This window comes from Gekko japonicus, unplaced genomic scaffold (genome assembly GCF_001447785.1).
Source record: "Gekko japonicus isolate JY-2015 unplaced genomic scaffold, Gekko_japonicus_V1.1 scaffold370, whole genome shotgun sequence".
Taxonomy (NCBI): domain Eukaryota; kingdom Metazoa; phylum Chordata; class Lepidosauria; order Squamata; family Gekkonidae; genus Gekko; species Gekko japonicus.
The window spans coordinates 137,295-207,595 of record NW_015174285.1 but is presented as its reverse complement, the minus strand read 5'-3'; the positions used below and the strand labels follow the sequence as shown (position 1 = coordinate 207,595).

Sequence of the window (70,301 nt, the reverse complement as noted above, 5' to 3'; positions counted from 1 at the left end):
CCCTCCTCAAAAAAATCCCAGTGTTCCTTCTTTGAAGAGAAAAAGAGGGCAAAGAGAATAACTTCCTCCTTTTGAGAACCTTTTGGTACCATGAATGGGTAATGCAATCTTGTCACTAAGAACACGCACAAACAGCAATCCCCTGCTAAAGAGGAGCATGGTGCAGACAGTCTAGGCTTCAAAGGTCAGCCCCACTGCAGAGCCTGCATTATCATCCTTTCATCACCCAACAGAGCAGGGAAGGACCCAACTGTCTCGTTCACCCCCTTGTTCCCAAACAGGCTATCCTATAATGGGGGGGGGGGCAACCTCATGCCAGCTCAGCCAAGTATCCTTTCATTCAATGTTAAATGACCTGTTCACCCAGTGCCTACAGCTGCTGGCCCAAAATTCAAAATTCAGTCCCAGCCCAGGCTCCTGCCACAGTAGTACACACTATCCCCCTTCTTGCATGCAATATTGAGTGCCATACCAGTGGGAACTGGGCAGATGTTTGCAACGTGTGGCAGCGGGATAAGCAAGCAGAGAAGACCCATGGTGTGTGAACCCCAAAGGTGAAGCAAGAGGATGTGGACCGATTATACTGGATGCCTTTACAAGCCTCCCTCTCCGCAGATGCATCCAAAAATACCTTTTGCTTCAAAATGTCATTATCTCCTTTCACTGCAATAATGGCGGAGGGGGGATGCAGAAGAGGCGCCCCAAACAATTTTTTTTTTTTGCACGGGCGGGGGGCTTACCTGCGCAGCTCCGGGTGCTGCTTCGAGCAGGCGGCACAGCAGCCCGTCCCTGAAGGCGCCAAGACCCCTCCGGAGAGCACGCGGAGCCAGACGGGAGGTGGATTCCTCCCCCCCCCGCCGCCCGAACCGCGCCAAGAGAGCGCCTGCCCTTCGCTTTCTCTGGCGAAGCAAGGAATAAACCAGCAGCTTCGCAAGGACTGCGGGCAAATCGCTTCCCCCACCCCCTTCTCCTCCGACCGGCCGCCCACCGCCTTCTGCTGGTTTCTATGGTAACTGGGTAATGCTCTGTCTCCGGCGCGCGCACAGTCGCACAAAACTCCTCTTAAGACTCGCGGGGCGCCTTCCCGAGGGAGCGTTCCCGCGCGGGGGTTGCAGAACGCGCCCCGACCGCTCGGCTGCACCCCTCTCGCCCCCTCGCCTTCCGACACGCGCGTGCGCGCGTGACTACAGGCAAGCGCGTGACACGTGTGATGCGTATCCGAGTGACATGTTAAGGACACGAGCCGGCTTCGGCGAAGCCTGTGCAGGTCTCCAGGCAGTCAGTGGCAAGTTGGCGTAGACGTTTGGCCCCCAGTCCGGAGCAATCCGAGAGGTGCACTATCGCAGGGGAGGCCGGTGCTGAACTTTTGGGAGGGGTTTCCTCCGCAACACATTTAAGAGGTGCCCACTGGGGGCGACCCTACCCATATCTGGTTTCGTGGGTTTGCTTGTGCAAACGGTCACTTTGTAAACTAATGTCGGCTCTAGACCAACGCACAGCCGTCTAAGAGAGCTGTTAAAATGAAACTGGTGAGTCTCTCTGGAGGGGCTTTCTCTGTGATGGCCCCCTGATTGTGACATGGTGTTTGTTACTTTCAGGACGGAGGTGGAAACCTACTTATGTGCCCATGCATGAGGCATATGTGTGTGTGTGTGTGTGTGTGGTCATAATCTTGTGTCTTTGGGTTGGTGTTTACAATCTTGTGTCCTTTTACTGCTCCTATAGTGTTATTGTTCCTTTTAAACTGGTTTTAGCTATTGTTATTCTGCTGCTTTTCTCATTTCTTCTTGGTTGTGGTTTTGGCTTTCTATTTTGCTTTCTAATGCTGTGAGTCACCTTGAGCATTTTTAATGCAGAGGCAGCCAGTAAATATTCTGTCTGTTGGTCCATCTCTCTGTCTGTTCCTCTTTTCTCCATCTTAGTAGGTTAAATGAATAGTTCTATCCAAATGAAGCATATTCCAGTCTATTTAGAAGAATGCTTTGTCCCACATATGCATGTTTCATACCCAGCAAGCTCTGGCAGACAAAGTATTACTGCTGGTGCTGCAATGAAGTACCAGCCTTGGTGCCCACTGCAAAAACACCATCCATCCCATGGATCCTATTCCTGTGATGCTTTCCTCATGGTCCCTAGATAGGCTCTTATTAAGGCTGTCTGCTGCTCTTGATATAATTTCCCTCCAGGAATTCATTCTCCATTGGAATGTGTCCTTCCATGCCAGAGGGACTGGGGCATAAACTGCAGTGGGATTGGGAGCTGGGGCCCAGGAACAGCCCCGTGACCGCAGTAGGAGGAAACACTCGATGAGGTGCCTCTTAAAGTGCTCCCCAGAGCAAAACAAGATGAAGCAGTCTGCCAGGTGGATCCACTGCAGCCTCATCACAGCAATAACGTCAGATCATCTACATTCATATATGCTAACAAATTCAAGAAACAGCATCCCCTCTTGTGGGGGGGGGAGTGATCTGTGAGAGGATGTTGCAGTAGCTTCTGTCCCTGGAGGACCTCTCACTGAAAGGGGCTGTGGGATGGATGGATATAGGCTGGAGATAATTTCATCTCTATATTGTACATTCTGGCAGCTGGTAACCAGATGGTGGATGGCACAGCCATGTGATCTTTGTGAAAAATATGTGTTGTGAGCTTTCCTTAGATTTTGAAAATAGATTCCTATTAATTTTCCTGAACAATGAGAGTTCTTTCCTGCACAGAATCAAGGTGCTGCATGCAGACAATTTTCTTCCTTCTGTAGGACTTCCTGCAATTTCCTTTGCATGTTTGCATGCACATATAGATGTGTTCAATGTCTTATGGAATCCAAATGATTCTGTAGCTAGGATTTTACATCTCAGCACTCTCATGGAAATTGTTTTCTTCGTCTGGAAAAAATGTGATTCTTCTCCCAGCTAGTGCATCTATTGCTGTTATGAGTGGGGTGTGAAATGCAGATGCACGAGGCCTTAGCTAGATAATACCTGGGCCATCACTAGGGAAGCGACATACATCTCTATGACATCAGGTGACTTTTAGAACCACTTTAGAGGCTGTGCACCACTCAGTTGCACAGTCTCATGGAGGACGACTCAGTCTAGCCCTTTTAAAAAAGTGGTAACTATAGGTAAGCCTGCCTACCCCTCTTTGCCTGCCATTTTATTATTGCTTTGCTACAAGTATGAAAAGGCATTCTTCTTGATGTATACACCCAAGATTATGAAAAGCCCACCTGTTCTAGAATTTTGCATGGCTGTGTGTGGGAGGCAGTTCCAATAACATAGCCCTGCCCAGTTGATGAAAATGATACCAACAATGCTACAGCTATGCCCTACATGACAGTTAAGTCTACCCCACTCCAATCACACCCTACTTTCACTCTGTGGCAGTGGGATATAGTACTAAGGGGATTTGTGGATCTATCATATGAGGCTAAAGTGTGGCTTGCAGGTGCTTTCATTGACTGTTTGGAACAGCCTTATTCAATTAGTCTGTTCAATAACAAAAATGGATCACACATAGCTGCTCCCCAGTCTTGTTAGACAGGAAATGTAACCTATTTGATAAACATAGATACAATATTTTTTTCTGGAACTCTGTAATGTTTTGTTAGTACCTTGTCTGTTCCTGCCCATTTGTTCCCTAAGCTCAGCATATTCTCCTTCCTACAAACCTGTGAAGTGAGTAGGCAGCTGTGACTGTATGACTTGCCAAAGCATCACGGTCCAAAGGAGATGTGAACCTGGGTTTCCCACAGCTAAACCCAGCAAGATGTACAGTTGAAGCATTCCCCTCTTCCACAGAGTGACCAACACAGCAAAGAAGAATAATGGTTTTTTTTTTAATCTTTGTGTAGTGAACACCTTTCAACAAAACTCTGTTATTATAGGATATCGTCTGAGCTCCTCACAAGGCCAAATTTGCCCCTGCAACGTTATGTAAAACAGAGGAGTTTTGTTGGCATAATTTCCCAAACTATGGTGAAGAGAAACCCTAAGAGCTAGTCCTATAACCATTTTGATATGGAAATCATGGTTTGAATTTTGGGCATGGAGACCATTTTTGTGAATATTCAAGTGTCTTTGGATTGCTCCCCACTGCTGTCGGGGGGGGGGGGAACCACCAGTATATGTCTTAGTAGTAATAAGTCCCGTTGCAGAAAGAAATGCAACGAACTCTAGAAAGAGGGTCTGGGAGAGTGCTCTGGCCTGCAGCAGTTGCCCATCCCCCGACTGCCATGGCCAGACCACAGCTGCCATGGGTGGCCCTCTCCTCCATCTTGGCGGTCCCCCCCTGCCTCGACTCTGGCTGTATGGCTTTTCCATCCTCCCCTCCTGCCTCGCAGTGACTCGCAGCCATTGTAAACAGTGTGAAGTGGGCAACGGAGCCGGTGTGTGAGGCAGAGCCAACTCGAGCAGCCATAGCCGGGGAGGAGAGGTGAGCAGCCAGGGCGTTGTCGTCGTGAGGGGGGAACCGGCCGCTGCTCACTGGGTCCTCACTCCATGTATAGGGCATGCGAGGGATGAAGGGGGCCGTGGGAGAGGACCGAAGGAAGGCCCCCCCTCTCCACCCCTGACACTGCACGTGAGCCGGAGGGAAGGAGGCCCCAGCCATCCCCAGCCCTGCGGAGAGTCCTGTCTGTCCCTTCCATCAGCTCTGAGCAGACTGAGCCAGAGACGCTGGCCAGTTTGATGTAGTGGTTAAATGCGTGGACTCTAATCTGGGAGAACTGGGTTTGATTCCCCACTCCTCTGCTTGCACCTGGCTGGATGACCTTGGGCAAGCCGTAGTTCTGATAAGAGCTGTTCTTGAAAAAGAGCAGTTTCTGTCAAGAACTCGCTCAGCCCCACCTACCTCACAGGGTGTCTGTTGTGGGGAAGGGAAGGGAGTTTGTAAGCCTCTCTGAGACACCTGTGGGTCGTGAAGAGCAGGGTATAAATCCAATCTCTTCTTCTTCTTCTCCTCTAGGCAGGACTCCACAACCCAGGCAGCTAACACAGCCAGCGCCTTCTGAGTGGCAGTTCAGGCAGCCAACAGATTTTGGTGCGCATAGAACTTTGCCACTCGCAAATGGAATTACATGTAAGGAGAGATGCCAGAAGGAAGCCGTGAGACGCAGTCTTAACACAAAATGAAGACATATGAGAGTATTTGCAGTATCATCTTAAAAAATGACATATCTTAATGCGTTCTTCATGGAACCACATCAGAATGGTGATAGGATTTGCTTTTGTGTGATTTATTTAAGGTGGTGATGGAAAGTGCCCTCTGGTCACAGCTGATTTATGGTAAATCAAGGCAAGAGACATTCAAAGGTGGTTTTGCCATTGTCTGCCTCCACGTCATGACCCTGGTATTTCTTGGAGGTCTCCCATCCAAATGGGCGTAGCCAAAAATTTTTGGTTGGCGGGGCATGGGGAAATGGGGGGGGGTGCCCCAGCTGTGCCTGCTGCTCTACTTGTGACTTCTAGTCCTCCTTTAGTCCTCTAGTCCTTTCAATTGGAGAGACTTGATTCCGGGCTACTTTTCTGTGTAAGCCGGGGGGGGGGAATCTCCGACTCGCTCTCTTTTGAATTTTGCAATTTCATTTTATTTTATGCAATTTTATTTTATTTTATTTGCATTTGGTGTAGTTGTTAAGTGTGCGGACTCTAATCTGGGAGAACCAAGTTTGATTCCCCACTCCTCCACTTGCAGCTGCTGGATGACCTTGGGCAAGCCATAGTTCTGTCAGAGCTGTTCTCTCAAGGACAGTTCTGTCAAGAGCTCTCTCAGCCCCACCTACAGGGTGTCTGTTGTGGGGAGGGGAAGGGAAGGGAGTTTGTAAGCCGCTCTGAGACTCTGAATGAATGGCGGGGTATAAATCCAATCATCATTATTTCCTCTTCTTCCTCTTCCTCCCGGAAAACCCACACACATCTTACATCTCACATACCTTTGTCTGAGGGGGCAGAGCTAATCTATGGGGGCATTGTCCCCAAATGCCCCCCTGGGCTATGGGCCTCCATCCAAATTCTAGCCTTGCAACTCTGCTTACCTTCCATGATCTAACGAGATTGGGATAGCCCGGACCATCCAGGTTTGGGCAAGAGTAATTTCCAACAATAAATTTAGAATCCATGATCTAACGAGATTGGGATAGCCCGGGCTAGAATGCTAGGCTAGGGTTGCCAGGTCTGGGTTGGAAAACACCTGGAGATTTTGGGGGTGGAGCCAGGAGAGGGTGGGGTTTGGGCAGGAGAGGGTGGGGTTTGGGGAGGAGAGAGGCCTCAGCATAGTACAATGCCATAGAGTCCACCCTTCATAGCAGCCATTTTCTCCAGGGGAGCTGATCTCTATCAGCTGGAGATCAGTTGTAGAAGTGGGAGATCTCCAGGCCCCACCTAGAGGCTAGCAACTTTATCCAAGCCTAGAGTCAAATAACTACTGGACCATACCGGCTCCATTGTGGTGGAAAGAACAAATCTAGATATACTGTTGTTTTTTTTAAAAAAATCAGAACGAATGCAACGTTATCTCTTCTTTGAGGATGCTTAAATTCTCCAATGCTTCTATACTGGCCTGGGCCATTTCTGTGTCGGTTGCCTGCCCCGAGTTCAATGCTTTTCAGAAGCAGGTGTCCCCCCCCCCCGCGCTTCCCCACAGCATTGGGATGCATTTGTACACCTGGCTCTTCTCTGATCTTTCTCAAACCTGCTTCACTCTGAAGTTCTGGGAAGATTGCAGTAAAGCCTGGATGGCTTGTGTGTGGGTGGGAAAATTTGGCATTTCTGGCCAACATGGCAGCCATTTCCCCTGACCCTGTCACCATGGCAGCTAGGGCTTTTTATTTTTTAAAACATATGCACTAAAATATTATTATATTGATGTACCATTGTAACAAGAGGTGTAGAAGCTCTCTAGCCCTTTTCTTAAAGAGACATAAGGAAAAAGGTGTATTTTCCCAAGGGAAGGAGCTAGACAGTTACTTCTTTAAAATGAATGAAAGCTGAAAATTCAGACAACTTGCTACATCTATAGTTATAACAATGTATTGATATAATGATATTCTAGTGGTGTTTTTTTAAAAAAAATTGATGAAGACCTGGTGGCCCAGGGGGCAGGGAATTGGGGCAGGGAAACTGCCCTGCTGCTTCTACGCTTTATCTGCACCAGCAATGGGGAAACCAGAAAACCCCATCGCCTTGGAGAAGCTTCCTAAAAGGCTTGAGGAATAGGATCTCCCTTCAGAAGCAGTTTCATGATGTGGTTTACCTAAGGAAGGTTGTTTTGTTGCTCAGGATGGCTAAGATCAAATTATTCTGAGAATGTAAACCAGATCCCCGGTGGCTCTCTCCTGGTCTTAGGGACAGTCTCATCTTTCTTCTAAAGAGCACATTTGACTTCCTAATGAAGCACATTGGGGCACTCTGTCTTCAGCACCCTTCATCAGGCTTCTTGTTTCCCATATTCCCTATTACAGCAGGAGAGGAAGTGTAGACACAAGCAGACATTAATTCATTTACAGCCTGGGGATAAGATGGAGAAATAACAATAGCTTTACCCAGGTTGTCCCTGACTCTATCTTCCTTTTCTTCTGTACCTTACTAAAGTCTCTCTTCCAGTGCTTCTTTCTTTCCCTTCATTCTTGTGGCATTTATTTCCTTCCTTCTTTCAGACACCCTCCTGTTAGTCATAGCTGAAGATCTTACAAAGAGAGATTCTCTCACTGGATTTGAAATAGGCCAGCCACATGTATCATGAAATGTTACTTGAAAGAAGAAGACATCTCATGAAGGAAAAATTTGATAACTTCCCACCAGTATGGAAGGGTGATGAAAAAGCCCTCCCTTGGTATTATGGAAGATTTGAGCAATACAGGCATTGGTATAACTGTTGTGTGTACAAACTAGGCAAATTACCCTGTAATATGAAACAAAAGTCCAGCGGCATTTTAACAGCATGTGAAGGAAAATCATACTGGCAATTCTTTATATGGAGAAAAATGGGGTGGGGGGGAGCCAAGAGGCTTGGTGTGATTTTTCTTCATATATCTATCAGAAAACTCATACTGAGATTCACGAAAACTCATACTGAAATAAGTGTCAGTCTTTAAGTCTCACTAAACTTTTATTTTGCTAAGACAACTAATATGGCTACCCGTTCGATCCCCTTGTGCCAAGGTAAGTTACAGATCTATAAACTAGTATAAGAAAGAGCTGTGCTTCTCAATGATCAGAAGTAATGAGGATTTTAAAAAAAATTGGTTTTGCTACCTACGTTTTACTAGACAAGGTTTTTACTTAAGCATGCTGGTCTGTGTTTCAGATCAAGGCAATTTTTAGATATGTAAAACCAACACATTCAGGGCAAACACTACGTAGGTAAGGTGATCTGACATTACATCTGGGCAAATGTAGCATTGGCAGACTTTGATAAAAGCCCCATTGTTCAGGTGTTGTATAGATATGATAATGAAAGCAGTTTTTGCATTGCAGTGTTAAGCACCATTATTGAGAAGTGACTCTGCAAACCTTAACAGCATGCAACTACATGTTCATTCACACTTGGCACTTTCAGTCCAAGTCCAAATGCTGTTGTGTGTGAAACAGGTTTTTAAAATAGCAGTGTTGTATTTGTAGCTATTTCTCTTCCATCATACTATAAGACTCTATAATTCAATCCACTTTAGCATGGAAGGTTCTTTCTTCTGATGTTGAATAGGCCTTAGTTTGCAACTAAAAGTGAAAGGGAGAGAGAAATGGACTTTCAAGAACAAACCATACATGGCTTGCACATGTATAGACTTTTTTGTCTGATTTTTTTGTTTTGGTTTTTTCCCTAAACTAAAAGGATTCTCATGAGGCTTCAAGTTTGAATAGAGGAACAGCAGGGGGAGGAGCTGTTTCACCTTTTTTTCTTTAGCTGTTTTTCTATTGAAAATCGTACCTTAAACTGCTATATCACACCCGGGGAGGGGAAATATAACATAGGTGATTTTCCCTGGGGGAAGGTCATCCCTTCATTGTTCTGCTCAAACTTGCAGTGTCTCCTGAGGCTGCTTTTTGTTTCATAAAATAATGTTGGGGGAATGCAGGTACATGTAATTTGGACCTAATTTTTTCGTATTTTTTTAAAACAGAGAACTTTTGCATTGAACATATGAAGGTGCCATATACAGAGTCCGACCATTTATTTATTTATTTAATTAATTAATTCATTTGTACCCCACCTTTCTCCCCAACCAGAACCTAAAACGGCTTACATCGTTTCCCTCTTCCTCTATTTTATCCTCACAACAACCCTGTGAGGAAGGTGAGGCTGATAGAGTGTGACTGGCCCAAGGTCACCCAGTGGCTCCATTGGATTAGGAACTGATCCCTAACACCTGATTGGCAGCTGTTCTCTAGAATCTCATGCAGATCAAAGTCTCTCTCAGCACCTGTTATCCGAGAGCCTTCGCACTAGTGACAAGGATAATACCAAACCTTCATGTTTCCAAATACCAGGACATCTACGTCTCTGCCTCCTGCCACTTAGAAGCAACTGGAAGCTCTATACTCTGGCTCTGTTCTTCTCATGGCTCTTTCCACTGATTGGCTAAGAATGTGCTCAGCAAGCTGGCAATCCCAGCAACCCTTTCCCACTTCCTGGGAGAATGCAGGCACTAAGCTATTTGTGTCTTTAATTAGAAGCAGATAATAATTGGGCCCTCTGCAGTTGCTTGCTCAGAAAGCAAATCATTGTGAGAGGCTGTGGCATTGTGCAGGTGCCACCAGAAATGCAGCATCTGTCCTTCCACCAAAACAATCTGCCCTTTGTTTGCTAATTTCTAGCCCTTCAGGCATCTTCCGGAACTCTTTCCAGGGAAGAGGCATGGTCTTGAACATAAAGGGCTCAATTTTTCTGGCAAGCTGCATGATGCTTTGTGGAAGCCGCTGTTTTTGAGGGCGGGAAAAGGGACTTGCTACTTTCCCAAGATTCCAGTTCTGTTGTTAATTCAGATGGGGTCCAGTTCTGGTGACCTGTGATATGTTCAGTTATTTGTGTCACCATATTTAAATTTTATATTCACTTGACATTATGAAAGAGAAAGTACAAAATACAGAGAATGATTAGTTGATGGTATTTCAGAAACTGTGTTTTTTAAACTAGTGGATTTTAAAAAATAGTTATTTCATCATAGGATCTATTTTTTCGGCACTGATTGGAAAATATTGTTCATATCCTATAGATTTATAATAAAAATAATCTTGAGTGGATGTGGAGACCAACCACATAACACCAATTTCAGGAAAAGAAAAATTAATCTTGTATACGCAGTCATTTGTTACAAGATAAAAAGCATATAATTGGGCAACAACCAGGGCTTTTTTGTTTGTTTGTTTGTCACTTTGAAAAAGAGGTGCTGGAACTCTCAAAAGGGAAATGAAGTTTTCAATCTGTATACTGACAACTCACGATCTTTTAAACATTTTTAAAATATTTTTTTCAAAGAGCTTCTGGAACTCTGTTCCACTGTGTTCCCCCAGAAAAAAAAGCCCTGAAACAATGGACTAAAAAGCCCTTCAGGAAAGGGAAATAAAATGAGTAGTACATGCATCCTCTCATTCCAGATCTAAAACTCCCCCCCCCTTGGCGATTGGGACAGGCCTCAACAATTCTGGACACTAGTTTGCCATTGTGACCTGAAGTTTGCTCGTGGCACCTAAAGCTCCGGTAGCCCTCAGGATTACTATGAAGTTGTACAAAGATAAACAGGGCTTTTTTTTTTAAGAGGTGCTGGAACTCGCAAGAGGGAAACGAAGTTTTCAATCTGTATACTGCAAACTCATGAACTTTTAAACATTTTTAAAAGAATTTTGTCTAAGAGGTTCTGGAACTCTGTTCCTGCGCATTGCCCCAGAAAAAAAGTCCTGGAGATAAGGGATCATTTGTGGAACTGGATTGCTGTGGAGAATGACCAGAAGAAATCCAAGAGCCAGCTCCCCCTGTTCCATTGGGAGTGAAATCTATGTTTGTTGTATCCATGGTACGTCCATTTCCATATAGCTTATTTGCTCTGCATTTGATGCTGTTTGGAAGCAAATTACCTCTGCCCATTAATATTCTTCCTATCCTATATACCTTTAAGGAGGGAGGAGGAAACAGTGCATGTGAGTAATCTTTATAGGGCGGTACTTGGCTATCCTGAAACTAAGAACGAGGCTGACATGCTGTCACCCCCTGGAGTGGCAGTAGAGAAGGAGGCAGCTGAGCCTAGTGGGGCAGGGTCCTATTTCCCATAACCTAATGTGTTAGTCATCGTTCCTTGAAATTGTGACACAGTTTTAAAAGCCTCAGCACTCACTCCAAGCAGACCCTGTTTCTGTGGGCGCAAGAGAGTATTGCTGATATATTACAGTGTATCACACACACACATTTTCTTGGAATTACTCAACATATGTCTGTTTTGCTGGTCTTTGACCATAATAAATGTCAAATTCATATTATAGTGGTCATTGTTCTCCTAATACTAAATAAGATGGCGGGAAAATGGAGAGGCATCCATCTGCTGTCAGAGTCTTTGGGAGAGATACTGTGGAAATGTTTGAATTAGCATTTCCACAGAGGACACAAAGGCAGCCAAGAAGAGTTACAGTGTGAACAGACAAGGCTCCCTTTAATCCAGTTACCAAAGCACTTACAGGTACAATTTGCAAGAGCAGTAGATACTGAGCAAAAGAATTCATCTGTGGCTGCTGGCTGGGGCAGAAGGAGCATAATGTTTAGTAATGTTAGGCAATAGCATTGTGAAGGCCAGCCATTTTTTGTACTGCTGGTATGTAAGCAGCCTGTGTGTTTCTCTGCAGAAGTTACCTAAAATCAACAGGGGGAATTGCTGTAACAATAGCAATAAGTATATTACAGCAAAACTGTTTGGAAACTTCAATTGACAGGGCTCATGTATATCAGTTAATCCAGCCTCCTCCCAAAATAATAATTATTCTTCATAAATCCAGACATTAGCAGAAGTCCCCATAGAAAGGCACTACAGGTTCCTGTCTTAGAAGGGCAAGAGTTTTCTAGGAACAGACTTATTTGTCTAGCTCAATATACAAGGGTGGATCTTGCAAATCTCACGTTCACCCACTTTGGAGATTGCTCACTAGTTTATGACTGTGAAGATCCTAAAACACAATACTATATTACTAGTGGGTTTTTTATTTATTTTTTCTGGTGTGGACTATTTCTGTTTTTAATTAATATCAAAAATTGTTATTAAGGCCTAGGAAGCAATGCCTTCAGACTGGATGTCTGCTGAAGGATGCTGTCTGAAATGAAATATTAATGTAGAATGGAATGCCTGATTCAAGTTACAAACAGAGCCTTAGCTAAGCCCAGAGGGCACATAAAGGCAACAAAGTCCGGATAACAAAGGTTAGTGCTAATAGACTAGTTTTTGGTTTCTCACCAGATTTGGTTGCCCATGGGGTTCCTTCTTTGCAGTTTATTCAGCAGCACTGTAGAACCACTCTCTTGAGATATATACTTTTTAGATGTTTGTACCCATCTAGTTCTCCTAAATGAAATCAACCCTGACTGTTCCCTGGAAGGCCAGATAATGAAGCTGAAGCTCAAATACTTTGGCCACCAAATGAAAAGGGAGCACTTACTGGAGAAGACCCTGATGCTGGGAAAGATTGAAGGTCAAAGAAGAAGGGGACGGCAAAGAATGAGATAGTTAGACAGTGTTATCAATGCAATGAAAATGAAATTGAGCAAACTCTGGAGGATGGTGGAAGACAGGAGGGCCTGGCATGATGTGGTCCATGGGGTTGCGAAGAGTCAGAATCGACTGCGACTGAACAACAACAACAGACCTATCTGGTTATCATTGGGAGTACTAAATCAGGCTGACTAATGGGAATCACCATGTGTGATCAGCTACTTATGTAGACAAAGAAAAAGCAAAGCTCTTGGGTATTGCACAGAGACCAGTTTTCACATCTGAGACCTTGCAACTTCCCTAAAGCTCTTGCTGCACACAACTAGATCAGATAAAATGCTTCAGCACTGCTGGTGTGAAAAGGGGTAACTGCCCTCCAGGCATAGACACTAATAGTTTCTTGACAGCTTTCCCTCAGCACACTGTGTGGATGGATACTAATAAAAGCTGCAACTAGATCCCAGGAATATGTTATCAATTTGTGATACAATAGCAGGTGACAGACCTAGAGAAAGCCTGGAGATATTAAATACTAGGGAATGGCCACTGGGTGGAGTTCAGATGAAGGCTGATGCCTCAAGCTGGATATCAATATACAATTTTGTACCAAACTAAGACTACAGGTAGAGCCTTGACCAAATAGGGTTGTTCAGGAGGTGTAATGAAGCAGCAAAGTCTAGATAACAGATGTTTGTGAGTGTGAAAGAATAAAAAGAACTGATATCATCCTGAACTCCAATTGCATCAGACGCTGTCGCCACGTTGTTTCAAACTAAAAGAATTTAAACCACCTACCATAAATAATAATAAAACTCCTAATCTTGAAGGCTGAGATGGGACGACCCAAGGGTTAAAAGAAAATACACAGACCTCCATCATCTGAGGAAGAAACGGAATTATCTAATGAAGACTCCCCCACGCCACTTGAATCAGAAGGAGAGGCGGCTTGGGCCATTAAAAGGAAATGCAAAGGCTCAATCTCAAAAAAACACATGCAAGAATTTTTTACAGAACTGAAACAAGAAATAAAAGAAGAAATCAAGAGTCTTATCACTCCAATTACTACAAAAATAGACAACTTAACAAAGAGCATGGAAGAAATTAAAGCAGTTGCAGACTCAGCTGCGGCAGAAGTGAAAAATAACAAACAAGCTATCTTGGAACTACGTGATTATGAAGCCTGGTCCAAATGTAAGTTAATGTTACTAGAATTCAGAATGTGTGAGTGGAAAATTAAAATTCGTGGGATTCCACCAAACTTTGAACTGAACACCAACCTGACTACAGCTTTAAATTCGTGACTGAGTGGTGAGCTGAAACTTTCAAGTACAGTGGTTACGACAGCATACAGACTAAACACTAGTAGAGCCGGGTCACCAGCCTTAATCCTGGATGTTATTGCAGAGATTGTGGATGTTCAAACAAAGAAATTAATTTTAGAAACTGTTCGTAGCCAAAAAGGTTTGAAACTAGATGATGTTATCACCCAAATATTCCCAGGTCTCCCGTATATGGCTCAAAGAAATATGTGTCCAGTGGTACAGAGACTAATAGAACTAAAATACCATATTGGTGGTTACTTCTGGGTCATCTCAGAGTTACCCAAGGGGGAAGGACTTGGACAGCCCATGATGTACCTTTGGGAGAGGAAATGATTATGGCTATTACGCAGGCTGCCGGTGGCTCATAGTACTAGACCTGATAAAAATGTGAAATAGGCAGTGCTGGAATAAAAACTTTTACTTAAATTTAAATTGGGATTTTGCACAACGTGGGTAAGACTGTGTGGGGAAGATCCCCAGCCTGCCAATGGCAAGTCTCTTTTAGGGACTCCTTTGGGAAACCAAAGATTCTGGAGCAGGCAGCACGTCCTGAAGATAAACACTAGAAGATAAACACTTGTGTTCATCAGTAATTCTTGCTTTCCTTTAATTGTAATAGTTACATAATAAAATTATATATTAGAGGTGTAAAGAAATAAATTGACAAGTAATTAATAGCAATTGAAAAAATTAATTTGGGGTTAAGGGGGGTAAGGAAAACAAAAGATGTATGAATTGTATACGGATATATTTTTGGAACGTAGAATTAAGTTTGTGGGAACGTTCCCAAATGGATTATAAAGATAGAACAATAGATATATTAGAAATCAATCCAATTTGGGCATATTGTAGGCTATCCTTGACAAATTAGTTTAAATGTTATTCCTTCCTTTGTTATGATGTTTTGTATAAACTTGTATTATGGGAATTAAAAGCAAAATAAAATATATATTTTTTAAAAAACTCCAATTAAGGATATCAGTTAGTGCCTTTACCTTATGGGAACCCAAGCTGAACATGCCTTTTATTGCCACAGCCTCTAGGGGTGACAGAGTATAATTCTTAATCATTTTTTGGTTCCTCCAGGCTAGAAATGGGTCAGGAATGACTTAATTTTTGTCTAAAGCAGCTTAATTCCTAATTGTTTTATGTTTTGCAAGTCCAGATAGCACATTATTTCCTGATTCCGAGCTCAGAGTTCTAACCATACCATCACTGTTATCTTCTGTTTTATTAAACTTTATTAAAATTTGACAGAAAGAAGAGTCACAGAATCATCTTCCCAGAGTGAATTAGCTCTTATGCTCTTTCTGCACTGGCACAGCCTCAGTGTGACTGCAGACAGGACAAAACTGACCGAGGCTCACCAATTTTACATTGGCACCTCAGCCCACAAAGGCCGCCACCACATATTTTTGCACTAATTACCACCCCATGGTCTAATTACCACAAATTAGGCTCTGACTGAAAGATTAGCATGCAAGAAGTCCAGTTTCTTGGCACGCAACATGTTTACTTCACATAGACTCTCAGTGCTATAACTTATAGACAGACAACTGGGCATTGTGGGATTTTAGGCACAAGTACACTTCAAACTGCTATGGAGAAAAACATGTTTTTCTGAATTAAAAATTCACATTTATTTATTCACATTCAGATGAACATTAAAAATCAGACTACTTGGAACTGAAAATTACATAGTAATACATATCTGCCCTTTCTAAAACTATTAGGCTGTGAGAACAAGGTGGAAAAAACTATATTGTCCATATCAGAAGTAAACAGTTCCTGAACAACACCACAGGCAGGCAAAAAACAAAAGCCCACAAACCAGAATGCGAGCATTTCTTCAGAATGACAGCAAAGTCTCTGGTAGGATCAGTCACATGGCTAGTTGGAGAATAATCGAGGTCCTTCAAGTCATAGTGACCTCATGAAATCTGCTGGCCATTAAGTAGATTAGCGTTCTGATGGGTTTCTTACCAGGAGCATGATGAAAGGAAAGGAATCCAAAGAGGCACTGATTAAAACATTTGCTATGTATGGAAAAGTATTTTCCCCCCAGTAGGCATGAGGACACCTTTTGACACTCAAAGAATGACAGTAGTTTAGGAGACACATCCAACATGCACTAGCAGAAAGATTTCTCCCAATCTAAAGATGGAAATAACATCCACACATAGCTGCAGCATTTCATAGAAAAGCTCAATATTAATAAAATAATAAACAAAAGTTAGAACAGTCATTGATAATCTGGAAAGGTAACAAGACCCCACATTTGTTCCTGGTTTACTAATCCATTTTTCTGTAGTGTACAGAAGGTTTAAAAATGTATGTGCCCTTGAGATGTTACTGTTTTAGAACATACAAAATATAGGCCTATAATGTATATCAATTAACAGTGTAATATATGAAGCAGGTTTGACTGGAAAACACAACTTGGTAAACAGGAGTCTTGTGGTACCTAAAAGACTAAAAACATTTTATCCCATGATAAAACTTTTGTGGAGTAGAGCTTACATTCTCAGATGCTATCAGGAACCCGCACTTTGCATTCATTTCATTTAGGAGGGTTTTGGGGAGTGGAAACTGCTTTTTCAACCGTGTTCAAAATTAATGCAAAGACAGCTTTTCAACTTCAGAATAGCTGATTTCAAGATGCTGCCAGGTTTCCATTTCTGTGTCTAGCTGGAGGAAGCAGAACACAGTTGCACCCAAGACGGTACGCTGAAGATGGTGACGCTCTAGGACATTAAATTGATGGAGTTTTAAAGTTATGATTATTGAGTACTTCCATAACATGTGCTGAAACATACTCTGTTTATTTATGTGGTACCATTGATGCATTGCTGTCCATGTTGCAGTCAACACAAGAAATGTATTCCATGTTATATTTATATCTCCTCTTAGCTGAAGATTACCCAGCAGGTCACAGACACAACACATCAACCTCAGTCTGAAAGCTTTTGCATTAAATGAAGCTTCTCTGTCTACTTGGGGAGCATATAATGAATCCTTTGCACCTTGCTGATGCTGGGTGGCAGGTGCTGAAAATAAAGTAGTGAAATAAGAACCATCCTGGTAATCTGAGCTCCTGAAGGTGTAAGCCTACTGAAGCAAAACAAAATGTGCAATGGAAACCAAAGGCTGTTCTTTTCATGAAATGGTGCTGCCCTTATAGGAATGCCCTGTGAATGTCTGTGCCTTCCAAGAGCATGAATGAAATGACAGCAGCAGGGCAATTAGAAACAGAACCTTATGCTGTGTTATGGTTCTCAGCAGTCACCTGATGCTAGGCTGTCCCACGGGAAAATGACAGGGCTAACACCCGTACCTTGAGATCAACACAGCTGAGCAGGTTCACTGACAGCATGCTAAAACTGCACACCACAACTCCTGCCAAAGCTGGATCTGTCTCAAGACATGTAGTGAGATGCCCAGGACCACCATGCTGATTGAGCAGACTGGCTTAATGTGAATGTAAGCCCCAGGTGACCAAAAATACTCTTAAAAGGAAAAGGAACTGCCCACCACATACCTTTCAGGAGTTGTTGAAGAGACCATCAGATGCTGTTGGCTAGGTAGGGTTCCAACACCTGTCAGCTAGATGGCAGAGTGGCTTGCCTGCCTCACTTATAATTTAGGATGCCCAGCAAGGACCTATACTTCTTTTTCTTTCTCAGCCTGTGCATGTTGGAAGAAAGGTCACAGCAGATTGGGGGGGGGGGGAGATCAGCCCAGAGATTAGAGAGGCATTTTTAGCCAACCAATCCCTGGCCATGCTCTGAGTAATGACTCGCTGACAGCACAAGGTGAAAACATTACTGCCGAGAAAGCAGAAAATAAGCCCTGGGCTGTTTATGTTCTGCATTTTGTGGGACCCCCTTTCCTTCTTTTCTTGCTTATGCAAACTGTCATATTTTTTTAATCCTTTTGCAAGCTCATATCTTGCATTTTCCCCTACTCTCTATTTCCTTTCTTTTCACCTTGATTTGATTTATTAAATTTTTACCCCGCCCTCCCGGCCAGGGCCTTCATTCTATCTTCCTCACTACCTCATTAGTATATTTATCCTGCTATCAGATGATCACACCTGAGATCACACAATGCTTTGTTATATGCTGACTTAAAAACAAACAAACAGGGCAAGCTTCTCCAAGAAAACAGGTACAGATTCGTTTGATGTATGCCACAGACTTCTAGCATACACCTAGGCAAGTCACTTTGCTGTATTGGTCTCTACCCATCCTGTATGAGATATCACTGCTGTTATTCATAAAAATGTTGCAAGGATAACAGTGCATTAAATATGCAAAGAATACTGCTGTTCAGTGGATGGATTTTACATTAGGCCTGGAGAACAGTATCCTCTAGTTACCATGCCTGGGTGTACAATCTGGTCAGTGGGCATACATGCCAAGATGGATACCACAAGAAGCAGTTTCAGAAAGCACAAAAGAAACTGATTCCCGCTGACGAAAACCTGCTGTGAGAGAATCAGGCCACCAATATGCCCTCTTGTGGCAGTTTGTTATACTTCAGAAAATGCCTGAATTGTTGACACAATTGAAAAAGGAATAGCATCAAAATGCCTTCTACTATAACCAATTTTAAATCAAAAGCCAGTCTGTTGTAATTAGCTTAATAAAGACATTGTGTGTTCCTGTCTGCACTGTTGCTAGTGGTCAGCATGGCAGCCCCCTTTGTTTTCTTGACATAGTCAATCCAGAATGATCCTGAACTGGGAATTTTATTCGTCATGTATAGTCCACCTTTCTCATTGGGACTCAAGGTAGATTACAAGTACAGTAGAACTATTCAGTCTATCAGCAAGCAGATTACAAAATACAATAACATTTGAGTCTAATGGCAAAGATTCCTAAAAGACAACATAATACAGTGGGACTGGAAGAAAAAAACATATCACCCCTAAGAGCAGTCACCTCCCTATATGATCCATTACATCATAGCTCATAGTTCTACCTTGTTACAAGAATGCCTTCCTGAATAATTCTGTTTTGTACATTTTGCAAAACAATAGGAACATGGGGCATTCCTAATAGACTCAGGTAGACTGTTCCATAATGTGGGAGCCACTACAGAGAATCCTTGTGACTGGGTAGTTGCTGATTTTACCTGTTTGCAAGATGGCACCTTTGAAAGGCTTTGCTTTGATGAGCGAAACTGTTACAGTAGAACATAGCAGGAGAAGTTGTCCTGCAAGTATGTGGGTCCAATGTCATTATCACTTTGTAGGTGATAGTTAGAATATTGAATTGAGACTGGTAATTGTCCAGTAACCAATGGGGTGTCTGCAGAGTGTGAGTGATATGCAGATTCCACTTAGCACCTGGTAATAGCCGGTGTTCTGTATCAACTGGAGTTTCTGAGTCATCTTAGGGCAGAGCCATGTAGAGTGCATTACAGTAGTCTAACCTTGAGGTAAAAATAGCGTGGATTCTCATGTCCTGGTCAGTTGAGTCAAGTCGTCTTCCAAGCTAAGGGGAGGTGGTGGAACACCCTTTTTTCAACTTGATCATCTTGTTTCTCCAGTACTAAAGCTGGGTCCATAATCACCCCCAAGGCTCTTAACTGAGTCATCGAGAGACAGTAGGACTCCATCAAAAATTGCTTCTGCCTTGTTAGGTTTCAGTTTCAGGTTGTCTACTCTTAACCACTCAACTACAGCAGTTCAGAGACTATAGTGTCACCAGGCAATTTGAATAAAGAAATGCAGAGCCGAGTGTCATCACTACACTGATGACACTACATTGATGACACCCAGTTCCAAAACCAAGGAATTCCCAAGGTCTTCACATTGATACTGAATAGCATGGAGGAGAAAATTTAAAATTGAACCTTTTGGAGAAATTGAACCCTTTGGAGAAAATTGAACCTTTTGGAACCCCACAAGGCAGGTCCCACATTGTAGAAAGTTAGTTCCCTACAGCAACCTTCTAAGTTCTGCCCATCTCAAGCTGTAATTGGTCAATATTCCTCTCATGCAGACTGTTGTGGGATAATTGTACTGCAGTCAAAGGAATTTGTTATGTAATTGGAAAACAACACTTTGGCACCTGCAGTTGAAGGGAAAGTAGACTCCTAATCCTGGACATATAGAGTGATGAGCCATCTTCCCTTCTGAACAGTGCTGTGGACTTCATGATCAGGAATTATCTCAGATTTCAATATCATCCAAAGGGCTGTATCGCAAAAATACTTGCTTCTGACTTAGCTCCTTTTGTGACTTCTTCCGTGTCATTAGGAGAGTATTAACGCACAAGCACAGTTTAATCTCCTAGTGCTAACTGGGACAGAGCCTGATTTAGTCAAAGGAGAAAAAGAGGTCTGTCCAGAACCATTTCCTGTGCTACATACAGTGGCCCATCCAAGATTCCAGCAAAACCAAACCTGCTTAAATCTGTGGCATTTGAATGCAGTGCTGTATTGTGAGAAAAAATTACCAGCACAGGAAGCAGGCCATTTCTGTCAAGCTAGCCTGCCTATTCTGCTGGGAATGTCTTCCCATGATGCACACACACACAAACACTTCTGATTATAGTCTATCTGCTTCACAACAGATACTTAACTTGCAGCTGGTGAATGAAGCATGCTGAAGAATTCTTTCCATACCTGCCTCTCATTCTGACACTTTATTTGATTAATTCCTGTCTATGATGAAAGCAGCAGGATACTGCTGGTCTATGCTGGTGCCATGCAGACACAGACATTCTCTCCTTTGGGTCAGGAAGTTAACTATGTGGGATGTTCTAGAAATGTTTCAACTAATGGAAGCCTTGTCTGTACATCTAAAATAGATATCACCGCCAACAACAATGGTAGTGCTGAAGCAGGAAACTGCAAGAGAAGTTCATACAAGGGTGCTTTTAGTTAAAGGATTTTGCAATAAACTGAACTTGGAAAGAAAACAACTACTCACCCACAACCCACATATTTAGGGTACCAGCCCGTGTTCCAATTACTGTTAAGCTAAATAGGTTATCAGGGTCAGCTTGGGCAGTGCAATGACCACTGTGCCAAAACAGCGACAATAGTTCTAACTTTACAATAAGGAGGCACTCTCTGATGTGCTTCCCAATTTAACTTTACCATTGCAGCTGAAATTTTCAAAATGTATTTTCTGTTGCAGAAGTTTGGATCAAGCATAATTTTCTGGATATGATAGTGGCTGAACTAACAGTTCTAAGAATGGTGTTACCCAGTGACAGGCTTGTGTGGTCTCACTGCTGCAGTTGCTACCATTACAGCACAGGCAATGGGGCTTCCATATGGTGAGTTTCCCCTAATTTTCCTTGTCCCAGTCCCTCGACAGCAGCCACTGCCCCCATGTCCTGGGCGTTCTCTCTCTCTCTTTTTTTACTGGAAATTGAATATTGTTATAGCGTTCTAACACTCTAGCATGTTCTCTGGATTCCTAGCTTTCATTTAAAAAGGTAATTCTCTAGCCCTTTTCATGGCAGAGATATAAAGGCATCTCTCTCCAACAAAGGGGACTACAGACTTTTAAAAAATGGAAGCTGAGAATTCAGGGTACCTGATAGATTGTTATAACATCAGAATGCTGTAATGATATAGCTGTTGTCAATTTAAAAACAAAAACACTGTTCTATAGCAGGGGAAAATGACCGTGCAGGAGACTGGGGCAGGGAAAATAGAATCATAGAGTTGGAAGGGAACTCCAGGGTCATCTAGTCCAACCCCTTGTACAATGTAGGAAATTCAGTGTATGGTCTACTACTCTCTGGAGCTGTGCTACAGTGGCGGCACGATCACTTGGACCATGTGGTCAAAATGTAAAGATGTAGCCCTAGGTGTCTTTGTTGTAGATTTTTTGTGAATCCTTCCCTTAGAAATAAAGATTTTTACATAGAACAAAATGCCTTCTCTCCAGTGAAGCAAAGATCCATTGCAATCTCTGAATATTTAACTATTTTGCCAATTTTTCCAACAGTTAGTATGTGTATGGACCAGGGGGAAAAAAGAGTATAGTTATTTGAGATGGGATGACATTGATAGTCCTCTGATATTGCTGCTTCTTTCCTGCAAATCTGAGAAGAAGAAAAGATTGGATTTATACCCCGCCATTCACTACCCAAAGGTGTCTCAGAGCAGCTTACAAACTCCTTTCCCTTCCCCTCCCCACAACAGACACCCTGTGAGGTAGGTGGGGCTGAGAGAGCTCTTGACAGAAACGGCTCTTTCTCAAGGACAGCTCTTATCAGAACTACGGCTTGCCCAAGGTCATCCAGCCAGGTGCTAGTGGAGGAGTGGGGAATCAAACCCGGTTCTCCCAGATTAGAGTCCGCACACTTAACCACTTATATACAACTGGCCTCTAGGATGCAATGTGATATGCTAAACTGGTACATGGTTTTGATTATACCAGCCTGATGCAGGGAAGGTTATTCTATCTGCTGCTGGGATTCAGACCATTATGGAATTATTTTTGAAAGGGCAGAAGGAGGAAGGGCAACAGTACTAACAGTTCATAATCCTAGGTATTGTGCTATCACTTTCCCCATGTTTTACTATAGGAAGCCAGGTACTATACAAATTACAAACAAAGGAATGGCTCTGGATTGCAAGTGACTGCGTTTATCCTTCATCACTGTCAGATCTCAGAGTACATACAGCCACTGGATGTATAACAGTATTTTACAGTTTACATAGGGGCATATTTTGAAAGCACACAAATCAAATACTGTGTATATTTAAACTATGTAATGTTTACCTTTAGGATATTCTGAAATAACACATACAAACGCCTTATAACAAATATTTCTTTGACATTTAATTTAATTTCAATTTTAATTCAATTTAACTTAATTTTAGTCACTATTTCTCTTAAGTTTTATATCCTTAAATCTCATTATATCTCCTTAAGTTCCCTTTTAAATATCACTTGCCCTGCTGTAACAATTCCACCTTTAGTTCTCCCCCCCCTTTTTCTCCTCCTTAAATTTCCAGTATTTTATCTTCTGTAATTGTGGATTGTTCCTGTAGTATTGCAGTATGGGAGTAGAACTCTCTCCTTGTTTACTTCCTGAATCCAAAAAGAATGTATTAGTCATACTTAAAATTATTTCCATTTCTCCATCTTGGTATCTTGTGGTTCTTTCATTTGAATCAGGCATGCAGCTATTTTTCCCATTTTCACTTTAAACAGTTTAATCTCTGATATTTCCACCTCTTCCAATCTCAATTCCTCCCTGGGATCTTGTGCTTCATTTAGTAGTTGTTTTGGTAAACTTTCTACTTGGTAAAATTTACAAGAAAGCTTCTGGACATGGTCCTCTAAAAAGCACAAATTGCCATCAAGAAGAATTGCTTATTTTATATAAAAGCGGGGCTTTTTTGTAGAAAAAGCCCAGCAGGAACTCATTAGCATAATAGGCCACACCCAACAGCACAACTCATTAGCATATTAGTCCACACCCCATGCCTTCCCTTGGCTTGCCCAGGTGCCCCGCAGCTGCGGGCAGCCCAGGCAAGCTGGCCCTTGGAAAGGCTGGGGAAGGCACGGGGAGGCTCACCTCGGAGTTGCCGGGGGGGTCACTCTCCAGGCCTACCCTCTGTAGCCATGCATGCAGAGGTTTTGGCTGTAGTGGGTGTGGCCAACTCTGAAGCCAGACGGAACTCCGTTCCTGTGCGTTCCTGCCCAAAAATAGCCCTGTATAAAAGACAAACAAGACAAACAAACATACATCCATCATTAAGTTGTCTGTTCAGTTACCTCATACAATGTCTAATTATATTTTAACTTGTTCCACCTTGTACTTTCATATAAATCTTTTGCATATGATTAAATATATAATTCCTATTTGCTTCTGGATCGGTTGCATGTCGATATATTTTATTTGTTGTATTCTTCAATCCATTTGTAAAATCTTAACCATGTGTTCTCAAAGCTTCTTTCAGTTTGTCCTCGTAACATTAAAGTTAATTTGTCCATCTCTGCTGTTTCAAACATTTTATTTATAGTTTCTCCTCTTGAAGGTACCTCATTTCTTCTCCAATATTTAGCGTATACAATTCTAGCAGTTGTCACTACATGTATAATAAGATAGGAATCTTGCTTTTTACAATTTTCTGGTCATCTATCCAATAAAAACAGTTCTGGTACATAAGGTATAGTAATTTTAAACATTTTTTGTAATATTTCATGAATCCAAAACCAATAGTTTTAACTCTATCACATGCCCACTACATATGAAAAAACCACTAGCCCATGTTCAAATAGCATATTAAAGCAGAGAATCTCTCAAGCTCCTTTTCAGTGAAAGCCTTTAAGATCAAACAGCTTTCTGTGTTTGCAAAACAATTATTTTTATAGTCACATTAAAAACAAGAGCTCTCCCATCATAAACAGACAAACTTATCAACTATTTACAATACAATTAGAACAAAATACGTTTTGATGGTTACAACATACAAAGACACAACACTGCCAGGTTTGCAATTTTTGTTATGCAGAAGTGACGTTTAGAAAGTGAAAGTAGGTTTCAAATAGTTTACTAGTTCTTTCTTCTCTCTTCTTTTTAAAGCAAAAGTTTGATGATTGTCTTAATTTTTAAACCAAATAATATTAAAATATAATTAATTGTAATCCATTAGAGAATCTTCATATAATTCCAAATAATTTAATTATAATATGTTGTCGAAGGCTTTCACAGCTGGAGTTCATTAGTTGCTGTAGATTTTCCGAATTGTGTGGCCGTGGTCTTGGCATTGTAGAACCTGATGTTTCGCCAGTAACTGTGACTGGTGTCCTCAGAGAGTCCTCCATCTTGACAACCCTCATGTCAAGAGAGTACTCCATCTTTCTGTGTTATATCTTTGATGAGGATGCCAGTCACAGTTACTGGCAAAACGTCAGGTTCTACAATGCCAAGACCACGGCCACACAACCCAGAAAATCTACAGCAACTAAAGTTTAATTATAATTCCCTAAAAGGGGAAGCTTCAATGAAGTAAAGTCTAATTCAAAACTAACACTTTTCCAAATATGTCAATATTAATCCATATCTGTTAAACAATTTTACTCTCAGACATCAACCATTTCTCTTCTTTAGCCCACAAAGTTATTTAAATAGCTCCCTTTTCACTCCTCTTCCAAGCCGCTTCAGGGAAGGAGGGGGGGAGAGATCTCTTCACCCCTCAATTTTCTCATACTGTCTTTTAAAAAAGTTTAAAGGGCTTAAAGTCAATAAGAGTTCTTCTAGGCTTGTTGAATTTACAAATACTCACGGTGTTAAAAATCTTCTTTGATTGTTTGTATGGGGTCTGCTAGTTTTCCCCTTGTCCCGGAGTCACAGCTCTGCATCCATGGCTGCCATGTACACTCTCGCTGAGGTCTTGCTTCAGGATGATTCTGGACTTCTACCCACTTGCTGCCACTCACAGGGAGTCTGAATCAAGCCTCTTTGGGGAGCCCAATGGAGTTCAAGAGCCCTTGAACTCTGCTAAAAGATCTGGTGATTTGGCCGCTTCTCTGGAGCAAGTCCCAGAGCCGACCGTCCCCGCTGTGCCAAAAACAGGAAGTCAAAAGGCACAAATTGCACTGTATTGGAAGTATAGAAATGTCCTTTAATGTTTCCATTATCACTTGAAAGGTAGCCATTGTTCCCACGGAGCAATTTAGCCAGATAGCTGAGTCCACAAAGTTTATTTAGACTAAGCCAGAGAATCCAAATTAGCTCTAATCTTCTTCCAGCAATAATTTAATTTCAATATAGTCTAAATAAATTCATTATAGAATCACAGTCAGTTTTTAATCATATCAATAATATCCAATCCACTTTTCAATTTGCAACCAGTTAGATCAATAAGGGACAGCACAGTTGAAAATCTTCTAAGAATTGTAGCCCCTTTTAAATGTCAGTTCCTTTAGTTATTTATTTATTTATAGTTTGAGAGCAGCTTCCGGATTGGGGGAGGGGGGAACAGTTCCCCCTCTCCCTATTATCAGCAGGAATTTCATAAAATAAAAGAACTTGCGGAATATCTTCTTATAGTTTACGTAGAAGGTCACTTGATAAAGAAGTTCTTAAAAGTCCAGTAGTCACAACTTGGTGCCAAATGGTGATTGCATCAGCTGGAGCTTCAGGGCAGACATGAGACCCCAGATCAAAGCCGCCACCAAGACCAGACTCCCCCAATCCATGCAATTTGGGTGGCCGTTGGAGCAGAGCTCCACGGCTCCCCCTGATCTTGTTGCGCCAAAACCGGAAACCTCTACTCCAACACCATCTTGTACTCCACGCTTTTGAACATCTATGTAAAGCTGCTGGGAGAGGTCATCCAGGGATCTGGGCTGAGTTGTCACCAATATGTAGATGACACTCACTTCTATCTCGCCCTACCAGCAGATCTCAGGGAGGCTGTGCAAACTGAACAAGTGCCTGGAGGCAGTTTTGGAATGGATGAGGGCTAACAAGCTGAAAGTTAACCATAACAAAATGGAGGTGCTACTGGTGAGGGGAAGGTCTGACAGAGAAAATGGGTTATCCCCTGTTCTGGAAGGGGTTGCACTCTCCCTAAAGAAGCAGGTTCATAGCCTTAGGGTTGTTCCTGGACCCAGGCCTCCTATTGGATAAACAAGTGACAGTTAAGAACATAAGAACATAACATAACAGATGCCAATGTTGGATCAGGCCAAAGGCCCATCCAGTCCAACACTCTGTATCACACAGTGGCCAGAAATACCAGTACCATCAGGAGGTCCACCGGTGGGGCCAGGACATTAAAAGCCCTCCCACTGTTGCCCCCCCCCCCCAAGCACCAAGAAGACAGAGCATCACTTGCCCCAGAGTCCCTATCTATACCTTGTGGCTAATAGCCACTGATGGACCTCTGCTCCATATGCTTATCTGATTCCCTTTTGAAGCCGTCCATGCTTGTAGCCGCCACCACTTCCTGTGGCAGTGAATTCCAAGTGTTAATCACTCTTTGGGTGAAGAAGTACTTGCTTTTATCCGTTCTAACCCGACCGCTCAGCAATTTCATGGACTGCCCACGAGTTCTTGTATTGTGAGAAAGGGAGAAAAGTACCTCTTTCTCTCCCTGCTCTTTCCCATGCATAATCTTATAAACCTCAATCATGTCACCCCTCAGTTGTCATTTCTCTAAGCTAAAGAGCCCTAAGCGCCTTAACCTTTCCTCATAGGGAAAGTGTTCCAACCCTTTTATCATTTGAGTTGCCCTTTTCTGCACTTTTTCCAAAGCTATACTATCCTTTTTAAGGTGTGGTGACCAGAATTGCACACAATATTCCAAATGAAGTTGCACCATTGATTTATATAGGGGCATTATGATATTGGCTGATCTGTTTTCAATCCCCTTCCTAATAATCCCCAGCATAGCATTGGCCTTCTTTATTGCAGTCACACACTGTTTCGACATTTTCAGTGAGTTATCTACTACAACTCCAAGATCTCTCTCTTGATCAGTCTCTGCCAGTTCAGACCCCATCAATGTGTATTTATATTTAGGATTTTTGGCTCCAATGTGCATCACCTTGCACTTGGCCACATTGAACCCCATTTGCCATGTTGACGCCCACTTGCCCATCCTTGACAGATCCCTTTGGAGTGCCTCACACTCCTCACTGGTTTTCACCACCCTGAACAACTTCGTATCATCCACAAATTTAGCCACTTCACTGCTTACTCCCATCTCCAAATCATTAATGAACAAGTTAAAAAGCGGTGGACCAAGTACTAATCCCTGCGGTACCCCACTGCTTACCCCCCCTCCACTGAGAGAACTGCCCATTTATACTCACTCTCTGTTTTCTATTAATTAGCCAGTTTTTGATCCTTTTATCCCATGATTTTTGAGCTTACTTAGGAGCCTTTGATGAGGAAAAAGTAAATGACAAAGGTGACAACTGGAGGGATATACTAAAACTAAGGACAGCGATTGCCCATAGGCAATACATGATTGCCCATAGGAAATAATGGAGAGTACGCTTGCCCATAGGGGATTATGGAGAATATAACTGCCAATAGAGAATCCATGGTCCCACTGGAGGTAAGGTAAACTTGGCGAATTCATCTACGTGTCTCTTGTCCCATCCCCCCGCTCCAGAAATAGTGTACTCAGAATTTAATTACCTATGTGCCTGGCCAATTTGGATTGGGACCAAACCACATGATGAACAGGGTTTACGTGCCCCCTTACCCGGGCCTTTTCTAGAAGCTCAGAGAGGTGTTATTAGCCACCTTGAGGAAACCTACATGTACGGGGCAGAACTTAACAGTGCATCGTCAGGCGGCAGAAGGTGAATATGGTTAGGAGGCTCACTGGAGTGGATCTTCATTGTTGGTATACAAAGGTTCACTTAAAAAAGCATAACATTACTTAATGCAAGGCCTAACCTAGGTAGGAGCTGTGGTGGCTCAAGTGGTTAAGATGCTGAACTGCAGGCTGTGGAAGGTCAGTAGTTCAGCAGTTCGAGACCCGAGTGTGCCGCATGACGGAGTGAGCTCCCATCTCTAGTTCCAGCTCCTGCCAACCTAGCAGTTCGAAAGCAAGAAATTGCAAGTAGATAAATAGGTACCACTTCGGTGGGAAGGTAACAGCGTTCCGTGCTCCTTGGTGTTTAGTCATGCCGGCCACATGACCACGGAAACATCTTCGGACAGCGCTGGCTCTTTGGCTTTGAAACGGAGATGAGCACCGCAACCCTAGAGTCGGATTCGACTGGCTTTCGAGCAAGGGGACCTTTACCCGTTACCTTTAACCTAGATCTCCCATTTTTAAAAAAGTGAATGTAACCTGGACTTTAGCTTCCAGAAGAAAAAGAAGCGCCCCAACAAATCAACGTTATCTGTAATTACACTACGAACAACCACTTATCAGTCCTTTTTCTTTGGACGCTTTGTGCCTCACCAGTACTCCGGCACAGGCTCTCAGGCACCCGCGTAGATGCCTCTAAGCATAAAGGTCCTTCCGAGTCAGGAAGTGGTTGCATCGCGCATGCTCCTTCCTTTTCAGCGTTTGAGCCCGCTGCCGCCGCCACGGTAGGGCCTTGTTCTGGATATTCAATCTTCTCTCCATCGTTCTCATCGTGCTGCTCGTCGGTCGGGATCCGTTCCTGACTGTATCCAGGCCTCTTGCTCCTCTTCTCTGCTGTGCTCGTTTTGGTCGGAGAAGAGGGAGAGAGCAGATAATTGGGGAGGGGGTGGAACTGGCAACCTGTGGGGAGGCGGAAATCCAAGGCAGGCCTTGGCTTTTGTAGAGCGAAAATACAAATAGAGGGTTGGTGGCTAAACTTCCTTCTTTGCATTATGTCTTCCTTTCTGCACCCAAGTCGTGTTTTTCTACGACCGAAAGAAAAGGGAGGGAAAGTAGTAACTTCAGGCTTTTAAGTGAAAGCAATATCAGGCTGATTGGTTGCATTGCGTGATTGTCTGATATTGTTTATACCATGCTTTTCTCTCCAGCGGGGGCTTATAACCATTTGTTCCTCTTCTGTTTTATTCTCCTAATAACTACCTTGTGAGATAAGTTAGCCTCAGACAGAGTTACTGGTCCAAGTTCTTTCACTGAGTTTCCATGATAGAGTGAGGAATTGAACCTGGGTCTCCCAGATCCTAGTTTAACATAACCATTACATCAACACACTAGACTTGCATTTTCAGACAGTGCATGTTGGTTTCAGTATAAGTTCTGCCCAACAATAAAAGTTTTTTTGTAGCCTTCTAATAAAAGGATGCAATCGAGGTTACATTGCTTTATTGTGGTTACTAGCAGGAGCTGCCTTGACTATTGGTAACTTATGAAGAATTTTTCACATGTGACATGCTCTTTCTATATTTTTATAAAGACATGCAACATTTTACTGTGAACATTGTGTGCAGCTTTGACTCGCTATGTGTAATCTGCCTGGAGTCCCTAGGAGAAAATACTGTAAATAAATGGTTCTCAGTGTTTTGGCAGAGAAATAAGCAAGCGTACTAGGTTGCATGATGCAGCCTGTTTTGATACAGCGTGGGGATTTATTACTTGAGTCTGAAGAAGCTGCTGTTGACATCTTAATTTGTATTTCCTGCAGATGCTGATGCCTAAAAAGAACCGCATTGCCATTTACGAGCTCCTTTTTAAGGAGGGAGTGATGGTAGCTAAGAAAGATGTTCACATGCCGAAGCACCCAGAGCTGGCAGACAAAAATGTGCCCAACCTCCATGTCATGAAAGCAATGCAGGTAGGGGAGACAAGAAAGGCAAGGCAGTATCAGTTTCTTGCCATTGAAAGGACTTTGGTGTCTAAGCATGTATGAAGACTTTCTGATGCTATGTGCTGCAACATGGAATCTGCTTTTTAAAGTGGCCCTGTTTCTTCCATGCCCCATACTCTCACTGTGTGTGAATTTGATCACTTTTAAAAACTTGTCATTAATGTGTAGTGGGGCATTCAGGGTGGAAGCTTTGGTTGTGTTACTGTTTAATGCAGTAGCTGAGACTTGCTGAGTAACCTACAGTCTGTTTTCTAGTCATTGAAATCTCGTGGCTATGTCAAGGAGCAGTTTGCATGGAGGCATTTCTACTGGTATCTGACCAATGAAGGCATCCAGTACCTGCGAGATTATCTTCACCTGCCACCTGAAATTGTGCCTGCCACCTTACGTCGCAGCCGTCCTGAAACTGGCAGACCACGGCCCAAAGGTAAGCACTGGCTGGGGAAAATGACATTTCACTTAGTGGTACTCTCTCTGTAGCTTGTGGAGGGCCACATTTGCAGTTACCATCAGCCAAAAATGCCATGTTTACATCCATCCCCAGTGTGAGGCCTGTACCTCAGGGAGGCTTACAACTTTTTACAGTGGCAGCTGTTTTAAGGTTGGGATCGCATGCTAACCACAGGCCCCACCAGGCAAGGGCCTTGCTTGCTTTCTTGGAACATGGGACAGATGCCAAACTGAGGAATGGTGCTTGGAAAAGCTGTAGATGGCATGTGAAACAGCCACTGGTAGCTCTCGGGCCAGTGAGTGACTTACATGGTTTTGAGTTTTTGGTGAGATCAACAGTGCTTGTCTAGATGTGCTGTTGACATAGTCTCTGGGCTGTTTTTTTATTTTCAAAGGAGGAATTGCAGGTAGGGATGTGTACATTAATATAATTAGTAATGTTTGGGGACATGTTTAGGGTCATATTCTAAAATTTGCTGCACAACTTATGCTTTATATTTGTTATGCTAGAATTTACGTACTTAAAAATGTGTATACCTTGTCTTTCCATAAAGCACACAGCATTAAAATTGGTTGATTAAATGAACAGTATATATTACACCAATATCATAACAAACAGACATATATAGCTTAGTGTAAAATATAAAACACTAGTATACAAGTGAGAAGCTAAATGCATTTTTTTGCCTCTGTCTTCACTGTGGCAGATGAGAAGTGCTTGCCCACTCCAGAACCGCTGATTTCGGGAGGGGTGTTGAAAGACCTGAGTCAGATTGAGGTGACGAGAGAGGAGGTCCTAAAACTGATAGACAACTTAAAAGCTGATAAATCACCAGGACCAGATGGCATACATCCGAGAGTTCTGAAAGAACTCCAATGTGAACTTGTGGATCTCCTTACAAAAATCTGCCTCCATTCCTGAGGACTGGAAGGTAGCTAGTGTCACTCCCATCTTTAAAAAGGGTTCCAGAGGAGATCCGGGAAATTACAGGACAGTCAGTCTGACGTCGATACCAGGTAAATTGGTGGAAACCATTATTAAGGAAAGAATTAGTAGGCACATAGATGAACAAAACCTATTGAGGCAGACTCAGCACGGTTTCTGTAAGGGAAGATCTTGTCTCACTAACCTGTTAGTGTTCTTTGAGGGGGTGAACAAACATGTGGACAAGGGGGATCCAATAGATATTGTTTACCTTGACTTCCAGAAAGCTTTTGATAAAGTTCCTCATCAAAGGCTCCTAAGTAAGCTCAAAAATCATGGGATAGAAGGACAAGTCCTTTTATGGATCAAAAACTGGCTAGTTCATAGAAAACAGAGAGTGAGTGTAGGTGGGCAATTTTCTCAGTGGAGGGTGGTAAGCAGTGGGGTACCGCAGGGATCAGTACTTGGTCCACTGCTTTTTAACTTGTTCATTAATGATTTGGAGATGGGAGTAAGCAGTGAAGTGGCTAAATTTGCGGATGATACAAAGTTGTTCAGGGTGGTGAAAACCAGTGAGGATTGTGAGGCACTCCAAAGGGATCTGTCAATTTTGGGCGAGTGGGCGTCAACATGGCAAATGGGGTTCAATGTGGCCAAGTGCAAGGTGATGCACATTGGAGCCAAAAATCCTAACTATAAATACACGTTGATGGGGTCTGAACTGGCAGAGACTGATCAAGAGAGAGATCTTGGAGTTGTAGTGGATAACTCACTGAAAATGTCGAGACAGTGTGTGACTGCAATAAAGAAGGCCAATGCTATGCTGGGGATTATTAGGAAGGGTATTGAAAACAGATCAGCCAATATCATAATGCCCCTATATAAATCAATGGTGCGACCTCATTTGGAATATTGTGTGCAATTCTGGTCACCACACCTTAAAAAGGATATTATAGCTTTGGAAAAAGTGCAGAAAAGGGCAACTCGAATGATAAAAGGGTTGGAACATTTTCCCTATGAGGAAAGGTTAAAGCGCTTAGGGCTCTTTAGCTTGGAGAAAAGACGACTGAGGGGTGACATGATCGAGGTTTATAAGATTATGCATGGGAAAGAGCAGGTAAAGAAAGAGGTACTTTTCTCCCTTTCTCACAATACAAGAACTCGTGGGCACTCCATGAAACTGCAGAGCGGTCGGGTTAGAACGGATAAAAGGAAGTACTTCTTCACCCAAAGAGTGATTAACACATGGAATTCACTGCCACAGGAAGTGGTGGGTGCTACAAGCATGGACGGCTTCAAAAGGGAATTAGATAAGCATATGGAGCAGAGGTCCATCAGAGGTCCATCCGTGGCTATTAGCCACAAGGTATAGATAGGGGCTCTGGGGCAAGTGATGCTCTGTCATCTTGGTGCTTGGGGGGGTCAACAGTGGGAGGGCTTCTAATGTCCTGACCCCACTGGTGGACCTCCTGATGGCACTGGTATTTCTGGCCAGTGTGTGATACAGAGTGTTGGACTGGATGGGCCTTTGGCCTGATCCAACATTGGCGTCTGTTATGTTATGTTCTTAAGTAAATTCCAGCCGGGAGACCTGAATGCACTTTCCAACAGCCAGAAGAAGAGGAGATTGGATTTATACCCCATCCTTCACTCAGAGTCTCCGAGCAGCTTACAAACTCCTTTCCCTTCCCCTCCCCACAACAGATGATCTGTGAGATAGGAGGGGCGGAGGGAGCTCTTTCCAGAACTGTCCTTGAGAGAACAGCTCTGACAGAACTATGGCTTGCCCAAGGTCATCCAGCTACTGCAAGTGGAGAAGTGGGGAATCAAACCCAGTCCTCTCCTCCCAGATTAGAGTCCACACACTTAACCACTACACCAAACTGGCTCCTAGTCAGCAAATACCGGTGTAAAAGAGTAGTGCCTCACAGGTTCTCCTGAAGGCCACCAACGAAGGGGTCCCGTGGACTTCACCTACCACAAGGTAGGGCAGCAGTGGAGAAAACACATGAACCAAGCTGCAAAGGTGTGCACCCCAGTGAGAAGGAGCAGAGGTTGCTGCAAGGAGTGCTGGTAGCATGCATACTCATCTGCAGTTACATGCAGTGTCACAAACCGACAGTGGGGTGGGGTTGAAGCCAGCCTTCTTTGGTGGACTTTCTTGGCTTGTAGCTACATTTGTACAGATGCACAGATTATTAGGTTCTTGGCTTCAGAACAAGTCTGTGCTATGATTCAGTTCACATTTTCTAAACATCTGCTGGTGGTGCTTGTGGAAGACCTCCCAATCTACTACTATAAATTCTATTTTTCAAACTAGCGTTGAAAGAAATTGGGATTGATTACAACCACACCTGGGCTGGAAACAGCCTTGCTACTTGTACATGTCCAAGGTAACTGTATTTCACTGAAGCAAAGTTAAGAAAGATAGTATTGTGAAGGAGCTTATCTTGGGGTTTGCATCAATCCTAGCTATCCAGCAGTAAAATCATTTTCTGGTAATAGAAGTGGAAATGAGAAAATACCAGGCAATATGCCAACATGTAGATGCATCAGTGCTAGAACATCCCCACATTGCAATAAACTGCTTCACTGTTAGATTAATACTTGCTTTTGAGGGAAAACTATTTGCTCAAGTGTTGGGACCATATGGAGTTCAAACCAGGATAGTGTTTCCTCCTGACTAAATTAATTCCTAATGATGTTTATACACGTTTAGTGTTTTCATGTCATTCTCTTTGGAGGAATTGAATGTTTGTATTTACAAACTTTGAGTAGTTCATGAATACTGCTAAGTACAATGGGTTGGATCCAAAGGTTCTCCTCCTCTGTCAGTGGAGCCTTGCTGTGGTGGCAGAGGTGTGTTTCATCAGGCTGGAAAGCTCCGCTGTTAGCAGAGCAGGTCCTTTGGATACAACCCAGTGAATTTTTACCACTGTTAGATGTTCTTGCATCAGTAGATAGAGAATGCAAATAATGTGAGTTTGGGATGGGATGGTTTTCAGCTGCCTGTATCCCCAGTCATGGTAAAACCTTTGGAACGTAAGGCACTCCTTGATACTTGTTCAGCCTTTGGGGCGGTAGCTTTCAGGCACAACTTGGAACAGTTAGCACATGGAGGCTCTTTCAAAGGGTTTCTGTGGTGATGTTCCATGCAGCTATCTGTTGTGTGTGCCAACTTGTTGTGCAAACTAGGTCCTATTGCAGGGTCTGATGCTTCCAGGAATGTGGGATCACAAAGTGAGGATCATTGCTGCAACCCCATATAGTGCTCAGTTCCGTTAGGGTGATGTTTGTAGCGCTTCTCTGTTTTCTCAAGAAGAACTTTATTCTTCCCATTTCCAGGTGGTAAGCTTGGCTTCCAATACTCTTTCTTTTATCTACATTATTGGTCTTGGTGGATATAGTTGTGATACAGCAGAGCCCTACTGAATCATGCTAGTGGTCCATCTAGTCCAACATCTTGTTTCACACAGTGTCCAACCAATTGCTTTGGACGGCCAACAAATGGTGCATAGAGGCCAAGGCCTTCCCCAGATGTTGCCTTCTATCACTGGTATTCAGATGTTTACTGCCTCTGAAAATGACTAGTAGCCATATTCTCCATGAGTCTGTCTAAAAGATTAGTAGTGCTTTTTAAAGGAGAGACATGGTTTTGGTTTGTTTAGAGTCACCTTGTGTTGTCTTCAAATTCACTACTATATGACATAGCTTTCATAGAGCTTTTGTGTCTTTTTGATGGCAGATTTTGGCCCTTCTGGTATGGCTCTTTAAAAGAATAACGTCGTGTCATTGTTTCATTGTACCATTAATTCCATTATTATGGTTATTAATTACATAATGTAATATTTTCCAATTTAGTTTTCCATTTAAGTAATAGGTAGCCAATATGTACACATTTCTGTACAGGTATGATTATTCAACTCTCTCCTTCTCCAAGGAGTTCAGGGTGGTATATGTGGTTCAGAGGGTAGTGTAGTGAACAGAGTTTGCAATATGGAATACATTGTAGACAAATGCTGCATAAGAACAAGGCTTGTGTACAGTAAGCATATTTGTGGCAAGCATCCTTTGTGGCAAGGATGTGTGTTCTGCTATTTGGGAAGAAAGGCAGTTGTGGGAGATACAGACCAAGAATTTACGTTGGATTGTATGGTGGTTTATGGTTGTTTTAACTAAGCTGTTGACATTCTGAAGAAATTCTTTTATGGAATAATCTAGCTGTCCCACTTTTCAAAGTACTGTTTTTGTTAATACTTCTGGAAACTCTGAATAACAATTTAGTGTTATAGTCATGTTTGGCAGGAGCCCCTAGACTAATTGTGCATTTTTACTGTATTGTTGCAGATTACTTTTAAAATACTTTAATTCTGCCATTCTGATTTCAGGATTGGAGGGTGAGCGTCCTGCTCGCCTTACCCGTGGCGAAGCTGACCGGGACACATACAGACGCAGTGCTGCTCCTCGTAAGTGCTGAAATAGTGTCCAGAGTAGTAGATTGACCAATCCGTGTGGTTTCTCTGTATTATTACCATTTATTTTGTCAGAGATTACACAAATCTTGGCTGGCTTTTGTGACCAGATAAAATGGTTAACCCCCCCCCCCAGCTCTTTAGAAGCACAGTGTGATATAGGCAATCTCCCTCCAAATACTATTTTCTTTTTCCAGCTGGTGCTGACAAGAAAGCTGAAGCTGGTGCTGGCGCAGCTACTGAATTTCAGTTTGTAAGTATTGTGTGAAATATTTAGTCTTGTGCAAATGCAAAACTTTCTGGAAGAAATAGTGTTCTTTCATCTCTTCCAACTATTATAAGGGCAGGTGTGTGTATTCCACAGTTCTGTTTATACTGTCTGGATTGCATGCTAGTAAACTAATTATCTAACCTAATTTAGTATGCACTCAGAATAAAAGTAGAAGGGCAACCAGGACTGGACAGTACAGACCTCAGTGAAGGTGTACTTGAGGGTGACTGGGCACATACCCAGGTGCACATTAAAGGATGCATGCAGGTAGTTTTCAGGCTTGGATGCATATCATCAGCGCAGCTGGAAATGTTTGCACAAATACACCTTAACAGTGAGCACAGAAGAGGCGCTAGGATTTTGTACCGGGTGAAGTGGCAGTACAGGATTCCTGTACTATTTATCCATCTTTTTAAGCAGGAGAAATGGAATACATAGTGGATGTAGCAGCAGAACTGTAGGACATAAAATTTTGCTGTGTAAGTGTGTATATATATCTGTGTATACACACACACACAAAACACATATACAGAGAGAGAGAGAGAAATCTCCATTGCTGCTTTTGTGCCAGCTAACTTTCCCATGGTTTTTTTTCTGCATTTTTCACAGTGTGCCTTGTAGAGGTTATTTCCTGACCTTAGATTTTTGTTATTTTATGACAAATTGATCCCTATACAGAATGTCTCTCCTTTCCAGCTCAGTGCTGAAAACGCTTTTACATGTGATGCATTTTATCTTTTGAAATGCATTCCTCTATAGTTCCAGTTTGAGCAGTTCTGTGTTTGAAGACCCTCACTGAAAGTTGTACCATGCTTAGGGGCTGAACTTTCAAATGCTGGAGCTGTACCATGCTGCTTTTCTCCTGCATTCTCAAACCTTGCTTGCTAAAGCAGTTCCTTAGTAGTCCGTGTCCCTGTAAACTCCAGTATTTGCTTAATGTAACCCTTACCACATTAAATTCTCCATTCTACCCATCTTAGAATGTAGGCACCTCTACTATTTGTCTTCTGAGACAAGGAATATACAGGCATCAAGGAGGCATGTCGCAGACAGAATTTGAATCAGTAGTTATGGATGTGCTTATAATGTGGATCTATTTCTTTTTCAATTTGCAGAGAGGTGGATTTGGGCGTGGACGTGGTCAGCCGCCTCAGTAGAAGTCTGCTGCTGTTGGTGTGTGTCATGTGTATAATAAATAGGTGTCAATTTCACTGATTGTATCTTTCATTCATTCATTCAACTATGTGAAGCCTGATGCTGGAGTGGTGCAGTGTTGGTTCAGCTGCTAATGTCCAGTGTTATTTTTCTAATATAATATACGAGTCTCAAAATATAACAAGGAGAAGTGAGGTGGCATCATGGACAGATCTCAGGTGTGCAGGTATCACATCCTGATGAATGCACAAAAGGCTCTGATTGGCAGTGGACTGCAGTGGCTTCCATTTATTGGGGGTGGGAACAGATGGACCTTGCACTGGTTGTTGGCACACTTTTCTGTCTTGGGGCCGTTCTTTCCTAATTCTACTGGCCATGTCTTCCATATCCTGCTCTTATTCTTGCTGAAAATGTGGCTCAAAGACCTAGATCCTGGAAGAGCAGTATGTTGCATAACATCACTAAATACTCATAGAGTTGGAAGGGACCTCCAGGGTCATCTGGTCCAACCCCTTGCACAACACAGGAAATTCACAACCAACCCCCCCCCACCCCCAGTTGACCCTCTGCTCCATGCCCAGAAGATGACAAAAAACCCTCCAGCATCCCTGGCCAAACTTTCCTGGAGAAAATTGCTTCCTGACCCCAAAGTGGTGATTGGCATTTCCCTGGACATGTAAGAAAGGGCCATGAGAACTAAGCACTGATGCAAAATGGTGTTATTGCTTCTTGCCTGATCAATCACTGGAAGATAGTAATTTCAGTTTAAAAAGGAGGCTGTTAATTCTGTAAGCGACTTGGCAGGACAGAGATAGAATTTTACCATCGCCTCTTGCCAGTTGTGGGATTTACCATATTTACCTGAATGTGACACCTCCCCCCACCCCCTACAAGGTTAACTCCAAAAACACTACCCTGAATTTAAGGTGGCTCCCTTTCTGCTGGTCTGGGAGCTGCTCAAACCCAGAGACTCCATGGCCATTGGAGGTGCTCTTGCTGCCTGTGCATATTCTGGTTGAACTAGCAGGTGCAGAACCAGCAAATTCTGTTGCCTGCTGGGTCCTGGGAACTGCTCCAGGCCTTGGCTGGCAGGGGAGGCACTCCCCTACCCTACACGCATGAGCACTGCAGCAGAGAGTTGTAAGGTGGCCCCTGATAACCTGGGTCACCAACCCAGTAGGTGGGGGAAGTCGTCCCCCCCAATCACCTGGGTTTAGCAGGCCCCCAACTTTCACCAGGTCATATTAAATTGAAGATCACACCTCCACCCCAGTTTTAGAGAGTAAGAATGTTTTACAATGTCTTGTTTTTGAGTCAGTGTGGTATTAATAGTTGTGATGGTTTGTTTTAGAATTTGTCTCTGAGATGCTGGTCTTGCATCAGTCTTTGCAAGAATCATGTTACATGGGTCACAATGCCATTTTATTGGTGGAGAACTAAAACTGAGGTCACAATGCCATTTTATTGGTGGAGAACTAAAACTGAGGCAGTGAGAGGCACAAAACCACCCAGTGATCCAGTGCCTTTAGTGGCTCTGAGCCCAAGTCAGTCTATTTGTAGTTAAACTTTTGGAAGGGAACTCAGGGAAAGAAAAGGTAGAGTACAAAATGTGATCACTGAAGGATGTCTTGTCTGTTTGCGGTTACATAATGGGATACTAAAACTTAAAATGAACTTGGAATCTATATGGTATGTAGTATACACTTTTGCCAGTAGATGGCACATCAGTATAAAAGTAGAGTATAAGTCCTGTTGCTAATGTTCCTGGCTCAAGTGTGTTGGAGTAGTTCAGAAGCCCAGTACAACTGCTTTTATTTCCATTTTGCAGAGAGACTGTTTTCAATTGAAAATACAGGCAAATTCTGTTCCTTGTGGTAGTTTAATGCCACCTTGTTCCAAACCTTCCACAAATAAATAAATACTTCTTGAGGGTTATAAGAATACCATGGCTGCTAATGATTGGGGGCAAGCTCTGCTTTTGCAATGTGTGGTATTTTACACTATTGCTGTACATGTCAAGACTGCGTGACCTCATGGAGTTGGAATTTCCCTTTGTTACTGCTGCTGTGGCTGAACTCAGATCTGTGAACAGGTGACAAAAGCTGGATTAGATAGCTGAAGACCATGTAGTTAAGGCAGTGAAGGTGGGGGGTGGTGTGAGCAATAGAGTTAAATCTGGTAGCCTAGTATATTTGCACTCTGACCTGGATAGCCCCGTACTTGGATGCTCAAAGAAGAGATGACATTGTCCTAGTTCTGATTTTAAGAAAACCAGTATCTAGATTTGTTCTTCCACCACAATGGGGCCAGTATGATCCAATACTTATCTGATTCTAGGCCTAGGATTCTAAATATATTGTTGCAAATTGCTCTTGCCCAAATATGAATGGCCCAGGCTATCCCACTCTTGTCAGATCTTGGAAGCTAAGCAGAGTTGCACCTGGCTAGTATTTGGATGGAAGACCTCCAAGGAATACCAGGGTTGTGATGCAGAGGCAGGCAATGGCAAAGCTCCTCTAAACATCTCTTTCCTTGAAGACCCTACCGGAATCACCATAATTCAGCTATGACTTGATGGCAAAGAAAAATTGCCCAAATACAGAACTGGTTTCGGAATTCAAAACCTTGATGCGTTCACCTTCCCTTTGTTAAAACAAGTTTCTAGCTCTTCAGACTACTGAGTTAGGCTTGAGTTCACCTTGCATCTGCTACCTGCTCTCAAAAGCCTCATTTCCAGAGAACAGGATTTCAGGGTTTTGCATAACTCCTTGCTCCTCCCCAAGATTACTGTAAGTCAAATATATTTTGTACCATGTACTTAACTTTCTAATTGAATATTTTACCCTGTTTTTAGCTCACCCTGGGGGATCATGGCAGCTTACAAAATGAAGTCTGCTCATATCACTTAAACCTACAACTCAGTAGGCCCCAATTGAAGCAGGCAATGAGCCACGTGGTGATCCCGTGGTTGTAATGGTTCCAGCAAGACTCTCACTGGACCATGGCTATGAACCACAGACTAAGACAAGGGCCTCCAAACACAAAAAGGAGAGAGGGAGATGCTCAGCTTCTAGATGACCCAATTCCCTCCCCATTTCTCTCTATATACATAGTGTACCCCATATAGTCTATACGCTAAAAGCTGCCTGCTGCTGTAGTTGCAGTACACTATAAGAATGTAGTTAGGTTGAAATGGTTTAGCTTTATGACAGTATGCAGCTAGAAGAACTTTTCATTGTCTTAATTTAAACTAGGGTTAATACTATTTTCAGTACTTTGCACACGGCATTACATCTGAGTGAAGGCCGAGCGCCGAATAATAGATTCTTTTGAACTATGGTGCTGGAGAAGACTCTTGAGAGTCCCTTGGACTGCAAGAAGATCAAATCAGTCAATCCTAAAAGAAATCAACCCTGACTGTTCCCTGGAAGGCCAGATAATGAAACTGAAGCTCAAATACTTTGGCCACCAAATGAGAAGGGAGCACTCCCTGGAGAAGACCCTGATGCTGGGAAAGATTGAAGGTCAAAGAAGATGGGGACGGCAAAGGATGAGATGATTAGACAGTGTCATAGATGCAACGAACATGAAATTGAGCAAACTTCAGAGGACGGCGGAAGACAGGAGGGCCTGGCGGGAGCTGGTCCATGGGGTCGTGAAGAGTCGGACTCGACTGTGCGACTGAACAACAACAAAACTCTATTTTGGTGGCAAATAGGAAACAGCTCTGTGCCCTTTGACTCATTTCAATCATCTTTTTTAATATTAAAAAACTTAACGCTTTGGGACCACAGTAAGGAATGCAAGTCTTGCTTACACCTGTATCTGAGTTTGTACAGAAGTATGTTGAGCTGCAGTGGATGCTTGCAGACTTGGTTGGGTTGTCACTCAGTTCTTGAAATATGTTCCTTGCTTAGTTTGATAAAGCTAGCATGTTTTCTGCACTAGCTAATGAGATGGATATCTGGAGGGCATTTTTGTTGTTGCTCCTCCTGTTGTCTCCATGGCTAGTCATATGCTTTTAAGGCATTAAAAATCCCAAGGACTCTGCAGTTCAAGTTTTTCCCCCTTCTCTTGTAATGTGTCTACTGAATCAATGTTAACAAAGCACAATACCATAACGATGGCCGAAGTATGGTGTTGAGAGGCAACCAATTCAACATGTGCAGCTGAAACAGCCTTCTGGTACAGAGCTGATGAATTTCAGCTGCAAAATGTGCATCTCTTCTGCTAGCTGAGATGCTTTTGTTTTCTGTTGCACAAATGGGATTCAGATTACACCTGAGAAACTCCCTGTTATTTCTTTGAAAGAGCAGACCACTTTGCTGACCCTTAAATCACACAGCTATTCCTGCACCCTAATAGAAGCCTGGTCCAACTTAAGCTAAGTGCTCTATGGTTGTATATACGCTAGGTAAAGGTAAAGGTTTCCCTTGCTCAAAAGCCAGTCAAATCCGACTCTAGGGTGCGGTGCTCATCTCCGTTTCCAAGTCGAAGAGCCAGTGCTGTCAGTGCTCATCTCCATTTCCAAGCCGAACAGCCAGCGCTGTCGGAAGACGTTTCCGTGGTCATGTGGCCGGCATGACTAGATGTCAAGGTGCACGGAACATTGTTACCTTCCCACCAAAGCAGTACCTATTTATCTACTTGCAGTTGCTTGCTTTCGAACTGCTAGGTTGGCAGGAGCTGGGACCAGAGACAGGAGCGTTTTAACCACTGAGCCACCACAGCCCCTTTTATATATGCTACTTAAAGACTATTTCACACTGTTGAGGACTGGGAGGTCCTGGAGAGGAAAAGCCACATATGGGCTCTTGTTGAGAAAGCTAGAGGGATTTGCAAAATATGAGAGAGAGGTCACAAAACCCCCCCCATCTAGGAACAGAAAAAAGGGTATGGACTGGTAGAACACTGGAGCTGCAAAGAAATGTGGTGATGCCTCTAACATGGAAGTTTTAACATGTATAACAATAAGGGCTGCTTAAATGTACTGAAATTTGCTGTATGTAAGTTGTCACATTATATTCCTGCATACTTCTGTTTCACTACATGTATTTGGCTCTGGGAAAGCATTATTGGACATATGTTCACAACATACATGCTGCATGAATACACAGTGAAAGACATAATCTCTAGTACCTTCTGTGTGGTACATTTTTATCTCATCCTTCCTCCAAGAATTCAGAGTAATGTTGGAATTCTCTCTTACCTTCACAACAAACCTGCAAAGTTAATGAAACTGAGAGAGTGGCTTGGATCTATTAGAACATTTCCATAGACAGTACACAATTTTCTCACCTCCCTTTTCCTACTGCAGCCCAAAATACCTATAAGGGGCTGTTTTGGACTGTTATGTGGGCGGAAAGCCAAGTATCACTTGCCTGCAATGTTTAACAGATGTACAATACATTTTGGAACTTTTCCATTTGCTGGAAAATTTAAAGAAACTTCATATGTCTTTTGGCTGATGACCAAATTTCACCCTGCAATATGAAGATGCTACCATATAGGAATGCTTCAGGTGCCTTGCCCAGATGTTCATCTTCATTTTACGACCCCCCCCCTCCAACAAAACCAAACCCTAGCCCTTTCCTTATGGTGATAAAAAGCATAAAGATAATCCACTCAATTGCACGCTAGGAAATGTTAAAAGTTGCTATTATGTGATTTATTTGGCATATTAAAAAGGTAAAGGTTCCCTTGCTCAAAAGCCAGTCGAATCCGACTCTAGGGTTGCGGTGCTCATCTCCGTTTCAAAGCCGAAGAGCCAGCGCTGTCTGAAGATGTTTCCGTGGTCATGTGGCCGGCATGACTAAACACCAAGGCGCACGGAACGCTGTTACCTTCCCACCGAAGCGGTACCTATTTATCTACTTACAATTTCTTGCTTTCGAACTGCTAGGTTGGCATATTAATGGTATACAAATTGGTTGCTACATTAATTATAAAGTCCTTTTATTCTACCTAGAAGCATAATCCAGAATATTTGGTCAGGGACTCTATATATATTCACTGTAAAAGTATATTTGCAAGGATTGGTAGAGGGAATTGTGAAATTAATTATGGATGCATATATAAGATCACTTATGTGGATGAGTTAAATGCCTGTTAAATGGAACAATGGTAGTAAGTCATTCCCATTGTATTCAGTGGGGCTTGAAGTATAGAAATACTTGGAGTATAGATCCTTAGAAATACTTGTGGCTGTAGCTGTCTACAATTTTCCAGGATCAGTGGCTTTGTAGTTAGAATAGTGTTTCTGTGTGAGACAAAAGTATGCTTCTATACTGTTTAGATAGTAAATCCATAAAAATTAACATAGTTAAAGGACACAAGACATAAGTATGGCATCACCCAAGGTCAGTGGAGATTCTGGCATCCCCTAAGATCTCTGATGATGGTGGGTCGTATAGGAATCCCATCTTAATGATAAAAACATAAATTACTATAGTATTGCTAAAGCTTAACCAAAGAAGTAATGTTTCATCCTATATTCATTATTAAATTGTTAATTTTTAAAAAATTGGATTGGTCAGTGGAGTTTATGTTTATGTATTATTGGCATACTTGGTATCAGATTTTCGTATGTTGGCTGTGACTTATATATATACCTGACCTAGATGAGAAATCAGAAATCATTTCCTGAAACATAAAATGCACCTCTAAATGCATGAACTACCATTATTGTGGTGTAGAGCCAGTTTGGTGCCATGATTAAGAGTTGGGGACTCTAATCTGGAGAACCGGGCTTAATTCCCTCCCCACTCCTCCACATGCAGCCAGCTGGGTGAGCTTGAGTCAGTCACAGTTCTTTCAGAGCTCTCTCACCCCCACCTACCTCACAAGGTGCCTGTTGTGAGGAGAGGAAGGGAAGGTGATTGTAAGCTGCTCTGAGACTTGTTGGGTAGTGAAGGATGGGGTATAAAACCAACCCTTCTTAGTTTTACATCATAAAAGTTATGTTGAAATGAATAGCCTCAGCAGAAGTTGTATTCTCCACCCTGATGTTCAACACCTGCTAAGATTTCTCAAGGAGTTCTAAAAATATAGGCCAAGATTAACCAAAGATTAACCAACATTGGTTACAATGTGATGACCAAAATCCTATACAATCTACATACATGCAGAATGCCTCCAGAATATACATATGCTGCAGGCGACACTCATAAAATGGTGCTGCGTAACAAAGCAAATTTGTGACCAAAATGTAAATGCCAACTAAATTATTCAAAATATGCCATTGCATTTCCAGTTTAACTACCTCAAAACCAGGCCCGTAGCGACAGTGGAGCATCTTGGGGCTAGGCCCCCTGACTTACTGGCTAGGCCCCACAACTTCCCATCTAGCCCAGGGTCCCCAAGTGGCAGCTGGTGCGGGGAAGAAGCCAAATATTCCTTTAATTTGATTAGCCAGTGCCCCCTAATAAATTTAAATGCCCCCCGACTTAAAAAAATTGGGTGGTATTTTACTTTGAGGTGACTGGAACATTCAGTTGTGTATGCTTTGTGTCATCAAGATGCTTCCAATTTATGGTGACCCTATGAATTAATGACTTCCAAAATGTCCTATCATTAAGAGCCTTGCTCAGCAAGAATGAAATGTCCTTGTCACTTGTGACAATTTAGGCAACAGGGTACACTGAGAATCTGTATTTGCCCCCAAGAAACTTAATTCCACTCAAGAAATACTGGAAATATTGTGAAAATTAGCAAAGTAATGTGGATGTGAGTACTGTTTTTGACAAAGTATTATGAGACAAATACAAGACTCAGAGATCTTTCATCTATTTCCCCCCTCAATCCATATTCAAAGGGGGTAATCATTAGGATCTGTTTATTCATTTACTTTATAGCCTACCTTGTGTCTGTTGTGCTTTCTGTAGTAACCGAACATGCCTATCTTAGGTTGCTGGGCCCTGGCCTCACGTGTGCTTGCATGTGTTTGTAGTCTTCCAACTGAGGCTTCATGTATCTGAAGAATTAGGCTCTGTAACAAAAATTTATGGTAGAATGTTAATTTACAAAAAGCTACAAGCCTTTGCTTAGGTAAAATAAATACAACTATCCTGGAAATCAAATGGGTTTTATTCTTGGTATAAGACTAATGTCTGTCCATGCCTAGCATGCTTAGAGGCAGGGAAGGTAAAAAGATAAGTCGTCTTACTTTCTGTAGGGCAGCCTGCCAGAATGGAGGTTCAGGGACCACACTATGCAGTCAGGGGTGGGGGTCAGATTTCTGTTCCACTCCAGCCAGGAAGCGACAACTAGATTTTCAGGCTGGAACCTAGTTAGAGGAGAAATCAGAGGCATGCTCAATCCATTAATAGAATAATTCTCTAGAAATTGCTTTCATCATTGCAGACAAATGTACATATTGATGATGACATCAATACAGTGCTTTGGTGTAATCCCAGATTATCATTTTCAAGACCAACAATTATTAGCATTAAACTGAAACAGTATGTTTACATTTGTTTCAGTCTGTGATGCAATAGAGTTCAGTATGACTGCTTCATCTGTTTTTGACAAAAAGTGGCTGTTGCATGCAGCCCCTCCATACCGATTTCTCCACTTCTGCGTATCCTTATTATAATAAATCTAAATAAATCTTGTGAGATTACTGAGATTACTGTCATGGTGCCTAATGAAGTATTAATGTATCATGGGGTTTCTGAAGTGTTATATTCATGCAAGTGCACTAGAGTAACAATAAGAAAAAGAAGGGTGAAGTATGTACTGTGTTTAAATAGGTAGAGGCATCAATATTTCAGTGAGCCACTGAACGGATGCATTGGTGCAACTGCACAAAAGCAATAGAAGAAAAGGAGGAAGTGGGAACTTTGTGCCTTGATTTAAATAGGCAGCGGGCAGTCCAAGTAGGTCAAGGGGAGGGTGCGTAGAGGAGTCTCCTAGCTATTGCAAAGCAACAGACTTGGAACAGTAGACCACATTACAGAACAAGGGTGGCAACTAGAAGGGAATCATTTTAGTATACTCTATAAAGTTGTACTATTTGCATGTACCAAGCACAGTGAAAGTGAGTAGTGATCTCTGATCAAGTGAAGGATAAGAGTGAAGAGTAGTAACAAATGGGAGAAAACATTTTAAAATGCTCTTGATTATTTGGAAGTGTTGATGGAGTGCATTGTCTATCATGTGGATAGATCCTCAAGGTATACCAAAATCTCTCCCCACCCTAGCATGTGTATCTATGTTTAGCTTCCCCCTTGACCAAGTAATATCCTTGTATTTGCTAAAACTTTTGAGCATCATTCTTATACAATCACTATAAGATCTGTAATGAGTTTGTGGTTAATTCCCTTGTAGATTCAGTGACCAATACATGAATGCATGTTTGCATAATTTAAAAAGATTTTGATCTAAAGCTATCTTACACATGACAATAATCAATATTAAGGTACTCTTCATTTAATATAAACTGAGAAATGGCCATATAAGTACTACTGTATTTTTTCTTGTTCATATATCTTTGGAGGGGGGATATTATCTTTAATCGAATGGCCTGTAATAGGGATTTTCTGGCTACAGCGTGTCTTGTCAAGCAATGCTACTTCCCAAGATAACCTTGTTAGCTACAGTGCAACATGTTGGCTGTACAGTCAGCAACTTTCACATTAAAAGCTCATGGCTCAGCAGTGGACTAGAGAAATGAATTCTACTTCTAACTAGGCTTCTCAGAATTCATATAGGTTTTCCTTTAATGTTTATGCAATACTGTTTGGCTGTTACCCTGAGGGCTGCCAAATAGGGAGGTACCTCAATTTGTCATGCTGTGTAGGGCTGCTAATTTTTTTTAAAGCTGCCTTTATAGTATTCGTCCATCTGCAGGAACACAGTGGCTGAAGTATAAAAAGGACTTGAACTTCCAGTTCCAAAGTTTTTCATCAGTTAGGGAAAGCCATCCATTTATTTGGAGATGTTCTTCATATGTTCCTGAAGTGAGCCCTTGCAATAAAAGTCATTTCAGAAACTGAATATAATAAACTGGATGAGCTTAATTAAAGCCCTGGTTCTTTCTTACCTAAATAAGGTTTGGGTTCCCATTTTATTTGGGTTCACTGAAAACTTTCTTTGATAATAAAATCATTAATTTTTTGATAATTGTTAAGGTGGTATGTTGTCGAAGGCTTTCATGGCTGGAGTTCATTAGTTGTTGTAGATCTTCCAGGCTGTGTGGCTGTGGTCTTGGCACTGTAGTACCTGATGTTTCGCCAGCAGCTGTGACTGGCATCCTCAGAGTAATAACACAGAAAGATGGGAGTACTCTCTGTGTCAATGTGAGAAGAAAAATGGTAGGCCTTAATGGTTTAATGAGAAAGGCAGGCTACAAATTAAGTGATAACTTGGTTGTAGCATATACTTTTACACAAATAGCTCAGTTCTATGCAGAGTTAATCTCAGCCCATGAAGGTCTTGCAGCACTTTAAAAGATGGACAAACTTGTGTGTCACAAGCTTTTATGAGCCAGAGCCTGCTTAGTCACAAAAGCTTATGCCATAATAAATCTTTTAGGTGCTGCAAGACTGTTATTTGGCTGACTAATCCTCTGGACTTTGCTTGCAGAAGGACGCACTTGCAAACCCCAGCCTCTGCCTCTTTAAAAAAGAGAAAGGTATTGGAAAGATCAAAGCAGAGTAGGGGACCAGATGGATCAATGACCTGCTACTATATAAGGCATGTCCATGATACCAGATTCTTAACAGCATCAAACTCTGGAGCCCTGACCTTGTGGTAGTCTATGACCCCAGGTCTCTTCTGTAGAAAGGATCTCGCATATGAAAAAGCCAGAGTCCCTGGAGGGTTGATCTTTGGCAGATTAGCTACATGGACAATAGACTGAGGTGGCATAAGGCGCCTTCCTATGCAGGACCTTTTTTTGCAGCTGAAGTTACTCAGAAGTAAGTCTCACTGAAGTCAGCTGGACATATTCCCAAATAAGTGTACATGTATCCAGCATCAGCGTTGTGAAGGTGGATGACAGCACAGACTTTAAACCCCAGCTTTAAAGACTAGCCGCAGGGGGCTCTATATCTGTGACTATACAGTCACCTTCTACAAAAACATTTGGTATGTAACATGATGCTGGCTGAAAGGCATGGATGGGAACGCACCATATTTTCTTACTGATAAAATGTTGCTGCTTGTGTGGCAAGCAAACACAATTTCCTCACAAAAGACAGGGGAAAGGTCCATTAGTTCCAGTTCCTCGCCAAAGAGATTGAAAGAGAAAATTCTTTGGCGTTCCACGGGTGTCACTTTCTTGTTTTTCATCATAAGGCTACATAAAGAGAGGACACCCTTTCTTCAGCCTATTTGAAACCACCCTTTCTCCGCCCTCTTAATTTCATGCCTAGACTTCTGTTTCACTACGTTTTTGGCGTGCCGCTGCTACTCGCAACGGCGGGCATTGTTTCTCTCGAAGTAGGCGTTTTACGCAAAGCCGCTGTCAAGCCGGCAGTCATGGGCAGACACTACGCCAAATATCTGGCTGAGAGCGGCATTCGCTACGAAGGTGGCGTGAGGGTGCGATGGCAGCGGAGCGCGTCAGGCGCCCCTCCCCCTTATTCGCGATACGGTTTTACTGAGCATAACTGGGCGCAAACCTCGCGCTGGGAGACGCTCTGTAACGGGTGTCCGGTGTGGAAAGGGGCGAGCCATTCCCAGTCCTCATTTACGCAGCTTGCGCAGCGGTGGCTACAGGAGAAGGGCCGGCCCGCGCCTTTCTCCGCCAGCTGCCTCTGCGCCGTTGGCGTAGCATGCTCCAAGATGGCGTCGCGGTCGTTGGCGGCGGTGGCCGGAGCGCTGGTAGCAGCAGCAGCAGCAGCGCCGACGTGGGAAGAACTGAGAGGGGGAATGAGGCGGCGGGCGGCGGGTGGCAGCAGTAGCAGCCAGTAGCGACCACAGAGAGGGGTCTCCCCTCCCTCCCGGCGCGTGAGACAGAGACTCCCCGGGATAGCGGGTCCCCCACCCCCTCAGACAGGGAGACCCCGACCGCTCCCCTCCAGACCGCAGAGCCGCCGACACCCTTCGCTGGGCTCATCCCGTAGCTGCCTCCCGGGTGGGTCTCCCTCCCGCCTCCCCACGGCAGAGAATGATGAAGCTCAAGTCCAACCAGACGCGCACCTACGACGGAGACGGATACAAGAAACGGGCGGCTTGCCTCTGCTTCCGCAACGAAAGCGAGGAAGAGGTGGGTGACTGAAGGAGCAGATCGGCGGGGGGCGGGGGAGGGAGCGGGGACGATGGGCGCTGAGCGGCCAAGAGGAGCGTCCGAAGAGAGGCATAGTAATGGAATACGCGACATGAGAGGGAGAGGGAGGAGGAGGTGTGGCAAATCGGAGGCTCGGGTGCGGGGAATGAAGAGGGGGAGGGAGCTGCGTGGTGTTGAAAGAGACCGAGAGAGAGAGAGAGAGAGGCGAGGGGAGGAGCTTGGGAGGGTGGGGATTCCTGGAGGATTAGTAGGGCGAAGAGGAAGGGGATTTAAGAATGGGCGCATGCGCCTATTCTGCAGAAACCGTATACCTTAGTAACGAAGATCTGTAACAGCTAGGCGAGAATTAACTCGACGCCTCTCGTTAACACCTGTTCGTAAATTATTCGGGGGCGGGAGTTACAGTATAAAGAGAGTGATTGCTCTCTACTTTATTGGAAGAAGGCACACCGTCCGTGCTTTCTCGTATGATTGGGAAGCGTGTGTGAGGTAGATAGTCTCGTAATACAATTCTAACTATGGCTTACTCAGACGTAGAGTCCACTTTTTCAGCGGGGTCGTTGCTTCCAAGTAAGTATGGGTGAGATTGTTGGCTGCTTCTCCTGTGTGACTGTTTCTCCTGGAGTGACTGTAAACAGGGGCTAAATGGGGAAGAGCTAAATTTGTACCGATTAGATCGGTTCTTGAGTCTTCATAAGTATTAGAAATTAATTTCTCAAGAGAAATACGGGTAGGTGGTGAAAGAATTTACTGGCAGGGAAAGGGAAAACGGATGTGCTAATCAGCGTTTAATGAGTAAGAGGTAAAATGGTAAAGTGAAGATTGATGGTGTTGATCAGGATAGCAGTAAAGAATGTAAAGTACTTAGTTTTCAGGAAGCTGGTTTTTAAAAGTAATGTTGCTTAAAAAACACCCTGCAGTGTCTCCTTAAGTATGTGGAGAAATAAGAATTGCCTATGTAAATGCCACCTTGTATGTGGGTGGGAAGGAAGTAGGAATCTGTCCTTTTGCTTATAGAATGTTGTTAGAGTCATACATGGTGCTGACATATAGAATACATAATGTCTAACAGTATCAGCCAGCTTCCTGTCTCCATCCTTAGTCAGAGGCATGAGCAAGCAGAATCTACTTTGTAACAGTTTAGAATATAAAAGCATCACCTTTTGCGTTTTTCTCATTTTTGGTAGTCTTTAAGGGAGTAGGTGTGGATACACTTGAGAGTCAGCTTTCCTGGGACTTCTGAGATAATGTATATAAGGTTTGGCTGAAAAATAACTGAATTCAGTGTAGGAATAGCTCTCCCAAAGTATAATTGAGAAAATAAGAGTCTTCAGTATAGCCCTGGAAAAACACACAGAATGAAAGATTTACAACAATGAAGGGTGATATGAACTGGTATGGCATGGCATGGAATTTGGCAGAGGCCTACTGCTGCTATGCTCAGTTAAGCACATCATATGACCTGGCAGAAAGAAATTTGATTCTGGGTGTATAAAAAGAAACTGGGATAAAAGGGACAGATTCCTGCCAGAAATTGCCATTAGAAGAATTGGGGTGGAGTTAGATTAGTTCATCCTGTCTGCTCATTGGAACTTGTTTGTATAAATATAGTAGTTCCTTTTAATATAGCTTTTATTATGGTATCTGGAGTGCTAAGTTATAAAACAAGCCAAAAGAGAGTCTTCATAAAGACAGTGTGCCTAAGCAATTTATCAAGAATAAATTTCAAAGGGGAAGTCTTGCTAGTCTTTTGCAGCAAAAACATAAAGGAATATTGTCTTTAAATGTTGCAAGTTTCCTTTATGTTTTTATTTAGAATACATTTTTTATTTAGAATACATTTAGAATTTTTTATTTAGAATACATTTCATTAAAAACAATATTTACATAGTTCATGTAAAACCCTGAATACTCTTTCTCATTGATCCTTACAAAAACTTTTTGAAGTAGGTCAGGTATCACTATACCTATGTTGCAGATGTGGGGCTAAGAGTTGGAAGGGACCTCCAGGGTCATCTAGTCAAACCCCACACAATGCATGAAATTTACAAATACCTCCCCTTCCACACCCACGGTGACAGCTGCTCCACACCCAGAAGATGACAAAAACCCTCCAAAATCCCTGGCCAAACTGGCCTGGAAAAAATTGCTTCCTGACCCCAAAGTCAGTTTGGTGTAAGTGGTTAAGTGCGCGGGCTCTAATCTGGGAGAACCGGGTTTGATTCCCCACTCCACTTGCACCTGGCTGGATGACCTTAGGCAAGCCAAAATTCTAGCACAGCTGTTCTTGAAAAAGAACACTTTCTGTCAGAGTTCTCTCAGCCCCACCTACCTCACAGGGTGTCTGTTGTGGGGAGGGGAAGGGAAAGGAGTTTGTAAGCCACTCTGAGACACCTTTGGGTAGTGAAGGGCGGGGTATAAATCCAATCTCTTCTTCAAAGTGGTAATTAGCATTTCCCTGGGCATGTAAAAAAGGGCCACAAGAACTAAGCACTGCTGCAACCCTTCCTGCCCTCCCTCTCATGATCTGTCTAAGTTCACACAATTAGCATTGCTGTCAGATGGCCATCTAGCTACTGTTAAAAACCTCCAAAGAAGGAGAGCCCACTAACTCATGAGGAAATCTGTTCCACTGAGGAACCGCTCTAACTATCAGGAAGTTCTTCCTAATGTTTAGCCAAAAACTCTTCTAATTTAATTTCAACCCATTGGTTCTGGTCCAACCTTTTGGGGCAACAGAAAATAAGTCTGCATCATCCTCTATATGACAGCCCTTCAAGTACTTGAAGATGGTAATCATGTCACCTCTCAGTTGTCTTCTCTCCAGGCTAAATATACCCAGCTCCTTCAACCTTTCCTCATAGGACTTGGTCTCCAGACCCCTCATCATCTTTGTTGCCCTCTTCTGGACACATTCCAGGTTGTCTATATCCTTAAATTGTGGTGCCCAAAACTGAACACAATACTGTAGGTGAGGTCTAACCAGAGCAGAGTAAAGTGGTACCATCACTTTGCATGATCTGGACACTATACTTCTGTTGATACAGCCCAAAATCGCATTTGCCTTTTTAGCTACCGCATCACACTGCTGACTCATGTTCAGTGTATGGTCTACTAAGGCCCCTGCCACACGGGGGGGGGGGACACGGGCAAAGTGTAGCTTTTTAAAGCCGCACCAAAAGAGACACACGGCGGCGGGATCACATAGGTCCCCTGAGTTGCCGCGCACTTCGGGGGGAAGCCACCGACAGGGAAGCGAGGTAGCCGAACTGCGCACGTGTGAGCATGCGCAGTTTGGCCGGGAGCCGGGATTACTACGAACGAAGAGCGCCCCGGCGATCCCACAGCCGCACTTGATGCGGCGTCCCAGGTAAGTCCTCCTCTGGGGGTGGTTCTTTTTTACAGCGCGTTATTGGCCTGAAGGGACGGATCGGGGATGGGTGCGAGCGGATTTCCAGATGTTGCAATATGCTCGCACCCGTTTGCTGCGCCCCTGATCCGTCCCTCTCCCGGGCCAAAATCTCCCGTGTGACTGGGGCCAATGACCCCAGATCCTTTTTGCACATACTACTGCCAAGATAAGTCTCCCCAACCTATAATTATGCCTTTGATTTTTCCTACCTAAATTTACATTTATCCCCATTGAAATTCATTTTATTTGTTTTAGCCCAGTTTTCCAGCCTGTCTAGATCATCCTGTATCCTCTTCTACCATATTTGCTACCCCTCCCAATTTAGTATAATCTGCAAATTTAATAAGCATTCCCTCTGTCCATTCATCCAAATCATTGATAAAGATGTTGAACAAAACAGGTCCCAGGACAGATCCTTGAGGCACTCCACTTGTCACTCCTCTCCAAGAAGATGAGGAACCATTCACAAGCACTCTTTGGGAGTGATCTGTCAACCAGTTACAGATCCACCTAACAGTCATAGGATCCAAACCACATTTTACCAATTTGTCAACAAGAATTTTATGTGGAATCTTATCAAAAGCCATCCTGAAATCAAGATAAACTATGTCTACAGCATTCTCCCGATCCAGCAAGGTAGCAACTTTCTAAAAAAAGAGAGATGAGGTTAATCTGACATGACTCATTCTTGAGAAACCCGTGCTGGCTTTTGGTAATCACAGCCGTCCTTTCTAAATGCTCAAGGACTGTCTGTCTGATGATTTGTTCTAAAACTTTCCCAGGTACAGACGTCAAGCTGACAGGTTGGTAGTTACTCAGATCCTCCTTTTTCGCCTTCTTGAAGATGGGGACAACATTTGCCCGCCTCCAATCTTCTGGCACCTTGCCTGTTCTCCAAGAATTCTCAAAAATAATGGACAGAGGCTCAGAAATTACATCTACAAGTTCTTTTAGTACCCTTGGATGCAGTTCATCTGGCCCTGAGGACTTAGTTTCATTTAAAGAAACTAGGTGTTTCTTTAATGCCAATCCTAGGCTGCAACTCCCTTCCCTCATCATGTGCTGTTTTTGTCATGTTGAGCACTGTTTCCCTTGCAAGAGAAGACTGAGGGAAAGTAGGAATTGAGCAGTTCCGCCCTCTCTTCATCGCCTGTTACAATTTCACTTTCCTATCTCTGCAATGGGCCTACTATGTCCTTGCTCTTTGTCTTACTTTGAACTTTCTTTCTCATAGGAATCATTTGTGATTGTGCCGTCAGTATTTCACTTTTAAGAAACTCCCATCCCTCTTGAACTCCCTTCTCCTTAAGTATTTCTCACTACGGGATTCTACCTAGCATAAATTTAAGTTTGTCAACATTTGCTCTCCTGAACTCCAACCTATGTGTCTGACTATGTACAGCTTTTACTTTCCCCAAGATTGTAAATTCCAAAATTCCATGGTCACTACTACCCAGGGTGCCCACTACTTTCACCTTGTCAACCAGTTCTTCCCTGTTGGTAAGAATCAAGTCCAAGATAGCAGATCCCCTTGTTTCCCTCTCCACTTTCTGGAAAATGAAGTTGTCAGCACGACAAGTCAGGAATTTATTGGGCCTTTCATTTTTATCAGAGTTGGACTTCCAACAGATATCCGGGTAATGGAAGTCTCCCATGACCACCGTGTCTCGTCTCTTTGAGAACTTTGTAATCTGTTCTAGGAGTGTCTCATCCAAACCCTTTGCCTGGCTTGGTGGTCTATAGCAGACCCCCACCATAATATCACTATTATTTCTTACTCTTTTTATTTTTACCCAGAGACTCTCAAGTGGACTTTCATGCTCAGATTCACATATTTCCTCACAAGTATATATCTCCTTTACATATAATGCAACTCTTCCACCCTTCCTTATTTGTCCCTTTTAAATAAGTTATACCCCTCAATCCTAATATTCCAATTGTGAGTGTCATCCCACCAAGTTTCAGTAATTCCTATTAGGTCATATTCCCCTTCCTGTATTAGAACTAAAAATTCCTCCTGCTTGGTTTCCATGCTCTGTGCATTAGTGTAGAGACATTGGAATCCATGTTTTATGTACCCTGAGGTTTTAGTTTCTGTACTTAACATGTGAGTTAATGTTATCTAGCATATGTGCCACTCCCCACTAAACTTTAGAGTTCTTATCTCCAGTTATTGGCATCATACTGGACTTTGTATTTTTGTCTCACTCCCCCACAGGATTTAAAGCTCTCCTTATTAGGTTTGCAAGGCGGTTTCCAAACACATTTTTCCTACCTTTATGCAAACCATCTCTCGATAGAAGAGCTTCATCTCGAAAGCATAAGCCATGGTTCGAAAATTCAAACCTTTCCTGAAGACACCATCTACATAGCCAGTCATTGATCTGCAGCATTCTTCTGTCCCTTCCTAAGCCACAGCCATCGACAGGAAGAACCTACAAGAATACAACCTGCACTCCCAATTCCTTCTCCTTTTTACCCAGAGCCACATAGTCTCTTTTAATACATTCTTGGCTGTGCCGGGCGGTATCATTGTTCCCATGTGAATGAGCAAGAAGGAATAATAATCCGTGGGTTTGATGAGTCTTCCTACCCTTTCCATCACATCCTGGATGCATGCACCCGGTAGACAGCATACCTCTCGAGACAACAAGTCCAGTTGGCACACTTTAGCTTCTACCGTCACAGTAGGGAATCCCCAATTACCAACACAGGCCTTCTCCTATACTGGGGAGCAGAGGCTTTAGTTCTCTCATCCACAGTGGTCTTGAGAAATTTTCTTCAAGCTTCATGGGGGCTGCGGGAGGAGCCCTTGTTCCAGTGGTTCAGAATTACCTACAGCTACCTACTGTAGGTGGCTGCGGTGGCTCAAGTGGTTAAGACGCTGAACTGCAGGCTGTGGAAGGTCAGTAGTTCAGCAGTTCAAGACCCGGGTGCCGCAAGACAGGGTGAGCTCCTGTCTCTAGTTCCAGCTCCTGCCAACCTAGCAGTTCGAAAGCAAGAAATTGCTACCTACTGATCTCGCGTTGAAGATTTTCTGAGTAACATTCGTAGCTACTACACTACACTCTTTACTTAAGATTCCCAGGTAAAAGATTAGGGTGTGGAAGAAATGGAGGGGTGGTGTGTATTTCAGTAGGCTCAGGCAAGGCTTCTGTGCAGTTTGAAGCAGCTCATACAAGATGGTACTTCAGTAGCTTCTCAGGTCCTCTGATGCTAATCAGCTGCAAGCGGCAGTATGTGAGCTGGCCATCTGCAGGGTGGTGCTGTAGAGCAGAAGCTTGCTTGCAAGCTGTTTTAGTAGTACAGAAAATAAGGTTCCTTGGCTCTTTTGCTCAAGTCCCAAGTTCTGACCTTTGACATCTTACAGGGTGCCATTGTTTTGTGTCCATTTAGTTGCATTTGGTTTACTGTTTCCTAGATGTATATCTGTGTTATGTTTGTATCTAATAGAATGGGAAGGGGATAATTTACTAAAGGAAAGTGAATTGGAATACAACTTTTTTGTTGGCACAAAGAAATAACCATGTTGCCACAATGTCAGTTAATTTATGCTTTGAATAATGGTGTTTGTAATTAAAATATTTGCTAATGAGTTTATCCAGTATCCAAAGTAGAAACAACATAAACATTTAAAATAATTAGTACAGTTCCTTCTCTCTAACGAACAGTGAGTGGCTAAAACCTTGTGGAATTTAACATTCCTGTCTCCCTAGACCACTGAGCCCCCCTGAAATTTTGCTTCAGGCAATTAGGGGATTCTTGCAAACAGGATGATGGCCAATCCAGGGATCTGATTGCGTGCTGGTGTTGGCAAAATCCTCCTCTTATAGAAGGGTACTTTTTCAGTGGACACAATCTACTGCAGCTTCAAAAATGAATATATATTAAAAATTATATCAATAGTGATTCTATTTCATCACATAAATAACTTTTTATGTAAGAGAAATGTTCTGTGATTAAAAAGGAATAATGGCTACAAAAGCTAACATGTTGTGATGATTTATTGGTGCTAACTACCTATATATGGCAGCTGTATTTTTCCAAGAGAATACTTTATGCATGTATGTCAGCATTTTTGTAACAAAGTTTGCTATTGTTATTCTCTACAGGCATGCTCCAGTGCAGCTGGATATCAGTGGGTCAAGAATTTTTAGGCTACAATCCTAAGCATACTTACTAAATCCCATTTAACTCAGTGGTAACTGTGACCTATGGTTAAGTCTTCAGGTCAGAAATGGATTATTGTAACTGAGATGTTGGCAATAGTGTGATGATTTCCAGGTCTGTGTTGTCATAATAGGAAAGAAATAATCTTGTGTTAACTTACACAGATGCTTACATTTAGAATAGTTCAGCTGTTGCCACAGCTGAGCTGACTACAAACCACTGGAAAACTCCAAAATACCTATTACTTTGGTTTAATTGAACTAGATGTCTGTGTATGGGGGGGGAACAAATGCAGGGTTTTTTTTAATGCTGAGTCCTATGGTTAGAGAGAGAGAGTCAAATATAAATGTGTGCAATTTGGTTTCCCAGAAGATGTGACTTTAAAGCGTGAGATCTTAAAATATTTTGAAGATTATAACCAATGTATTAACTCTTAGCTGATATTTTAGCAAAGCTGCAATAAATGCTTGTTTCCGTATCTGAGTTCTACAGATCAGTTAAATGCACAGCACAAAAAATTAGTATGTGTCTGTATACCAGAAGAACTCTAGCATAATAACAGTACAAAAATGCCTGCAGAATAAGAAGTTGGTTTGCCACCCTTTCTCACAATACAAGAACTCGTGGGCACTCAATGAAATTGCTGAGCAGTCGGGTTAGAACAGATAAAAGGAAGTACTTCTTCACCCAAAGAGTAATTAACACATGGAATTCACTGCCACAGGAGGTGGTGGTGGCTACAAGCATGGATGGCTTCAAGAGAGAATTAGATAAACATATGGAGCAGAGGTCCATCAGTGGCTATTAGCACAAGGTATAGAAAGAAATTCGCAGTCTGGGGCAAGTGATGCACTGTATTCTTGGAACTTGGGGGGGCAACATTGAGCGGGCCTCTAGTGTCCTGGCCCCACTGCTGGACCTCCTGATGGCACCTGGTATTTCTGGCCACTGTGTGACAGAGTGTTGGACTGGATGGGCCATTGGCCTGATCCAACATTGGCTTCTCTTATGTTCACGTTAAAAACTTCATGAGGAAAGCATCTTATCATTTTATCCTGTTTAAAGAGCGCTGTAATATTCTGTACTTATATAAGAATATAAGAGAGGCCATGCTGGATCAGGCCAATGGCCCATGCTGTCCAACACTCTGCGGCCAAAACCCAGCTGTCATTAGGAGTCCACCAGTGGGGCCAGAACTCCAGAAGCCCTCCTGCTGTGCTCCCCCAAGCACCAAGAATACAGAGCATCACTGCCCAAGACAGTGTTCCCTCTATACCTTGTGGCGAATAGCCACAGATTGACTTCTGCTCGATATGTTTGTCCAGTCCCCTCTTGAAGCTGTCTATGCTAGTAGCTGCCACCACAGTGAATTCCATGCATTAATTATTCTTTAGGTGAAGAAGTGCTTTTAACTGTTCTAAGCCTACTGCTCATTAATTGAGTGCCCACAAGTTGTTGTATTCTGAGGAAGGGAGAAAAGTACTTCTTTCTCTACCTTCTCTATTCCATGCATAACTTTGTAAACCTCTCTCATGTCACCCCTTGATTGTCATTTCCCCAAGCTAAAGAGCCCTAACCTCTTTAACTTTTCTTCATAGGGAAGGTGTTCCATCTCATTTTAGTTGCCCTTTTCTGCATTTTTTCCAAAGCAATAATATCTTTTTTGAAGTGCAGTGACCAGAACTGTACACAATATTCCAAATGAGGTCACACCATAGATTTATACAGGGGCACTATGATACTGGCTGATTTGTTTTCAGTCCCCTTCCTAATAATTCTGAGCATAGCATTTGCCTTTTTAAAATTGAAGTCACACACTGAGTCGACAATTTCAGGGAGTTATCTACCAGGACTCCAAGATCTCTCTCCTGGTCAGTTACTGCCAGTTTGGACCCCATCAATATATATTTATAGGTAGGAATTTTGGTTCCAGTGTATACTACTTTGCATTTGCCCATGTTGAACTTTATTTGCCTCGACAGTTCCCTCTGGAATGCCTCACAGTCCTCCCTAGTTCTCACTGCCCTGTCATCTGCAAATATACCTACTTCACTGCTTACTCCCAACTCTAAATCATTAATTAACCAGTTAAAAAGCACTGAACCTAGAACCGAGCCCTGTGGTACCCCACTGCTTATCACCTTTCATTGTGAAAACTGCCCATTTATACTCTGTTTCATGTTAATTAACCAGTTTTTAATCCACAACAGAGCTTGTCCTCTTATCTCATGACTGCTAAGTTTACCTAGGAGCCTTTGATGAGAAACTTTATCAAAAGCTTTCTGGAAGTCTAGGTAAACAACATCTACTGGGTCACCCTTGTCCATCTGTTTGTTCACCCCCTCAAAGAACTCTAAAAAGTTAGTGAGACAAAATCTTTCCTTACAGAATCCATGCTAATTCTTCCTCAATAGCTTGTTCATCAATATTCCTACTAATTCTATCTTTAATAATGGATTCCACCAACTTACCTGGTATTGATGTTAGACAGACCAGCCTGTAATTTCCCAGATCTCTGATGGAAGACATGAGGGTTACAATAGCTACCTTCCAGTCCTTGGGAATGGAGGCAGATTTTAGTGATAGATTGCATGTTTTTATCGGGAAATCCACAAGTTCATGTTTGAGTTTCAGAACTCTTGGGTGTATGCCATCTGGACCTGGTGATATGTCAGTTTTTAATTTGTCCATCAAGCACAGGACTTCCTCTCTTGTCACCACAATCTGACTCAAGTCTTACAACACTCCTCCTGAAATTGGTGGTTCTGGAGTGGGCAAGCACCTCCCATCTTCCACAGTGAAAATAGAGGCAAATAACACATGTAGCTTCTCTGCCATTTCCCTGTCATCCTTTAGTAATCCTTTTACTTCTTGGTCATCCAATGGCCTACTGCCTCCCTGGCTGGTTTTTTGCTTCTAATATATTTGAAGAAACTTTTATTGTTGGTCTTTATGTCTTTGGCAATATGTTTCTCACAGTCCCTTTTATCCTGTCTGATCACTGACTTGCATTTTATTTGCCAAAGCCTGTGCTCCCCTTTATTTACCTCACTCGGACTAGCCTTCCACCGCTTAAAGTAATCCTTCTTACCTTATACTACTACTCTTACTTTGCTCGTTAACCATGCAGGGGATTTTTATACCTATTTGTGCCTTTCCTAACCTGCGGTATACATTTTATCTGAGCTTTCAGGAATGTAGTCTTAAATAGTCTCCAAGCTTCCTGAAGGGATTTGACCCTCCTTACCTTTCCTTTCGGTTTCTTCTTCACAAGCCCCCTCATTTGAGAGAAGTTATCACTTCTAAAGTTCAATGTCATTGTGTTGGTCTATTTGGGCAACTCCCTATTTAAATACATGCTAAACTTAATAGTGTTGCAGTCACTGTTCCCAACCAGTGCGATCACATTTACATCTCTCACCAGGTCTTGAGTATTACTTAGGGTCAAGTCCATGATTGCCTCCCCCATGGTAGGTTCTGTGACCATCTGCTCCGTGGCACAGTCATTGAGAGTACCTAGAAATCTCTAATCCAGGGGTGTCAAACATGCAGCCCGTGGACTGGATCAGGCCCTCAGAGGGCTCCAGTCTGGCCTTCAAGGACCTGGCTGTTTCCTGCTTCGTTTTCCAGTTCTGCTGCTGCTGCCATGTCACGGCTTTACCAGTCTCTCTCAGTCGCACAGGAGAGATAGGTAAGCCTCTTCTGTGTGATTGAGAGAGTCTGGTAAAGAACTGGCTGAGGCTCCTCCCCCATCTCCTCCCAAGGGGAGAGAGGGAATAGCCAGAGCTTGTTTCCTGGCCAGGCTGCAAGAGACAAAGGGAAGCCTTTCTTTCCTTCCACGGGCTGAGGGAACAAGAGAAAGCTTGCTTTGCTGGGCTGCCTCAATCGCACAGGAGAAATACCAAGCACCTTTAAGACTAACAAAGCTTTGTTCAAGGTATGAGCTTTTGTGTGCCTTGTGTGTGTATTCTGTTGGGCTTGTTATGCCAGGGCTCTACTGGGTGCAAGGGGTTCCCTCCCCCTCTTCACTGTATTCATGCCCTCATGATCCAGTCCTTCTCAGTAAGAATTCAGTTGTGAACTATTTTAGAGGCGGTATAACAACAATCTAGTGAGGTGGATGGGAGTGTGTGTCCAGACCAAGTTCACCCAGCACATTACCTTTGTAGGAAGTTGTAGTTATTTCTCTGGGGAAGACTATAGTTTTGTAGACAAACACATGGCCCTCAGTCTGTGTCAGGATGCCTTCTCATGTTCTTGACCAGCAGATGAAGCAACTTATGTACAAAAGGTTGCAAAACCCAGCCATTTCATGATTTCCCCGGGTCCTAGGCAGAACAGTGAGCATGAGATTTCTGTTATGAATGTCAGTAAATCAAAATTAGGTTTGTAACTTACAGATACACACCTGAACAGCATACTCAAGATTGCTACAGCACAGACATTTTGATACAATAATTCAGAGCAAGAGGTGTCAGTTATCAGAGACTGTTAAATAGGCAAAATATTGCAAGAGTGCTAGCGTCAAGAACATCTTATAGGGTGCTTATGAGATCCTATGAGGTGGCAGTCAAGGCCGCTAAGAGAGACCTCTATGCGACTGAGATTGTGTTTGTGAGCTCACGCCCAGCCCATTTGTTTAGTATAATTCGGTCTTTGACAGCTCTGCCACAGGGAATTGGATATTGGCTGTGAGGCATTTGCGAGCTTTTCACAGATAAAGTCCTGGCACTCCGCCGAGATCTCCCCGCCACAATTAAAACAGTGAGGGAACTCGAGGCCCCTTGTGCACCTTCGATTCCGGGTTTAGAACATTTCAGCCTACTCAGTCTGGACAAAGTTGACAGATTGTATCTGTACGTCCAACCACGTGCGACCTTAATCCATGCCCTCCTGGCTCATTAAGGCGGGCCACGAGGGGTTTTGAGGTGCCCTACGGGAGATTATTAACAAGTCCCTCTCAGAGGGGCTGTTCCCTGGGGCACTCAAGGAAGCGATGTTCCGCCCTCTCTTGAAAAAACCATCTCTGGACCCAACCGAATTGGCCAACTATCGGCTGGTGTCCAATTTGCCCTATTAGGGCAAGCTTATTGGCAATACAGCTACAGAGTTTTCTGGAGGATGCATCAGTCTTAGACCCCTTCCAGTCTGGCTTTTGCCCAGGTCATGGGACGGAGACAGCATTGGTTGCCCTGACTGATGACCTCCGAAGGCATCTGGATCGAGGTGGTGTGGCGGCACTGTTGTTGCTCGATCTGTTAGCCACATTTGATATGGCCGACCACCAGTTGCTGGCCCACCGCCTCGCCGATGCGGAGATTCAGGGGCTGGCCTTCAATGGTTTGCCTCTTTTCTCCAAGGTCGGGGACAAAGGGTGGCGATAGGGGAGCAGTGGTCCCGGAGGCACCCTCTTAATTGTGGGGTGCCTCAGGGGGCAGTGCTGTCTCTGATGTTGTTTAACATCTATATGCGCCCCCTTGCTCAGATTGCCCGGAGGAATGGGCTTGGGTGTTATCAATATGCGGATGACACCCAGCTCTATCTGATGCTGGGAGGCCGGTCGAACTCTGACCCAGATGACCTTCAACGGGCTCTGCAAGCCGTGGCTGGTTGGCTCAGACTGAGTCAGCTGAAACTAAACCCGGCGAAGATGGAGGTCCTGGGCCTAGGTCGGGTCGGTTCAGGGTTGGGACTCCCTCTCCTGACCTTCGATGGGGCGCCTTTGGTGCCAGCGTCGGGGGTTAGGAGTTTGGGAGTGCTCCTGGACTCCTCTTTAACGATGGAGGCCCAGGTAGCAGCAACTGCCAAATCGGCCTTTTATCATCTTCGGCTGGCGCAGCAGTTGGTTCCCTTCCTTGACTGTGATGACCTGGCTACAGTGATCCATGCGACGGTCACCTCGAGGCTGGACTACTGTAACACTCTCTACTTGGGGCTGCTTTTGTTGCAAATCCGGAAGCTGCAGCTAGTGCAGAATGCAGCAGCCAGGCTGTTGATGGGTCTCTCTAGGCGGGACCACATCCGGCCTGTGCTGAAGGTGCTGCACTGGCTGCCAATAGCATACCGGATCCGCTTCAAAGTGCTGGTTCTTACCTTTAAAGCCCTTTATGGTCAGGGTCCAGCATACCTAAGGGACCGCCTTTCCCCATATGTTCCCCCAAGGGCACTACAGTCAGGAGTGTCAATATCTTTTGACTACCCCAGGCCTCAGGGATGTCAAATTTGCCGAGACTAGGGCCAGGGCCTTTTCATTGGCCACTCCTACCTGGTGGAATGAGCTCCTGGAGGAGATCCGGGCCCTGTGGGATCTTGCACAGTTCTTCAGGGCCTGCAAGACAGTGTTCTTCCGCCAGGCTTTCGAGTAGGAGCCGCTGCTGCTACTGTTCCACCAATGCACTGCTGCTGAAAATTGGCGGAGACACCATCAGGGTGCAAGTGGGCCCTGGGAAGAAGACTGGTTATCTGCTGCTTTGGAACTTAAGTCGTTGGTCTGGATCCACCCTACCGGAACACACCTTGGAACTGGGAACATCAGTTTTAATTATGGCTTTTGCCCTAATTGTTAACTGCCCTGAGCCTTAGGGGAGGGCGGGATATAAATCGAATTATAAATAAATAAATAAATAAAATGTTTTATTTAAGGTTTTAAAATATCTTTAATTGTGTTTGTCTGTGTCCTTTATAAAGCTTATATCTCTGCTACCTGGCATTACATTTATGACACACATGGCCTGGCCCAGCAAGGTCTCATTTATGTCAGATCCGGCCTTCATAACAAATTAGTTTGACACCCCTGCTCTAATCTTTCTCTTCACTTGAACACATATTGAGCCAGCCTTCCTAGTGTTTCTGTAAGCAAATCTATTTCTCTTACATTCTCAGTTTTACTGGACAGTATACCCTCTCTGACATTCAGAGCCACTCCATTTCCAAACCTTCCCTCTCTATCCTTTGGATATAATTTATATGCAGGAATTACTGTATCCCACTAATTATCTTCATCCAGCCAAGTTTCTGAAATGCCCACATTGTCTATCTTCTCCTCTGACACTAAACATTCCAGCACCCCCATTTTACCTCGGAGACTCCTAGCATTTGTAACACCTATAATTCCCAATACACGTTAGGCCCGCAGCCTTCCTCCTGTGGCCTCTAGACCTTGTCAGGCAGTCAGTATTGTTTGTCACCTTCTCAGTGACTAGTCCTAATCCTTTTCTCTCTAGAATAGTAACAGTTACCCTTCATCTCTTAGAGATGAGCCATCTGGAACCAGAGACATTTCATCTCCTGTCAGCTTTCCCCCGAGATGTAGTTTAAAAACTGCTCTGCCACATTTTTGATTTTAAGTGCCAGCAGCCTGGTTCCTTCGTGGGACAAGTGGAGGCCATCTCTTTTGTACAAGTCCTGCTTGTTCCAAAAAGCATCCTAGTGCCTAACAAACTTAACCCCCCACCCCAGACCATCACTCATCCATGCATTGAGACTCCTAATTTGTGCCTTTCTAGCTGGCTCTGCATGTGGAACAGGCAGCACTTATGAGAAGGCTACTGTGGAGGTCCTGGCCTTGAACCTCCTGCCTAGCGGCCTAAATTTTTCCTCCAGGATCACATGACTACATTTCTTCATATTGTTGGTGCCAACATGTACCTCAACCACTGGCTCCTCCTCAGCACTGTCTACCAGCCTGTCTGGACCACATGTAATATCCACTACCTTTGCAGCAGGCAGGCAAGTCACCATGTGTACATGGGTTCACAACTTGCCTAAGGATCGAATCACCTACTACCAGGGGCCCCCCTTCCCTCCCTGCCCATGGATGCTTCCTTGGTGTGAAAGGATACCTGTTCACCAACTGTAGAAGGGGTCCCTTCTGAGGGAACGTTCCCCCTTTCTTCATCACAGTGCCCCATTTCCCCTTGACCCTCAAGCTCCCTAACAGTGGTGGGGCTGCCATTCTCATAGTGTGACACAGATAAGAAGTCCCTGAGAGCCTTATCTGTGTGCCTAACTGACTATCTGTTCTTCTCCAGGTCAGCCACCTTGGCCTCGAGTGTGCAAACCTGTTCCCTGAGAACCAGGAGCTCTTTGCATCAAGCACACACCCATAACTTCCGTCCAGCTGGCAGTCATATGTTATACTCAGTGCAATACACTGGATAGCCCCCAACCCCCTGCTGGCATTCTACCTTCATATTGCTCTTTAAATTTTTTTTTTTTAAAGTCTTCCCACCAATTTTTAATGAGCTCAGTGTCATGGTCCAATTAAACATATTTTAGAGCAGGCTTGACTTGTTTTAGAGAGCACCTGTGACATGCATGCTCTGTGGAAATGGAGTATAAAATTCAGTCTAGAAGCAGATTCCTAATGTTCTCTCTCATCACTTGTAAAAGTCTTACACATAGATTTTTCTTTGTATTCATTCTTCCTCTGTCCAGCGCACATTGTGAGGTTGTGACGGTGTGCATTTATAATCATTCAGCCCAATTCTCTAGACATGCAGTGCATTGTCATCATACAGTAACAGAAGAATTGCTTACTAGTGTTACCTGAGCAACCTGGATCTCTCTGCAGCATAATTTTTTATTAAAATATAATATACACTTGAGGAGCAGTGTATTACTGAGCCTGAACACAATGAACCTACATGAATCTACAGCTCTAGCACTGGTCTGAGCATAAGGCAAAAAAGGGGGGAAGGAGTGTTGTTAACTGCTTGTTGTTCATTGTAGGTTTAGCCAGTGTGGTTAAGTGGCTTGCGTACTAGATTTGGAAATGGAAAACCAGATCAATTTGTGCTAAGCTCTGAAAGTCGTTGGTTGATCTCGGACTTGCTCTTTCATCTACGTATTAGCTTATATTGGTTACTGTCACTACAATTCTCTAATAATCATCTTTGTATCAAGTACCTTTAACCTGTTGTATTTTTAGTAGCTGTAAGGGAAGGTTTAAAACTAGCAGTTATGCAAGTAGTTGTTGGAAAGCTTTCAAAAGATCATAGAGTTTGCTTTTCCATTATTACTAAAATAGCAAAAAACTTACCATTGGTGATCTCTTTCCCTCCGCTTCTGTTACAATTCTTCTTTTATGCTTTCTTATTCTATGTAGGTTGTTGGGATAGGGTAGGCAGCTTTGGGAGACTCTTGAGGTGAGTTGTCATTGTATCATTGTATCATTTATTTCTTAAGAAAACTGAATAAATTTTTTTATGATACTGGAAGGGCTTAAGATAACTAGGGTTTGCTACATTAAATGGAAATATTTTGCCAGAATTGCTCTTTATCATCTTATCTGGATCATTTGAAGTGCATTTTTGTTTTTAAATATCATCGCTGAAGCATTAGACTTCTAAAAAAAATGCATAGGCAATGGTTTAATTAGGAAAAACCAGAAGTGTCTTCTACACAGTGACAGGATTTTGTGTTTCTCTGTTGTGGCCATGACTGCAGATGAAATGCAGTGGCAATGGGGCTTCCGCAGGCTAAGTTCTCTCACAGTTTCACTGCCCCAATCCCTCCAAAGTGGCAATCACTCTTTACCTCCCTGATCTGTCAGGGCTTTTGCAGTTTTTAAAATTGCCACTAGAATAGTGTTATATCAGTATAGAAATGTACTGATAAGGTATATCAGTTTCTCTGACTTCTCAGCTTTTGTTTAAAAAGTCTCTAGTCCCTTCTTGAAGAGATATGCCTTTTTCTTAATCTCTTCATGAGGGAAGGGGCTAGACACTTTAAAAAAGAAAGAAAAAGAAAGCTGGGAGTTCCAGGTGTATTGATATAATTACATTTTAGTGCCATTTCTTTAAAGAATAAAAAGCTCTTGGTGGTACAGGGGAAGAAATGGCTGTTATGGGGTCCTAGTTGGTATTCTGTGGGAGGGAAATAAGTAACAAGCAACCTGGCATGGCACAGACGGTATAGTGATTGCATTGGATCTTCTGGCAATGCTGGCAACATCCACCAGTCAAGAAGTGACATCCTGCTGCTGCTTCTCTGTGAGTGGCATACATGGGTGCAGCCAACCTACACTGTCAAGTGCAGCTATGGTCTTCGGATGTCAGGCAGATAGTACACCAAGGAAGAAAAGAAAGGGAGGTGTCCCCTCCTCCCACTGTAAGGAGTATTATGGTGTGACCGTTAGGACACACAGATGGAATGTAGCCCAAGGAACTCTGCAGAGCAGAGAGTTCAAGTCTTTCCTGCAGCTGTGTTCCCACGTGCCAGGGGCATATATAGAAAAGGATGTATAGTGCCAGTTTTTTCCGGTACGGCGCGATGACGGACGGCGCGTGGCTCGCTCTGTGCCGCCCGTCCCTCCCTTGCTTTCTTTGAGCCTCCCGGGAGCTGGGAGAGCTCGACCAGCCCTCCTGGGGGGAGGACTGGAGCAGGGGGCTTTGTTTCCTGGCCCCTCCCGTGGTCGGCAAGCGGGGGTGTGTGACCAGGAGTGCCCTGATGCGGGGCGAAGGAAGGGAGAAGAACATGGCCACCATGTTCGGAGTAGACGCGGCCATCCGGAACGGTTTTTAAACTTATTTGGAATACAAGCGGCAACACAGAAGGAGAGGAGAAGAATTGGAAAGGTGAAAAGATTTAGAAGAGAGAGGTGATGAACCCCCAAAGTAAGACTTCCAAACGCGAGAGGTAGAGCGGCCGAAAAAATTATGGGACTTAATTATACCGCGATAATTCAGTGGGGGAAAAAGAAGAAGTGGGTGTCAATACATGGAAGTTCTGCTTTGTGCTGGCTTCGGAGTAAACTAAAAAGAGAGTAATGACCTGGTGAAGAAATTGGAATAAGTTATTTGCCTGGAAGCTGCTGGAATTTGAAGATATGGAGAAGGGGGAGTTTGATGGTGTTATGGAGGTTGGGTGAGATAACAATTGAACAGCTGCTTAGCATTGTAAGAGAGGCGGTGCAAAAGGGATGCGAACAAGCGTGTATGGAAATAAAGAAGAAGTATAATATAGAAACAGAGGAAAAGGAAGGGAAGGAACAGTCTTTGGTGAAGGATGTTTTAGAAGAGGGACAAGACAACAATGACTGTGTTAAAGAAAAAAATCTGGGGAGCGTACAAAGGAATGAAGATGCAGAAGTTAAAGAGTTGCCATTTGAAACAGTTAAGAAAGAACTCAAACAGAGAAATGTCTGGCATTAAAAGAGGATTGCCAAAAGACAAGAGACAAGGTCAAAAATTGGAAAGAGAGAGAGATAAAAGGCTAAAGAGAAGGAAAAGACGAGTGTGCAAATTTAGAGGGGACAATAAATTCTGGAGAACCGAATGGAGGGATAGCAGAGAGGAAAAGCATGAAAGTCAGGAGACATTTAAAGAACGCAGGCATATAGACATGCTGAAGCGGAAACATAGACTGCAGATGGTTAAGAGGAAGAATAAGTTATACAGAAAGACTGGAGAGAATGTTTTTCTTAAGATATAATACGGAATACTGACCTGAAACCTGCTTATTTTTGTATTTATTGTTGTTGGTGGCAAAGGTGTAAAGAAATAAGGTGATGGTTATATTAGGGGGGATTATTAATGTTTAAATATAGTGGAATATTATGGTTAAAATAAATTTTGGGTATGATTTGGAGTAACAATAAGAATTTCTAAGTAAAAATTATATAATGTTAAATTAAGTCTAAAGGGATTAATGAATTGAAATATAATGTAATATCATAAAAGTTAAAAAAATTTTTTTTTAAACCATGGCTATAATTTAAAATAATGAAATGGTAAAATAGTGGATAAGGTATTAAGAAAATAGAAAAGATTGGATTCTATTTATATGGTTAATACTACTACTACTACTACTACTACTATTATTATTATTATTATTATTATTATTTTAAGTTAATGGAGTATAGGTGAGGTAAGATGGAGAAAGGAGGTGGTAGGAATGTTAGGTTTTTGGAGAATTTGATTATATTTAAGTATATTGGAACACTGTGGTTGAGAATTAATTTTAATAGTGGCTAGAGGGATTGGTTGTGATATAAGCAGGTGTTAAAGTATTTTGATGATGTTTAAATCAGAGTATGGAGAATAGAGGGTAATCTCAGAGTGAAGAAAGATATATGAGTTGGGCAATTTATACAGGAAAGATATGGCGTTATTGGGAAGGGTTGAGCTACTTGGAGAGTGAGAAAAGATATAAAGTTTTTTCTAGATTGTTAATAAAACAAAGTAATAAAGATAATAAGAAAAGTGAAAAAGAAATAAAAAGTGAATACTAAAAGTTGTCCCTACGTTGAATGCAAGGAATTGGTAGGATATAGGAGAGTGGATAAGTCTTAGAAACGTGCAAGGAGATGGGAAGGAGATTATGAAGGATTTACACCAAAGATAAGAGTTTATAATGTAGACAGTATATTAGCCTTTAAGGGATAGAAATATAAGTTGTCTTGATTTAACACAGATTTGATTGTAAAGAGGAGGATAAGAACAAAAATACAAACTGTGTGTGTTAGGGAATGCTATTTTGTGTTGCTTGTAAGGTTGAAAGCTGTTATAGGACTGTGTATGTTTGTATTCTTGCTAATGAATTTGCATAAATGTATAATATAACATAAACTTATAAAACCCAATAAATATATATTAAAAAAAGAAAAGGGTGTATAGCTATTCCAATAACAGCAAACCTATGTTCCTGTACCTCACTCACCAGGGCAGCCATAATAGAAACCCCCTCTTCATTCAAGGGTTCAGATCCCAACTGGGGTATTAGTCTTTTGCCTGGCAAGAGGAATGTAAACACTGAGGCAGCAACAGTGAAAAACACAACTGCACCCTTCACAAAGGCAATCCTCCTGACATCCCAAGCTCACTGGGATCAGGCACCTATGTGGCAGATGGGAGTCATGAGCTGAATTACTAGGAATGGTGATGCAGCCAGAAGGCAAAACTCACTTTTTGCCCAGTAGCAGTTGTAGCAGCAGCAACAAGGAGGCAGA

At 43.0% G+C, this 70,301-nt stretch overlaps 3 protein-coding genes across 3 annotated transcripts in view; 2 read left to right on the top strand and 1 right to left on the bottom strand.

Moving 5' to 3' along the window:
• The window catches only part of PACSIN1 (protein kinase C and casein kinase substrate in neurons 1), a 65,134-nt gene extending 64,321 nt beyond the window's left edge, over positions 1–813 (bottom strand). The window contains exon 1 of the mRNA XM_015423962.1: positions 741–813. The gene's annotated coding sequence lies outside the window, so the exon portion shown is untranslated. The remainder of the gene's footprint in view (positions 1–740) is intronic.
• A 28,161-nt stretch (positions 814–28,974) lies between these two features.
• On the top strand, positions 28,975–37,594 carry RPS10 (ribosomal protein S10). Its single transcript, XM_015423973.1, has 6 exons — positions 28,975–29,048; positions 30,083–30,232; positions 30,521–30,692; positions 36,029–36,106; positions 36,310–36,365; positions 37,499–37,594. Exons 2-6 carry the CDS (start codon positions 30,083–30,085, stop codon positions 37,538–37,540), a joined length of 498 nt encoding a protein of 165 aa, XP_015279459.1. The 5' UTR covers positions 28,975–29,048; the 3' UTR covers positions 37,541–37,594.
• An 11,686-nt stretch (positions 37,595–49,280) lies between these two features.
• Positions 49,281–70,301, top strand: part of NUDT3 (nudix hydrolase 3) — a 67,725-nt gene continuing 46,704 nt past the window's right edge. Inside the window, exon 1 of the mRNA XM_015423972.1 lies at positions 49,281–49,749. Within this exon, the coding sequence (XP_015279458.1) occupies positions 49,651–49,749 (99 nt within the window). The 5' untranslated portion in view covers positions 49,281–49,650. The remainder of the gene's footprint in view (positions 49,750–70,301) is intronic.

Bases quoted from the DNA above. Each gene is read 5' to 3' on its own strand.
- RPS10 (XM_015423973.1), top strand. From the start codon at position 30,083: ATGCTGATGCCTAAAAAGAACCGCATTGCCATTTACGAGCTCCTTTTT. The intron at 36,107-36,309 runs GTAAGTGCTGAA...TTCTTTTTCCAG, and splicing joins CAGACGCAGTGCTGCTCCTC to CTGGTGCTGACAAGAAAGCT. The intron at 36,366-37,498 runs GTAAGTATTGTG...TTCAATTTGCAG, and splicing joins CAGCTACTGAATTTCAGTTT to AGAGGTGGATTTGGGCGTGG.